The 72,089-nt window shown below is 35.5% G+C and overlaps 4 protein-coding genes and 1 long non-coding RNA gene across 5 annotated transcripts; 1 reads left to right on the top strand and 4 right to left on the bottom strand.

Moving 5' to 3' along the window:
• Positions 1-1,727: 1,727 nt before the first annotated feature.
• Positions 1,728-3,460, bottom strand: LOC133033098 (heavy metal-associated isoprenylated plant protein 26-like). Its single transcript, XM_061107697.1, has 2 exons — positions 3,161-3,460; positions 1,728-2,350 (listed from the first exon to the last, which is right to left on the bottom strand). The coding sequence occupies exons 1-2, from the start codon at positions 3,239-3,241 to the stop codon at positions 1,967-1,969; spliced, it is 465 nt and encodes a 154-aa protein (XP_060963680.1). The 5' UTR covers positions 3,242-3,460; the 3' UTR covers positions 1,728-1,966.
• A 24,382-nt stretch (positions 3,461-27,842) lies between these two features.
• On the bottom strand, positions 27,843-28,562 carry LOC133033249 (uncharacterized). The gene is made up of 2 exons (XR_009685555.1): positions 28,367-28,562; positions 27,843-28,105 (listed from the first exon to the last, which is right to left on the bottom strand). It is a non-coding gene; the product is annotated as an uncharacterized LOC133033249 (long non-coding RNA).
• A 1,742-nt stretch (positions 28,563-30,304) lies between these two features.
• On the top strand, positions 30,305-31,871 carry LOC133033177 (probable BOI-related E3 ubiquitin-protein ligase 2). Its single transcript, XM_061107805.1, has 2 exons — positions 30,305-30,890; positions 31,012-31,871. Exons 1-2 carry the CDS (start codon positions 30,522-30,524, stop codon positions 31,576-31,578), a joined length of 936 nt encoding a protein of 311 aa, XP_060963788.1. The 5' UTR covers positions 30,305-30,521; the 3' UTR covers positions 31,579-31,871.
• A 14,980-nt stretch (positions 31,872-46,851) lies between these two features.
• Positions 46,852-49,484, bottom strand: LOC133033298 (chloroplast protein FOR GROWTH AND FERTILITY 2-like). The gene is made up of 2 exons (XM_061108013.1): positions 48,905-49,484; positions 46,852-47,988 (listed from the first exon to the last, which is right to left on the bottom strand). Exons 1-2 carry the CDS (start codon positions 49,235-49,237, stop codon positions 47,146-47,148), a joined length of 1,176 nt encoding a protein of 391 aa, XP_060963996.1. The 5' UTR covers positions 49,238-49,484; the 3' UTR covers positions 46,852-47,145.
• Positions 49,485-51,631: 2,147 nt separating this feature from the next.
• LOC133033136 (uncharacterized) lies at positions 51,632-52,434 on the bottom strand. Its single transcript, XM_061107747.1, has 2 exons — positions 52,326-52,434; positions 51,632-52,083 (listed from the first exon to the last, which is right to left on the bottom strand). The coding sequence occupies exons 1-2, from the start codon at positions 52,432-52,434 to the stop codon at positions 51,632-51,634; spliced, it is 561 nt and encodes a 186-aa protein (XP_060963730.1).
• Positions 52,435-72,089: the final 19,655 nt, after the last annotated feature.

Raw genomic sequence — 72,089 nt, 5'->3', positions numbered from 1 at the left:
TTGGCTAACAACTTTCTGTTATTATTGTGTACTGAGTATATTCCCCTTTACACGTGTAATGTTTGTATAGGTACTCTGTACCTCTCCCTGTAATCCCTAATTCTCTATTTAATGAAATCGACTCCCACTCAGACCTTTGAGCTGAGTTTTTCCCTTCAATATTAGTTTTATTAAATCTTCACTATGGTTTAAAACCGTCACCTATACTATAGGCGACGAATTTAAACCGTCGCCTATAAGGGTCCATTAAAAAATCACATTTTATTAAAAAAAAACATAGCCTATTTTGTTTACTACGATTTTAAACTGTCGGGAATACTAAATTTTTCCTGACGATTTTAAATTGTTACTTAATTTTTTTAGCGACGGTCCCCAAAAAAAATTATTTTTAGGACCGTCGCGAATTCTGATATTTGTAGTAGTAAATGCTAGCGTTGGAGGAAATATAATATGTTGGGTGCAAATAGTCTTTGAGTAGAATTTATGGATGCATTGTTTGGTCTCCATTTTTTTTTTTTTGTGGTCTTTATTTGTTTAACATTGAACGTGTTTTCTCCAAAAATTATACTATTTTATGTATACCATTATTTTGATATTTAAGTTTGCTATCGAGCTTTTATGAAGTATTTCTATCCCATATCATCTCATGGATAAGTTGTACTTAATTCAGGGTAGATTAAAAATTTATTATTTGGATAGTTTGGTCTATCTTTTTTGTACACTCTATTTATTTATTTTAATGGTATGTTCATTATTAAAAAAATAATAAAAATAAGTAAATGTGTTGAATAAAATAACGAGAAGGATTAACGGTATATTTAGATGGTGTTACGCCACTAAAGATAGCTTAGAAGAATGGAAAAAAGAAAAAGGACATAGGTTTGAACTCAAGAATCAAGAATCCTATTAGTTGATTGTAATACCATCATGCTTACACTAAAAAAAGATGGTGTCAATTTAGTAATTGGTGGGGGTAGTTTAATTGGATGGAAAGAGAAATGGACAGCAAAGTTAGGCATTTATCAAAATAAAAAATAGCAACGAGAACATGCAATTGAATCTTTTCATCATGTTAGGTAGAAAATGATTTTTTTTTTTCTAAGTAACTCTAGACTTCTTCTATCTCCCCAATATTCCAACAAGCTAAAAATAAAATAATTACAAACTATATTATTAACATATTATATGCTCCCATTAAATTAATTTGAAATTACAATAATTAAAAACAGAATTATAATATATTCTAATTAATAAAAAAATTGGTGAAAAGAAACTCCTAGATCCACATCTATTCCCCAAAGCAAGTCCCTTTATGATATACATATCTGTGGAGAATGGTCCAAGTATGAGACATTTCTCCATTACTTAACATTTTTCAAAGGCATATATAAAGTAAAGCAAACCGGTAGGGTTACCCATTCAATAAGCAAAAAAGCATATGTATAAAAAGAACCAAAGATCATTTTGCTTATCTCCTTAGACCATTTGAATAGTTGTTCGATCGATAGATTTCATTGTCACTCAAAAAGAAAATGGTTACGAATACGAAACTACATCAGAATATCCATTTATGATATGCTCTTACAAAATAAGTGGCTCTACGTACTTTTATTTCTATCTTTTTGGGAGTAAAGTGGCTGTGACACTTCATTGAATAAAGTTGGAAATTTAAGAAATAAAAAACAATTGGTTCAAAAGTCACACAAATGACATTATTTTAATAGAAATGGAGTAGAAAAGATTCAAAATATATTATTATGTCCATAACATTCAACCGTAACAATAATAATAATATACAATACAACAACAATACTTTAATTCTTACAGGTCTAATCACAAAACTTTTTCAAAAATAAATTAAAAAAAATGAAACCAACAAAAACACCAAAAAAATTCTTTGTAAGGGAAGCTATCTATAATTTTTTTTTTCTTCTCCGCGGGTACATAGGAGGTAATATGAGCCGTTTCACATGATAGCACAAGCGGCTGGGTTTTCATCACTGAAAGCAGTGGTGTATCGCACCTCAGTGGAGCTCGCACGTGCCAGCTGTGCCACCTGTGGGTCATAAGTATTTCGCACGTACCCGGAGGGGGCTTTCTTGTCATAAACCCCAGGCGCGTAGGGGTGCTCAACGACGTCGTATGGTACGTAAGGCCAGATCTCAGCCTTCTTACCCGTCCGATGAGCCACGCGGGCCACAACCTTGGAGGGCTCCACATATCCAACGACTGTGAGCTTGTTAGCCTTGCGCTCTACGTCCACAGATTTCACACCCTTCATTCCCTCCACTGCTCGTTTCACTTTTCTCTCGCATCCTTCGCAGTCGATTCTTACTTTCACCTCCACCGTCTGACCACAATAAAAAAGGCAGATTTATTACACGTGGCAGTGCAAACAAGACAATGTGAACGTGATTAGGTCCCTCCTTATATTTCATTGGCCAATAGGAGTCCGACAAATAATCATGTGAAAACATAGCACGAAATTTTGCTGTGTTCCACCCAACCCGGGTTTATGATTGTTTGTATTTTTTTTTAAATGACCTAATAATAAATTACAATAAAAAAACAAAAAAAAAATGGTTTCCTTCGTAGATTTTAATACTAATTTACATTTGAATATAGCTGTTTTTGGAGGTACACTACGAATTTTTTTCTTTTTAATCATTAGTTAAATGATCTGGAAAAACAACCTGGGTTTTTGTTTGAGTACTAGAAGAACTAAGGGCTCTAAATTCAGAAACCTCTGGCATGAACAGACAGAACCAAGTACTACGGACACAGATGGGATGTATATCCCATATAAGAAACACTTTGTTTTGCTCATAAAAAATTTGCGAAAGAAATATACTAATCATAACTATTAAGTACATAGTTATACAGAGACAAATTTTTTACTATTTTGCAGATCACTTAAATCCAGTTCATAATAATCAATTTCAGCAATATTTAATTAGGTCAGCATATATATTGAGACGTAACCCAAAAACCCTAGCTAGCTTATAACACAATTAGCTGATCTGAAACAATTCAGAAGTGTAGATATTATAAAATAGAAAACATCATATATAAATTCTCAAAGAAATATATGATGAAACTAATGATGCATAAACGCGCACACACATATATATATATGTGTGTGTTGAGCTGTATAAAATACCTGTAACTGCTTCCGTTTCTTGTACTTGGAACTTCCATGAGAACAATCAAAGACATGAGAGATATGATCTAAAACCCCCATTATCACTAGATTAATTGAGCTAATAAAATATACACCAACAAAAAAAGAAGGAATATGTCAAGAGCTTTGTAATTTAGAGAGAGATATATAATATGATTGAATGGTTGAACTTAACTCATTATGAGAGGGTCCAACACTCCTTTATATATAAATAAAAACAAAAAACAATCTACATTAATAAACAACGGGTGAGTAAACTCCTTTATAAATCTGGGTCGTCCGTTTCATTTTAGTCAATTAAAAAATGATTATAAGGTCGTCAACTGAACAGTCTTTTCAGCTAGAATTCAGCCACGTGTCCTCGTTACGTAAGCGCGGTTACAAGACCAATACTCTCTCAATCCTCATTCCACGATGTTATTATCCATGAAAGACTCTGCACCGACCGGTGTGGTGGTCCCCACCAAGACCCTACACCGTTTGGGCGGGTGAGGATGGGTTTTTGTGGTAAGTTGTGGAGTGATTGTCGTTTTAATAATGAGAAATGGGATAAGTAATGGTGTGGGACCCATTCAAATGTAAGGGCCCACTGCTCGGTGTTGGGCTTTCATTCTTTGGATAAGGGGGAGCGTGACTGCCACGGCCTTTTTTCTTTTCTTAAACGTTTCTAAAATGCCTAATAAGGGAAATTTTCATGTATACCCGAATAGTCCAATAAATTTACAAAAATATATTGGGCTGGCCTATTAAAATTTTATACAGCCCAAATAAAACTTATTATGGAAAGGAATACGATACAAAATGACCATAATTTTAAAAATTGAGTTAGTAAATATTTTTTTAATAAAATTAAGAAAATAGCTAAATATAATAAATTAGTAAATAAAAATTATAAAAATATATTTATTATATATTATTTTTTTAAAAAAATATAATAATTAAAAAAAGTTATTTAATTTTTTTTAGTATTGCATATTATTATATTGTAACAAAAACAAATAAATATATTAGATCATTAAATATATACAACAATATTTGATATATCGTAATACTGAAAATTAATATACCTGTTATACTCGAAATTCGGTAATCACATCAGAGGAGGACACGTGTCGAGCTGGGAAGAACTCAAACACACAAACGACAAGTACGCTTAGCATGGAACAACTCGTTGGAAATATAATTCGCAGGATAGGTTTATAACTCGGCTGGCTGAATAGCCTTCTGCGAGACAGAAACATACGAATTGCTAATTTATGTATTGACGAGAAACCATGTGAGTGCATACGCTCATAACGAGGTCTCAACCTCGCTGCGTGAAAGAGAAAGCGACAACACTAAAAATACTAAGCGTATATTATGCGATATACAAACTAAGTACAGATAGTATGGCGAGTCAAGATAACAGACAGGGAGCTGTTTATCTTGCTAAAAGATGTTTTGCATGCGAGGAACAAACAACAAGTACGCTTAGCATGGAACAACTCGTTGGAATATAATTCCCAGGGTAGGTTTATAACTCGGCTAGCTGAATAGCCTTCTGCAAGACAGAAACATACGAACTGCTAATTTATGTATTGACGAGAAACTACGTGAGTGTATACGCTCATAACGAGGCCTCAACCTCGTTGCGTGAAAGAGAAAGCGACAACACTAAAATTACTTAGCGTATATTATGCGATATACGAACTAAGTATAGATAGTATGGCGAGTCAAGATAACAGACAGCGAGGTGTTTATCTCGCTAAAAGATGTTTTGCATGCGAGGAAGATCTTCTCAACCTTAAAAAGTATAACCATCAAGGTTAAGACAATATTAGTCTCGAGAAGCTAAAATGACAAGCAGCTGCTCGCTATCAAAGTGATCTTGGCTCCCTCCTCGGGGAGGCATCCCTATGAGATACGGCTTACCGTATATCTTTAATTATGCGCTCATCTCGGCCCAATAAAGGCGGGATATTCATAGCTGTGTAAAAACCTCATTATTTGGCTCGATTTGTAATCAAATCCCATAATTTTGGGGATAATACCCGTAAATATATTTTGGTCAGCTTTGTAATTAACTACCACTATGCAATTATAAATAGTGGCAGATAAGATCAAAGAGGGAAAAAAAACAAAACATACTCAAAAATCTGAGTAAGATTGACTCGTGGACTATGCAGAATTTTAACTGCAAAACCACGTAAAAATTCAGTGTTCATATTTTTATAGTTTTTATGCGTTGAATCATATTCGTGAGGCTCAAATTTGGTTAACGAAAATTTGCATTAACAGTTTGGTGCTTTCATTGAGAGCCTCTGTGAAAAAGCTCAGAAAAAAGCCTCCTGACACAAAAGTGATGGATGACACCACCGGTAATAGTCCTTCAGAAGGAATCAATCATCGTCCTGGAAAAGAACCATTAAGTCCTCAGGGATCTGCTAAATCATCGTATGAACAGAATGCAAGCCTCAAAAAGACCCAGTATTGGGGCCCTTTGCTCGACGGACCTTGGAAGAGCAACAAACGGTCACTCCCTAATCAGGTTGATGAGGATGGCGCTTACGATCCAACCAGATACATACTAATCGTGGAATTAGAAAATCGCCATCTTAGGCGTCGATTGGAGGAAGAAAACTGACGTAATGCCGAGTTGGAGCGTGAAATAGCTGCTGTAAAGGCAACGCTGGCAGATTGTTCCCAAAAACAACCTGACCTTGAGAAAAGAGATTTACGAGGCAAACCTCGTGGCTCACAAGTCAAGAGGTAGGAGATGACCCAGGGATATGCTCAGAGCTCTCAGGAGATGCAACCTGAGGAAACTGAGGAAAGAATAGGAGTACAACCTGGGATACGTGGAACATCGGACGAAAATCGCCAACCCACTATTCAGTCTCATAAGAATGAAACTCGTGCAAACCCTTGTAGGAAGAAAAAAGTGAGTAACCTTGAGAGGAAGGGTAGGGTCCGGCCACAATCATGACGAGAGTGATCTACGAGAGCATTTGAACTTGAAAAAGCCTGACCTCCGTCAACGACTCGATTCAAGACAAAAGGATTCATTCCATTTACAAATGAACGGGTTGGAGAATAAGTCCAGAGCACATCGAATCACGAAACCCAGGAGACAACTGGGGCACGATACTGTTGGAGAACTTAATTCGGAAGCCTCGGGATCAATGAAAAAAGATGATTCCAAAAGGCTGTCTAATGACAGGAAACCCAACAAGTTTATCCCTCTTTATACCGAATACACCGAGCTCAATGAAACTCGGAAGAAGATCTACCTTGCATACGTACAAGAAGCTATTTTTGGCGAGCCAATACCTATGAAACATGTGAGGCACAAGAGGGATCCAAGTAAGCGGTGTGAATACCATGGTGATATTGGGCATACCACAAAAGAGTGTCGTCGGTTGAAAGATGAGATAGAAAGTCTCATATCGCAAGGACACCTTCATCGATATATAAAGGGGCAAGAAGATGCCTATGATCAGTTCAATCTTCCCAATAACTCGAGCGACTGAAGGTTATAACCCTCTTCCACGAGAAGAAGGGACAGTTTGGTTATCACGAGAGGGAGAGGGTCGCAAGAGTACAAAAGGCAGTTACTCCGATAAAAGCAAACTTGTAAAAGAATTGCGACCTGAGTATATACTGGCTCGTTATGGTTGCCATAACTAGACTGTAACGCCCTAATCCGTGATAATATTAAAAACTTGACTAAAATAAAACACTAAAAATGGACATTATAACGGCATAAAAAGTATGTTACGGGAATCCCTGTTGTAAAAAGTTTTGCTAAAGAAATATATACGACAACCATTTAAACATAAAATCAAAATACACAGCAGATACAGCTAGTCTAAAACAACTCCTGCCAACTCGGCACGCAGGCCGGCGAGGTCAATATGTACATTGCTGGAGAAGACTGCCACCTCATGGTTGATCTAGCTTTTCTTTGCCTTTACCTGCACCACATAGCACCCGTGAGTCACAAGGACTCAGCAAGAAAAGTAATAATAACAATCATATAGCTTATTATTCGAATATTGTCATTTATACACAATAAGAATCAAACCATCATACTTTGTTCATAAGATGAAATCTAAATCACTACTGGCATCTGCCACGAATAAACATTAGTATACAGATATTTGGTAATACAAAACCATTATACCAATAATGGAATTCATATTCATTTAATCATATAAATAATATATATGTTACCTCATAAAGCAACCATCTTCATGACATCATGTTGCCTAATTAGGCAAGTCGATGCTTTAATCTGATGATCTTGTATTGTATCGCCTAATCAGGCAAGCCCATGCCATAGCCTGGCACCCATATGTCGCATAACTGCATCACCTAATCAGGTGAGCCTATGCCCAAAAACCTGCACCCATATATCATATAATTGCATCACCTAATCAGGTGAGCCCGTGCCACAATCTGGCACCAATATATCGCATCGTCTAATTAGACGAGCTCGTACCTACGCCCGGTACTTATCATGTCACTGACGCCCGTACTTACGCCCAGTACGTCGCCAGGAAAATCGCATCACCTAATCAGGTGAGCCCGTACCTACACTCGGTACTCATCATATATCACTAACGCCCGTACTTACGCCCAGTACGTTACCAGGAAAATTGCATCACCTAATCAGGTGAGCCAACATATCACATGCATAATATTATCACATTATCAATACTCAACCAATCAATCTTTTCAATATATAACAATATTAACTATATCTCAATATTAATCAATTCATAACAATACTAATTGTATTACATACAACGTACTATGCAGTACAATATACTTTTCAATATATAACAATATTAACTATATCTCAATATTGATCAATTCATAACAATACTAACTGTATTACATACAACGTACTATGCAGTACAATATACTTTTCTATATATAATAATATTAACTATATCTCAATATTGATCAATTCAAAACAATACTAACGGTATTACATACAAAGTACTATGCAGTACAATATACTTTTCTTACCTTTAATCCAGATTCATATATTTCAGCCAACCCAAGTGGAGAAATATCCCCGATGATCTCAGCCCTATGTCACAACAACGATAAACTAATAAGTGTTTATCCCAAAACACTGCTTATATTCACATAAGACAATCGAGGGTTTTCTACCAAACCCCGCAGTATAAATACACTAAAATAAAACTTATATTTTGGCTCTTAAACATACACCATGTTGTAGAGCTCGTCGCAATCTTCGAAACGGTATATAGAATGTCCAAAACGGACACCTGAGTCAAAAGTTATGACAAAAATACGATTTCTGATCTCTTAGGAATTTCTATAAACTGTGAAATACGAAAAATTTCAATTTTCGCACTCACCGAAACACTACCAAAATTTATCCAAATCACTCCAAACTTCACAGGGTGCATGTATGCCATAAATACTACCATCCTTACGTAACAGAAATAAAAATCGACCCCTTAAATGAAAAACGCCATTAACATTCGGACTAAGCTTTAAAAAGTTCCAAACTCGATTTCTAACTCAAAAATCACTTCTAATTCAACAAGAAAATATCGAAACTAGTCCCATGACTACCCGAGAACAATTCTATAAGGTCAGAACCTTCATAACTATTCTAATTCACAAAACCCCTATACGAAACCAATTGTTTTTAAACTTAAAACGAAATTAAACCATACCTTAAGCTTTCTCTCTTCAAGGATTTGCTATCCTGCTACTACCAGAGCTTAGATCGCTAAGTTTTAGACTGAAAATTGAAGAAAATAGATATAAAGAGAGAAGGTTTTATCGAAGGAGGGAGAACGAGAGTTTCGTTCGTCGTTCGTTCTGTTCTGTTTCACTGATAACTTAATATATATATATAAAAATTAACTTACGTTAACTTATATATATAAATAATATTATAATAATATATTAATAATAATAATAATAATAATAATATAATAATATATTAATAATAATATTAATAAAATTTTTATTATTAATAGTTATCTTATCATTTCTTAGCCATTAAGAAATTTCTATTTCTAAGGTATTTAGCCAACTTCGAGTACTCTAAAATACTCCGATATTTCTAAAATCAACTTATCCCAATAATCTCATCAATATTTCTAACTAAAACTGTTGTGACATTTTTGGCCTCCAATCGGGTCTCCAGGGTCGTCAAATTTGAAAATATTTTTATTTCACAAATAACTCATATTATATCCACGTATTTCAAATAAATCCCCGTAATTAACAAATTACGCTTATGTATCCACTTATTAAGTCTCCAGGGTCGCCCAACCTGAAAATATTTTTATTCCACATATAGCTCATATTACATTCACACATGTTATATAAATCTCCGTAATTAACAAATTACGATTATTTACTTACTTATAGCAAAATTTAAATTTTATACTGAAATAGATTAGTAAGATCATAATCCCACTAATTACCTGATTAACTCATAGTACAATATAAACTCTAATTATTTACCATTAGGCTTATCGGGATATTACATAGACGTTAACAAGTGGCAGTCAAAGACAGACCTAAAACCAGGATTACTCTACCTCGAACCCCGGTATATGTCAGGGATCGACCCTGAATATTGAAACGATTGTGGGAGAATGTTGGGGATTAACCCTGGACATTAAAACCCATTTTATCAAAACCAGATGTTCTTGGAAGATTGATAAAATAAATAATTGAACTGGGGAAGTTCTTTTGAGATTAATGATTGTAAATCACATTACTGATGGAATATTTTAAATTCCAGCTGTGAATAAAATAATCATTTCTTTCAAACAAGTAATTACAAAGCGTAAAATCTTTAAAATTACTTGAGGGTCATATATGTATGAATATTAACCGAAATTGATTTGAAAATGCATAGTACAATGCAAACCCATAGTTTCAAATTTTGAAAACTTTATAAAAGGGCCTCGACCAAACCTTTTTGACGGAAGAGGGGTCGAACTGTTATAACTCCCTGACCAAACCTTTTCGATAGAAGAGGGGTCGAATCGTTATAACACTTTGATCAAACCTTTATGACGAGAAAGGGATCAAACCATTGTAATTTTTGATTTATAACCTATTGACGAGAAAGGGAAATCAAAAGTTACGACTAGCGCATAAAACTGAATACTAACGGTTTGCGCTAGGGGGAAGTATTAAACGAGACATCCAAATGTCTTGAAAAAAATACCTAAACCCAACACGTGGGTAGAAATATTAACTACTCATGTAAGCAATAAAAATATATATATAATGACAAGTTCATTAAAAATATATTTGAATGTGCTTAAAATTGGATCATTTCTGATGATCGCGAGATGGAATTGATGACGGTTCGCAGATTGAGGAATGAGCAGATAAGATGCTCGCACGTAAAGTAGGAAATTAACTACTTAACGTCGAAAGAAAGGACAATCAATGGAAACCCCTAATAAAATTTATGTTTGTGATAGTTTATATTGTGAATAAAATGCAAGTAAACATCTACATATTAAAGTTCATACTTAAAAGTGTGAGGCATTAAAAAAGCAAAGTTGGACGTCCAACCTTGCAAATATGTCTTTACAAAAAAGTGCCACTAGGGGCAAAACCATTGTCTCGGCCAAAGGGCCATTTCCTAAAAGAAAAAAAAAAGAGATAAATAAACAAAGTCTACATGCTGGGAGACTTGGACAGGGTTTCTTCTTCTTCCTCAACCTTATCATCGTCTTCTTCCATCTTGGTCTTCTCGCAGAGAGCTAAAGTCTCTTCTTCCTTCTCCTCCCAGAAGCTGGTATCCATGTTAGGGTTCCAAAGCCAGGCCCGGTATACAACACGAAAACCAACTTTACCGCACCATTCTACGGTCTCAATTTCTTTCTCGGCAAGCTTCTCAGCAAGCTTCTCCTTAAACTCATCATCTTGGACTTTGAGGGCCTTCTCGGCCTCCTCTTTTGCCTTCTCGACTTCCTTCTTTGCTGTCTCTGCTTCCTCCTTCGCTTTCTCGGCCTCCTGCTTGAGGCGGGTAATGTGATATCACGATAAGCCTAATGGTAAATAATTAGGGTTTATATTTATATTTTGGGATAATTAGGTAATAACACTACTACAAATATGGGCTTTAGAGGCGGTTTATAAGGCCTTTCAGCGTCGGTTTTGGCGAAATTCGCTACCGATGCTGATCCGGGTGACGCAAATCGTCGCTATAGGGACCCTATGGAGTCAGTTTTTGTAAAATAACCCTCCATAGGGGTTTAATTTTTTTTCAGCTTTAATTAATATAATTTTTTTTAACTTTTATTAAAAATCTAAATTTATATTTTTATAATTAATTAAATTAAATTAAAGCATAAATAAAATTAAATTAAAAAGTTAAATAAATACAAATTTACATTGCTCTAAGTGTTTGTATATTAGGTATTTTTTTATTAATATTTATATTTTATAATATGTGTTTGTATTTATCTAGTATTTTAGTATCATTTTTATAATTTTTAAGTTATGTTTTATATAATAATTAGTATATTGAATAATAAATAATGTGTAATATTTTAATTTTTATGTAATTTAATATTTTTATACATTTAAATTTTATAATATGAGTTTGTATTTTTTTTAGTATATTAGTATTATTTTTATAATTTTTTAAGTTATGTTTTGTATAATAATTAGTTTATTGAATAATAAATAATGTGTAATATTTTAATTTTTATGTAATTCAATATTTTTATACATTTAAATTTTATAATATGGGTTTGTATTTCTAGTATATTATTATTATTTTTATAATTTTTTAAGTTATTTTTTGTATAATAATTAGTATATTGAATAAAAATAATGTGTAATATTTTAATTTTGATGTAATTTAATATCTTTATACATTTACTTCTTTTAAAAAAAAAACCTTTACTCTAAGCAAATGTATTACACTAATATTATCCCAATAGACCATTTTTGTATTTTTTTTAGCTTACTATATCTATCCTTAACACTCAACAATATCTATCCTATGTATTAATATTAGTCTAAAATTACTCTAAGTATTTAAGGATTATCTAAATATATATGAAAAAATATTCTTATAAAAGTAAGTTAAAGAAAACATACCTTATACCAAAAATTATGTACTTGACTTCCGATAAAGTCACTTCCGATAAAATCCTAACAACCAAGTTTAAGAGAAATTCTACCGAAATTTCGGCAGCATAACGTCTATAATTGAACATTTCTAAAAAATTCAAACCTATTAATAACAACAAAACACAATTCAAAACAATATTAAATAATCATAACAACATTTATCAATATAAAAGTTTACCACCTATCCGACTACAGTACATGTATTCACAGAACCTACTTCACTACGGATGAAGATTTAAGATATTCAAACTCATCTAACATGCATATTATTCCACCCATCGATTAATATATTGCAGAACCTACTTCACTTCAAATGAATATTTAAAATATTCAAACTCTACTAAGCATTCATAATTAATTTATAATAAAAGTTAGTAAATGTATACCTCGAGCTACCTAGAAACCGATCAACACCAAATAAGTCAGATCCTTGCAAATTGACCTCACAACCTACAACATAAAGAAATACTACAAAATTACTAATTTTTTTATTTAGCTACTTACTAGTTATATAATTTATGAGTAACTAGTTACTAACTAGTTAATTTATTACTAACTAGTTTCTAATGAGTAACTAGTTAGTAATAAAAGTACATGAATGTGAATGAAAATTAGTAACTTGTTAAGTAGTTGTAATTAACTATTTACTAGCTACTAAAAAAATAAAAACACATGAATAAAATTAAAAATAAAAAAATTGATACAAAATAGAGTTAATTTCTAAACTTTTGTTTCTAAACTCATTTTTTAGAAATTAATTTCTAAACTTTTATTTTAATACTTTCCTATCTCATTCTCATTCACAATATTTAACAAAACTATTAGTTTAAAATACTCAATATATACATATACAATATATAAAATACTCTCCTATATTACATTTCTCATTCACAATGTATACACACACAATACATATTTAATACAACACAAAATACATGTATATATACTCTTCTATATCATATTTCTCATTCACAATATATATACACACAATACATATTCAATACAACATCATACATATTTAATAATATAGAAAAACCCTAAAAATATTTATAAAATAAAAATAAAGCAATGTACATTACTAAAATTAGTAGAAATTAGATTTATACCTTAATAGGCGTTGAGATACAATATTTTCTCCACTAAAAACGGTGGTCGGAGGTATAACCACCACAACCACTACCTTTACTTTTGGTTTACCCTAAAAAATGAGGAAAAATATAATCTTTTCAGGTATATAGTTTTAGGTATGAAAAATAGAAGATTTAGAAACAAAAATGAGCTAAAATGGTGAAAAAATGGTAAAATGGGGGTGATTTTCCGTGGTGGTTGGCGGAGAGGGTTTGTGGTTTCTCTGGTTTGGGGGTTTCTGGGTTGGCTGGTCGAATGAGGAAGATGAAGGGCTGGGCTAGGGTTATAAACCCTTTTGGCGTCGGTTATTTGGAAATAACCGACGCCATAGGGGGTGTAAAATTTCCTTCCAAAAATTTCCAACCCTATGGCGTCGGTTATTTATTATTATGCTGAAAAAAGTGCCTCTAAAGGCTTATTTTGTAGTAGTGTAAGTGAGATTATGATCTTACTAATCTAGTTCAATATAAATTTTAAATTTGCTATAAGTGAGTAAATAAGTGTAATTTATAAATTTCGGAGATTTATATAGCATGTGTGAATGCAATATGAGTTATATGTGGAAAAAAAAAAGTATTTTCATGTTCGGCGACCTTGGAGACTCGATCGGGGGCTAGATTGTCACAACAGATTTAATTGATAGAATTAATGGGAATATTGTGATAAGTTGATAATGTAGATATTGTAACAATTAAGAGTGTGCAGAATTTGGTTTAATGCCTTAGAAGTGGAAATTCTTAGTGGCTCAGAAACGATAGGATAACCATTAATAAAAATTATTATTAATATATATTATAATAATAATATTATTATACTGTTATTATTATTATTATTATTATTAATATATTATATTATTATTAACGTTTATATATATATATATGTTATATATAAAAACTTACAGAAAGAAAAGAAAGCGAACAAACCTTCGAATGCATTGCAGCCAACAGCATGTGGTTCTTCAGTTTGGCTGACTTGGTAGACATCCTCTCTAAGTCTAGCCAACTCGAGATCTTCTCCCAAGTTACATGAGGCTCGCCAAGGGCTAGTTCTGTCTCTCTAGCATAATATTGGGGACCAAATCCAATTGTTGTGCCCGGGGGCTGCTTCATGTTGGCCATACCTTTAGTACAAGGCGCCAGTGGAGGGTCCTTCCTGGGCAGCAAAGGTTGGTCTTTGAGACCAACCGGATTGGTAGTGTCAACCTAACAAGTTGTGGTGGTCAAGTTTGTTGTACCTGCCTAGTTGGCAGTGTTGGCTACATCTGTTGGATTTGTTGATATTCCAGTTGTGGCTAGAACATGAACATCATGATCAGTAGTCATAGGGTCATGAGGAAGACCCATTGAAACAGAAGTTGTAGCCAGAGTTCTCCTTGTGTTAACCATGGTGTTTGATCAAATAAATTGACAAGACTCTCAATGAAAGCACCAAACTGTTGACCTCAAATTTGGCCAACCGATAGCGAAGTCGTATTACGGATGTTTACCACGTGTAAATAATAAGAATAAGAAATAAAAATAGATTTTTTTTTATAGAGGTTTGGCCCCCTTAGTGGGTAATAACCTACTCCTCTTTTAGTTGTATTAATACTAGAGATAATACCACTCAGATCACAAGGGTTGTGGAATCTAAAGTTGCTCTCTTAAGATTACAATATATGAATCAAGTAGCCAAATCTCAAGTGAGAGAGAGAGAGAGAGAGAGAGAGAGAGAGAGAGAGAGCCTTGGGCGTGTAAGAGAGAAGGGAAGAGAGAGTTAGGGTTTCAGACTTAGAACTTGAGAGCTTAAAGCTTGAGACTTAAAGATATTAGGGTTAGACTAGTGCTCTTTATATAGGAGAGCTTACATGAAGATCATAACCTAATATCCCTAAAAAAATAGGAACTATAAAGTATTATTTGTATAATTAAATAATACATAATACATAATAAATGTGTTAATTATCCCCCAAGAATAGGGGAATAGCTAATATTTCTCCCCTATTTTTGTGGGTTGTTGAAGTCCAAATTGCAGCTTCGATTGTTGTCCCGAATAAAAGTTGCACACCAAGTGTCTGCCAGGTGCAGGCTACATGTCAAGTGCCTGTAGGCTGCACACCAAGTTCTTGCCAGCCTGCAGGCTGCACACCAAGCTCCTGCCAGCCTGCACGCTGCACACCAAGTGCCTGCCAGCCTGCACGCTGCACATTAGTGTCTGTCAGGGTCTAGCTGGCCAAGTGCCTGCTAGGGTCTGGCAGGCCAAGTGCCTACCAGCTTTGGCAAGTGTTGGCCAGCCTTTGTACAACTTTCCCCGCAAAGGTCAGGTTTCCTTGGTCGAACAAGCCTTTTTTGGTCTGACAATCATCCTTTGGCTGACCAACTTGTGCTCAAACCCTGGTCATCCATACAAGCTTCTTTTGGTCTGCCTACGTACTCCCTTTGGTCGGTAAAACATGGTTGTGTAGCTTCTTGATGGCTTGCTTAACTCCTTTTACTTGTTGCTTAACGACTTTTCCATGCCTTGTAAGGACATTTTGTCCGACTATTGACAAGGTTGTATTAACGCGTTCTCAGTTTTGGCTTACGTGGACATGCCACGTCATGTGGACAAAATTTAGGATAATAATTGTGTTGGAAATTATTTTACCAGGATCTTAGATCTACTCACAAGTATGTTGATTAACACCCTAAATATGAACTTTCTAAAACGATGAAATAAACACATATAAAGTTTAGGAAACCTTACATTGGGTGCAGCGGAATTAAATGACTCCTTCCGTTCAGATCTCTAACCCTTGTATCCTTTCTGTCGCAGAGTATTATCAAGATCTGAACCTGGATCTCTTTCTCTGAATCTTTGATGCTGAAACTCCTTTTGCTGATGATCTTTTTTCACGATCTTCCTCACTATGATTGAGGTATTGCTTGCTGTGTGTGGGCACTACTCTAATCACTAAGGGGTTTCGAAATTATCAAGGAAGAAGAGAGAGAGAGGGTGGCGGCCAAGGTAGAGACAGAGGCTCAGGTTTTCTGAATCAGAATTGTAATTTTCCTGAAGCATTCACTACCTATTTATAGCATTCCACTAGGGTTAGGTTTGAATTATTTGGCATTAAAATAATGAAAATATCAATTTAAATTACCTACAAAAGTGGTCGGCCATGGCTTATTGGGTTTGGGCCTTGCTTTTTGCAATTTTGCAGTTTTAACACTTTTGTATCTGATTTTCTCTAAAATGCCAATTTTCTAATTCAACCATTTAAATGTCAATTCTAATTATTTAATAACTATAAATAATTATTAAATAATATTTTCATTTATCATATTTATTAATTGAACCATACAAAGTATCATAATTAACAAATATGCCCCTAACAACTCTTTCTTTACAATTTTGCCCTTACTTAGTGAAAATTTCACAAATAGACATAGTCTAATTTGAGAATTATAATTGATTAATCAAAACCAATTACATGAGTCTTACAAACAATATTATCTCAACTAGTGTGGGGACCATGGGTCTATATAACCGAGCTTCCAATAATTAGAATAAGAATTTAGCACTAAAATTCACTAACTTATTAATTCTTCGTTGAATCCACGCATAGAACTTAGAATTGCACTCTCAGTATATAGAATGCTCTATATGTTCCACCATATAGACGCATCATTAGTTATCCATTGTTATAATCCTAATGTGATCAATGATCCTCTATATGAATGATCTACACTGTAAAGGGATTAGATTACCGTAACACCCTACTATGTATTTTATCCTTAAAACACTTGACCCCGTATAAATGATATTTCAGCTTATGTGAAATGAGTACTCCACCATTTATGTTCGTTTGGTCAAGCTCGAAGGAGATCATCCTTTGCTTACTATTCGCCAGATAGAAGCTATAGATTCCATGTTTATGTTAGCGCTCCCACTCAATTGCACTACCGTGTTCTCAAAATGTACGTATCACCCTGACCTAAAAGTAGGCTTAACTAACAAATCAAAGAACACGAATAGCCTTTCAAGATTGAGCATAAACATAACAGGATTAAGAACATTTGATCTAGGATCAACTTGGCGATATTGACTTGAATAGATTTTACGGTAAGTTTAATTAAATCTAAGTCAAAGTTCAATATCGGTCCCTTCCGATGCATACTCCATGCATCCAACCTGAGCTTTACTTTAACCAATGTTCTGGAAAGAACATAGCATTTCTCCAAATGCAAGTAAACTCTTGTTGTAGATTATCATATCAGTAAAACCCTGTGTCTGATAAATCTAGGAAACTTTATTCACATAGTCATGTTTACTTTCCAATGTGATGACAACATAATAAACAGGATCAAGTATGTGAAAAGGATTTAAGATGAATTTATAAATCAAATAGACAAGCAATTGATAAAGTGAACCAAAACATACACAAATGAATGAAAAATACTTCTGTTTCTTTATTGATGTTGAATAAAATAGATTACATTGAAATGGAGTTTTATTTAGGGCATAAAACCCAACAAATTGCATAATTAGCTTGGTAAGATTGTAAGCTTACTCATTATGCTCTAAACACACATATGATTCCATATTTAATAAAATATGCCTTATTAAACATAATTAGATTTTTGAGATATTATACTTCGATTAAAAAAAAAACTCAGAACAAAAGACTATTAAGGCGAAGACGTAGGTCTCGAAATCACTTAAGACACATGGAAGACCTATATGTCTTCGTTTATTTCAAATAACCGAAGACATGGGTATTTGTTTACAAAAAAATTGATATGTTTACCCAAAACCAAAGAAAATGTTTAACATCGTTGCCCCGAGCCCTAAGACCCACAAAACCCTAAATCTAATGGTTACTTTTCTAATTTTAAACTCACATAATCCTACACTTATAAACAAAATTAATAGATTGTCAACAGTAAAATCCTTAAACAATGTTATTTTTATATTAAAATTAAAAGTTAGAAATGTTTACTTGATTTTTCAATCACCACTACCAAATTTTTTAGCACTTCCATTGATTTTTCAGCCACCACCGTACATTTTGTGATAACCACCACGAGTATCCAAATCCTATATCACACACACTATAAAAGATCAAAGAATAAATGCAATGCAACCTTAAAAACATATATTAAAGTGATCTATACCACAATGAGAGCTCAAAGACCCAAGAAATATCTCCATAAGCTATTGTTTAACACTGCCACCGTCGAGCCCCAAAACTCACGAAATTCCAAAGTAGAACTAATTTATTTACCGTTAAATCTTAAAATAAATTAATTTCTAGTAGATCTGTGTTTTTTGGTAAGAAATATAAAATATTTCACAAAAAAACGAAGAAAGCGGTAATTTATGGAGAAAATAATTGTTTGAGTTTGGTGGTTTATTAAGGTTTTAGATGACAAAGGTGATGAGAGAAGAGAGAAAATAAAATATGTCAACTTTTCCAATGATATATAGAAATAATAGAAGATATAGGTCTTCAATTTATTTTTAATTTGGTAATACTTGCAACGAAAAGGAATGATGGTTAAAAATGTATGAGACTTAATTTCATTACATATACAGTAGAACCTCTATTCAAGAATACATTTGAGACTAAGCAAATTATATTCTAATTGAGAGGTTATAACTAAATAGAGTTACACCAGAAAAAAAAAATTAAAATACCAAAAGATATCAATGTAACAATAATAACAATAAATAATTATTAATACTATATTATAATAGAATTGTTTTAAAGTAAATATAATATTAATACATATATTACAATTTGGAATAAAATTATTAATTTTATGTAAATAGATTTACAAAATATATGTATATATTTTATAAAGATGTAATTATTCTTATAGAGGTATACTTTGTTTATACGAGACTTAGAAAATGTATAACTAATTACAATTTAGAGATTATTCTTATTTATAACTGGTTCAAATTTAAAGTTCCCTTAAAACCATATTTAGGTTAAATATTAGAAAACATGAAAATAAAAAGATTATGATAAATGTACAACTAAGTATTTTAGTTATGGATGTTTAAGTAATTGTGAAGTTAAAAGATAGACATGGTAATAGAATAAACAATTTAGTTTAATAACACCAGCACTAATACACTAATATTTTAAATTCTATATATAACTATGCATTGCGTCATACATGAGATTTGATAGCTAACATAATTATTAACAAAGTATTTCGAAATTACAATTTACAACAACGTACGTAATTAACCTTGCTAGCTAGCACAATCATATCATCATATATATGGTTGTTTTTTTCCACCAATATATTTCTTAATGCCATACCCAATATAATAAAGTCGTACATATAAAACAACATGAATCGAAACAAGGTATTATTACTTCCGGAGGCTACTTGCGTTAATATTGTATATAAATAAATGGCTTGAAATCTACGTGATGACATGATAATTAGTAGCACGGTCAAAGTTCCAAAATTTATATATCATTATTGTCTATTCAGTTACGTTGTTGGAAGGAATCGAGCCTTCCTCGAAGCAAGATCGAGCAAAGTCAAATTTTGAAAAAAAAAAAAAAAAAAGGAAGAAACGTTTAATAAATGGTTTTGATCACAAATTTGCTTTAGAGAAAAGGTAGCTAAAACTGTTTTAATTGGGAATAAGTCCATAAACTATAAACTATAGTAATAATAATAATAATAACATATATATTTGATTCAATGTTCCATACAATATACAAAGCCCCACAAACCCTATCTAGAGAGTCATACTACTGAGTTATCAGATATACCTAAAAATCAAAAGAATAATCAATCACATTGTAGCTTAGTCAAAGATGCACGAAGAACCACCCAAAAGCTATTATTATTCACTCTTTTCTTTCATACCCTTTTCCTTTTGTTTTCCTTCTTTCAAAAAAAAAAAAGGAAAAGAAAAATACTTGCTTTTCTTGAACTCTTCTTCTCTAATAAAGAAAAGTGTCACAATAGATGGGTGTGTCTCGATATCATGTATGAGTTTAAAAATCAAAACTGACATTTTGTCACCTTAACCAACTCTTCATTATTAGAGCAATATATGGGGTACTCGTAAGACTTTTTTTTGGGGAGAGAGAAAAGTTTTTCAATTTACTAATAAAATGTGGAGAAGACTCATTATTGCAATCTATATTTTTTGCTGGAAGTCAATAAATTATTGCAACCTATATATTGCTTATTAAATTATGATTATAATAGTACATATGGTGCAAAACTAACCAGCCCAAATAAGATAGTTTTAGTACGTTTAAAATCTTATCTCTTCTTTTTGTCAAACGTCACATAACACATTCACTAATAGTTTTCCACATATGAGTTACTTTTCTTATTAGCCCCCTTGAAGTTGGTGGATCATTTTGAATGTGCATAACATTACATTAACACAACATATAATCTTTATTATTCACCTCCATACAGTGTCAGTTATTCTTTATTTAATCATGGATTCCACTTCATACACATACACACTATAAATATATATTCATAATACACATTATAAATATTAATATTATAGTCTATAGATAGTCTATAGATATAATATTATTTAAATCTCTCTCGGATCACCCAACCTCTCCATTATAATTTTTTGTCTACATGGTATAATGATCAAAGCTCCAAATGTCTTGATATGGGCCAATATCATGGTACACATTGCTTGAAAATTGAGTTAGAAATTATTAAACTCGGCCACATAAGGCTGCTACTAAAAGTCTCAAACCCAGACAAAGAAAGCAACAAACAAAGCTAGTTGTTTGTTGTGAACATTAATTAAGAACCCCTTTTTATTTATTTATTCAATAATTTTACTTTTTTTTTTAGGGAGAGTGACCCGCTAAGTTATAGCGAGCAGGAAAAGGGATCACTTCCATTCCAAAGTCAAGTGTTATCTAACCCAATAGACAATTACACTAAGTTGTGTGTTGTTGTATTTCTTAGCCTGTTAATGTGAGATAAGAAAACAATTGGGAAGGAGAACACTTCTTTAAGAGATTCTGTTATGGTGCGAATTTTTTGCCTAGAAACTCAAGACCAGGCTCCTATAAGAATGACACATGGATTCACATCCCTTGAGGATCGCTGAGCTTTCAAGAAGGGACTCCTCGAGAAGTTAGCCTCGCGAGATGATGTGACTCTGACAGGGTCTAATCACATTATTACGTCTCGCCTAATAAAAAATAAGCAGGACCAAGAAGGGACTATACAAGTCGCGCATATACCGAGATATATGCGATGAATAAGTAGTCTTCTCCTGCGACTTAGTAAAGATCATTTCTTTACATTACGAATTGGTTCCAATGTCCCAGCGTACTCGATGACTCGATAAGGACTCGCATGTCCTATGTTATCAATGCTGATAATGTGTCCACATACGTTACTCGACCAGGATGCAGATACCTTAGTACAAGGTCCATTAGCCTCCTTTAGAATGATAAAACACACCCTAAGCCTGCGAGCTTGTGTGAGAAGATGAACAGGCAACTCGCACTGTAACACCCTAACTAGCATAAGCGTGTTAACATGATTTTAAACATACTGTGTAGCTCGTGCTAATCAACGAGGTTATTGAAAATCGTGATTAATTAAAATTTGCTTATTTAATTAAAAACTTAAAGTATTACATATATAATATTTCGAGATCCCGTCTACAAAATACTTTACAAAAAGTTTGCTATTCATTTACAAAATATTTATCGTCCAGCGACTAAACAACAAAAGCCATGATGTCCCGAGGATCGTACGCTCCAGGCCTAACCGCCCTGACATGTACAATCTTCATCTGCTCGTCCTCACGATTCCTCAGCTTTAGCCTTGCCCTTACCTACACATAGAAATAGCACTGTGAGTCGACAGACTCAGTAAGAAAAGCATAACATAAACATACAACTATCCCGGGTTATAACCTGGCGCCATACACCTGATCATAACCTTAATCCCCGTGTCCCACACGATACTGAGTCTAGAACGTTCATAAGACAATATTATCGACCATAATGTTAGCCTATACTCAATATGCTAGTCATACTCTAGCCATATTGATGTGACAGCATCGATCAGTATTTTAGCCAACATGCATCTATCAATAATCAGTACAACTCTATGTATACTATTACTCCTATCAATGTAATCAAACAGGCAATAACAACATGTACGCTAACCATGTAATAACATATGCATGATATTATACTAATCTTACCTCAATTCTGAATTCAGGTGTGCCAGTCAACCTAAGTGGAACAACAGCTCGGCGAATTATAGGCTCCTAAATCACATCGATATCAACACACATAAGTGACTTACTAAATCACAACCGAGACTAAGGTTTAAAACTAAAACCCTATCTACTGCAACTTAATATACTAATATCCCAATCTAGCAGGAAATCAACTAACTAGAAACCTGAAACTGACACGAAATGACAAGTTGAAAAACCGGTTTTCCCCTGCTGCAAAATCCGGGTAACCGGTTTTACAAGCAGTGTAAAACCGGTTAGCCGGTTTTACCCAGAAAACCTACAAAAATCAAACCCCTAACCAAAACGTTCCCAAACTCAATCAAACTTTCCAGACCTGCATATTATACCCCAATAAATATATTCCAAGCAACAAAACAATAATCAAAGCTCAGAATCAAATTTCACCATTAAAGCTTCAAGCTTGAGTTCTAAAACTCAAAGCTTGTCTAAAACTTCAAACAACCACTAATTCAAGCCTAAAACAACATATTCTAACATATTTTAACTGCAGAAACTTAAATCAAACACCAACAACAAGTATAGAACTCAATCCTTCAAAACATGCATAATTTCATAACTTGAATTTCAAGAAAACTAAAGGAAAGTTGTCTAGAAGCTTACCTTAGCTTGAAATCACTAAGAGCTGCTATAAAATGGCAAGATTTGAAGAAAAAACTCCAGAACCCTAGCTGGTTAGGGATTGAGAGAGAGAGAGAGAGAGAGAGAGAGAGAGAGAGAGAGAGAGAGAGAGAGAGAGAGAGAGAGAGAAATGGCTTTCTCTTGTTTTTTTTTATTTTGAAAAATAATGAGTAAATAAACCTTTGATTTATTAAACTAAATCAGCCAACATTCCAATAAAAAATTTGATTTAATTACTTAATCAAACACACAAAAAGACAAAAGACTATTGGGGCAAAATGACTATTTTGCCCCTCCCACACTAAAAGTCATAAAATAGCACTAAGGGGTAATTTGGGAAATTCTAAAATCCCGACTATTTCTGACATTCTCAATGTCTAAACTATTGTCCTGATATTTTGAAAATACTAAGATGTGATTCTAATAGTCATACACCGCGTTCTAATGTTGCGGGGCACAAAACATGCATAAATTATGAAAATTCTATATATGACATAAAAATGCATTCTAAATTCAAATAAATCATCATAAATAATTAATTCAATATTCATAATTAATTTCCATAATAAAGCCCTAATTATCTGCTAATTTCCAAATTAAAACTAAGCGGTCTTTACACGCACTATGGAAGTTGCATACGTTGTTGTATTTAGTGAAATAGATTTAAACTGTTCTTCATTTATTCCTTTAGGTTTATTTTAATTTAATGTTAATATGTAATGTAAAATGGTTCTATAACCGATTAAGTTTTGTGTAACTAAAAGGACACTTGCTTTGTATATAAAGGGGTGATCCGACATAAATAAGACAAGACAGAGATCCCTTGCAATAGTGAACTAAGCAGACCTTGATTTGACTGAACCACTATACTTCCTGGTGTTCATTATTTTTCTTGCTTTTAAATTGTCTAGGCAGTCTTGTTCGAATACTCGTTGTTTTAAGTTGAGTACTTGCTGCTTTTTTGTTAAGTGTCAATTATTTATTTTCTATGTTGTCTAAATTCCTCCGACAACATTTGGCGTCGTCTGTGGGAACTTCTTTGATTTTGGAGGAAAATCAACATGGCTACAAACCAGACAAACAAAAACACTGGATCTTTCAACTTTGGAACAATGAATGTCCCACTCCTAGGTGATGGAACTAATCTGACTAACACAATCAATGGAGGTGTGGGACGAACCAACGTCACTCCTCTCAATTTGTTCCCAGAAACTACTGGTCATGTAGGAGAGACGTCGACACCGGCAGCCACTGTAGGCCACTTCTCGCCTATCACGTTGGTCGTAGCCTTTAAAGGAATTTTCCAACTGACAACAGCACAGTATGCAACCATGCAGAAACAGATGCAGGCATTGCAGGCTAAAGTCGATGGGAGAGTCAGGACCCGACGTCCACCCTGAGTCTCGAACACGCGCTCAGGCAACCCTCAAGTAACTACAAGAAATAGACAATGAAATGAACGTCTTAACAATAATTGTATTCCCAGGGAACGTGTGAATGTGCAAGAGGGTCTCAATCTGAATCAACCCACACATAACTCCATGCGTAGTAGGGAGCCGGTTGCACCTGATTCCGGTCGTGACAGAGAAGAGAGACCGCAAGAGGAAGACCCTGAACGGTGAAACCTGAGATTGTTAGGCTCGGCCACAAGTATAGGTAAATGAAGTCAAATCTCATTCTTCTTCTACTAACAGTCGCTCCCCTAGTATTTATACTAGGCCAGGTTCTGTTGAGACACGACGAGGAGGGAGATACCATGTTCATAGAGCTGATCTTCGTGATCAACTCAACGAGAATTTTAGGGTGTGATCCCGGACACCAAGAAATTGCAATGATGACGAGCATCGTGATCCCCAAATGGGGGATCAAGGCACGTAGAATGTGAACAACCTGACTAATCCAGTCAACCCGCTGATCGCACCAGCTACGACCACAGAGGTAATAATCCTAGCTAACATAGCCGCGGTTGCTGCTATACTAATAGTAACAGACCAATTATGCCTTACCAGGAGGTATTGACCAAGAAAGCCTCTTGCGAGCATTAAGAATGATCGAGTAGCAAAGAAAGCCTATTTACAAACTCCATGGGACATTGCCTTTTATAGAAGAAGTGTAACAAGCTAGACTCTCGAAGGGTTTCAGGCTATCTAAGTCGCTCAAATACAAAGGTACTACTAACTCGATCGATTATTTAGATAAGTTTAATACAATTATAGAAAGACCAGGTACCACAACTAGCAAAATATTAGATACTTCCTGCGACCTTAGAAGTTAATGCTCACGATTAGTTTAGCAAATTACCCGAGGCCTCCATATCAACCTAGGAGACCTTCGTAGACTTATTCTTAACCACTTCCAAGCCACGATGACATCCAAAATGATAGCAGTGGTTAGGGAGATCCTCATATTTCAGTTTAAGCTAGGTGGCGGAAGACATCCCAGGGAAGAGAATAGGAAACCTCTTGCTAGAGGCTTGGTGACATCCAACATAATACGAAACTTTAAAAGATCCCCGTGTTTTGAGGAGGGAGGGTTAATGGATTTCTAGAAGAACCCCTACAATTTGACCAACAAGTTTGGCCATCGATATGGATCTTCATGTGAAGGGGATGTTGTGGATTTGGACCCATAGTGGAATTTTCCTAATAGCCACAGGGACAGGGGAAGAGTCAAGGTCAGGGATTTCAAGGAGGATAGGATTTTAGTCAAAAATTCAAGGTTGATTGACAATGGCTCGACACCTATCTCCTTCACAGTGGAAAGATACCAGATACAGGTTTGAATTAGAGGATCTTTCCTTAATGCTAACAGGAAACTCTCTTTTCCAGTATTTTTTAAGGAAACTTTTCAAGACATTGTGGTTAAAGCTTTTTGTGCTATACAAGGTGGCCATGAGGTAGAATAGGGTAAAGCTAGTGAAAGTCCTTCTTGAATGTCAGTATTATTAACGAGAGAGTGTACAATGTTCTTTATTTCAATAAGATTCAAGGTTGCAGAAAAAAAAAGGGGCGGGGGGGGGGGGGGGGGGGGGGGACTAAGTCTTCCATTTTAGGTAAAGTAAGAATTGAAAGGTAAGATAGGCAAGTCTAAACAAATAACGTAAAGGGATTAACCTGGGTCTTATCAAATAGATAAAAACTAAGAAGATTGTTCTACGGGGAATACAGGGGGTTGTGACTAACCTAGGTACACTCGAATGCCAGAGACAGTAGGATCTATACCATTAATAGCCATTTCAAGTGAAAGATTATCTAAATCTATCCACAGACCAAGTTAGTAGACACAACAATTAAAAGTAAAATCTAATATTTTAAGAGCTGAAAAGACTCTCAAAATTAAATATTAAAAGAAATCATGATTAGATTTACTTAGAAGCAAGATCAAACATGTAAATTGCTCACAAATGCCACTCCATACTTCCCCCAATTAATGTCCTCGTGAACTAGGTAAATCTAACATCAGTGCCTTGAGGATAGGTTGTCGAGCATCAATCACTTTAAATGTGGCGCCACCGCAATATTGCAAAGGGTGGAAGAAGTGTTTGAGCCAAGAATCAAAAAGATTGAATGTGGTCATAATGATCGCTGCTATTTGAAGAGAAGGATGAAGATACCTGTAGAGAAGCTATGCTTTCTGGAGAAAACGAAAGGTGTCTCAAAGAGGTGTTCAGGTGGTCCAAAGACCAGTTGAAATAAGGTGGTCTTAGGTACCCTATTCAACAATTACTCATATAGTCATGACACTATAATTTTATTTTAGTGTGTGCATATAATAAAGTCTCTCACAATTCATAAAGCTTGCCAATTAATTTTTAATTAAATTAAGATAAATGCTAGACATTTTTTTGTGTGTTAATATCACTAGATTTAATTAAATATCAAATTTCATATAGTTTAATATAATAACTTTAGAAGAATATTACAAGTTAATTACAAGATAACATATTTAAATGTCTGTACACTACTAATATTCCATAACAATATTCTTAAATTAAACGAGTTTTGGTGAGTAATTGTGTGTGGATATTGAATAGACGACCACATATGTAAATAATAGGGATCACTAAAAAGCTCGTTGGATTTTCCTTGAATTTGGCCCATAGACTAGAAGCGTGTGATGAGTTTAATTTTATCCGGCTCAGACGGCAGGTTATATACTGATTTTATTTCAATTAAAAAGATATATATATATATATATAAATATATTACAAGGTGTTTGCGCAGAAGCTTCAGAGAAATTATTTATAATTACTGTTCAAACTAATAATAATAATAAGAATAATTAATAGAGATGTTCATTCATGTCCATCATATGTGCAATTCAACATCATGGAAGTGGAAGTGCTTTGTCATTCATAGGAGATTACACTACTTAATATGTTAATTGAATGGACTTTGAAAATTGGGGGATATTCTAGCTTTTTTGTTTTTTAAAAGTAACATGCTTGCTTTGCTTTATTTTTTATATCACAATTCTCCGTAACTTTAATAATAACAATAAATAGACACACTACTACACAAACAAGACACTGCCATCTTAATCACTCTTTTTTATAATTTTGTGTCTAGGGTAGATATTATCCAATCTTTCAAATCAAATCAACAAACATACGTACGTATCCAATTCAAATTACATCACCTACTTACTACTTAATAATACCAAACACTGTAACGCTATAATAATTTTTTTCATTATTTTTATCGTTATGTGAATAAAGTACCATACTAAAGAGTCTCAGCTCTCAAATGCGTCCATCCATGTCCACTTTGCCGAAAGCTACAAAACAAAGCGAAGCAGTTGAGAAGTTGCAGAAGGAAAGACTTAGCATCAAATACGAGAAAATGAAGTGCTTTTGGATTTATGTGCACCTCCACACATTAATTAACCATTAAGAAATGGAGAAACAACACAACACAGCCAAGGAAAATACAATAATTATATGTAAAATTAAAAAATTAAGGTTATTTTTATAAAAAAAAATTATATAATATTTATAGTCAAATGAAAAATGAGCAATGGTTTTCACATGGTTTGCACCATTAGTTGCAGAAGGAGCCGCCCCAAGGAGAGAAATGGCTCGTGGGTTGTGGTGGGTGAGCAGCACGTGGGTCCACCACCATCACCATAGGCCCTCTCCCACATTGCTTGCCTCTCTGTTCTTCTAAGCACTAACTCTCCTATTATTAACTATGTTTTCATAACCATAATAAAACCAAATGTAATATATATACATGCATACATATGTCCTTTGAAATGGCATAGGGAAATGAAATTTCAATCAATAAATATTTTAATTTTGTATAAATTTTGTTGTTATATGTATGTTGATAGTATTGGAAAAAAGAGTTTTTTTTTTATTTCTCTATTTTTTTTTTCGTAATTTGAATACCCGTCAATATTGCTGTGGAAATGAATTAGTAGTGTCGGTTTAGCATATAATGGCCCTCGTATCTATATATTGCATGTGCAAAGTTCAGAGATTTATATTTATATGGAAAACTTTTTCCTAGGAATTTAAAGTTTTCAGGCAAAAAGATGAGATAAGGATAAAAGAAGAGAAAAAATTAGCTACAAAACAAAGAAAATGACCTGCCCTACAGTTACGAGTTACAACTACGTTGCACAAACATTACAATCGTTAAGAGGACGAATCAATGTTTTTCATAGAAGTTTCTCATATTTGGGAGAAACCCACCGGAGGCTTCTCAAAAAAAACCAATTTTGCTTTACAATTTAGAGGTTTCGTGAAAACGTGTAAACTGTAATTGTGGGAAAGTGATTACTAAAGTCATGATACAGTGCTATTTAACCACTACATTCTTCCTATACAGTGAATCAATAATTTGTTCATTGTGGAATATCTACAAACCTATATAAGTCTATATTCATATTCATATCCTACAGTTGTGACCATTTTGGCCAATATTAAATGCATAGTATTCTTTTATTATTTATTTATAAAGATAGTACTATACTTATAGGTCTAAATCACACAAGGTGCATGATATATTGCTTTCTTCACAAGGACAAAGTGCCACCAATAATGGAAAAGTTTTATTTCATTATCTTATTTATTATCAATACTATTTATAATAATAATAATTATACACATATATAATTGCAAGAAAAATGGTATTTGCTTGAAACACGGTAATTAATTACTACTCATTTTTAATTTGAAAATATTATATTAGAATTTTTATAATTTAAAACTTTACTATTTAATTGTTTTTGTTTTCAAATAGAGGAATATTAAGAGTTAAACATGTGATTTTTACTTAATATTTTGAAATCAGTAACTAAATACATATATTTTAGTGGATCTCATCCGTTGAATATTTTAGAATTTATAAAATGTGATATCCAAATTTAAAAACTAATTAAATTTGTTATAATACACACACAGTTGTAACTAAAGTATTTTAATTCAATAATAAGAAAGCCTAACAAATAAACCATAATTCTTGAAAAAGAAAACAAAAAAAAAACCATAAAGGCACAAAGGAAAAGAGATGAAGAGGATCCTATTCTTCAGCCTTTACAGATGACTAAACTGACAAAATCTGTGATTCTCTCTAAAAATATATAAATACGGAAACTGACTCATTCACAGGGCTGGTTCTCTTCTCCTCCTCACCCACTTTGAATTCAATTTTTTCTTTAATTCAATTCAATTCAAAACAAACGTCTTCTGATATCTGACCCGATAGTTTAGTCACAAAATCTGCATGTGTACGTCGTTGCTTACCGCTTCCCATACATCTTTCTTTAATACACATTATTTTCTTCATTACATTTAAAACAAACCCATAAAAGACAGGGAAAGTAGTTCCCTATCCCTATTATTTTTCTTACTTTTTCCAAATTCTTTTTTTTTTTTTTTTTTTTGAATGTGGGGTCTACATACTTTAATTAGTCTCAACTCTTTGATCGTTGTTATTACTAAAAACTCCAGCCCACACATTATATATACCCCCATTTATACTCAATCACCTTTGTTTTCTATATGTTACGTCTACGAGAGAGAAGTAGAAGGGTCAGAGAAAGCTTGGATTACTTTTTTTGATCTGCAAAGTAGTTTAGTTCTTGGTTTCGAAGAGAACCCATAGGAGTATATGAACCATTGAGAAAAAGGGGTCGAGTTCGTTTTAAAAGAAGGATTTGGATTTGTGGCTTTTATTATCGTTTAAAAATGGCTATTCAAGCGCATTTGTATCAGGAGAATCTTGGGTTTCCTCTGTTTGGTTCACAGGATTTGATGATGATGCCGGTTGCGGATGTTGTTCATAATGGCTGTGGTGTTAATAGTAACTTTGGTTTTAATCAGTTTTGTTTCGATATTCCTCAAAAAAATCATCAACAACAAATTATGATGCCTGAGTTGCAGAATCTTCAACCGAGAAACGACACCGTTTGGTTCGATCATAACACTAAAAACAACACTAGTAATATGGCTACTGCCACTCCCACTCCCACCCCTTCAACAATGGCTTTCTCCCATAGTGTAATGGATCAAGTTGAGAAGCAAAGACAAGAAATCGATCATTATATGAAATTTCAGGTACTAAAACTCTTTCAATTTTTTTTTTCTGGTGACATAATCGGTTTGTGACAGTTTTCAGGATTGTTCTCTTCATAATAAGATTGTAATGTGTTGTTGTTTATGAATTGTTTGGTTACAGAATGAGAAACTGAGATTATTGCTTGAAGAGCAAAGAAAACAACAATTTTTAACGTTAATAAAGAAAGTTGAGCCTAAACTATTGGGACTACTGAGATATAAGGACGAAGAACTACTTCAAGCAACGAAGAGATCAATGGAGCTTGAAGATTTACTGAGAAAATTAGAAGCTGAAAATCAAATATGGCAGAGACTGGCTCAAGAGAACGAAGCCATGGTTCTATCATTGAACAACTCACTAGAGGAAGCGAGAGAAAGAGCTATGTGTTGTTTCAACAATGGCGCCGAGGACGCCGAGTCTTGTTGTGACGTGGGCATGGATGAGGAAGAAGAAGAAAACAGACAAGTAGCAGAACGGGAGCAAAACGACGACGTAATAGTAGTAACAGAGGAGAACAGAGAACACAAAACGACAATGGTTTGCAAAGCCTGTAATTCTCGAAGCTCGAGCGTTCTTTTCCTTCCTTGCAGGCACCTTTGTTCATGTAAAATTTGTGAACCCTTTCTCGATTCTTGCCCAGTGTGTAGGACAACCAAGAAGGCTAGCATAGAGGCTTTAATTTTCTAGGCTACTTTCCCGGGAAAACAAGAAAGAAAAATGTTTAAAAAAAAAGCATAGTTGATGACCATTAAGGATATGGATTGCACATAATCTGATAGCACTCTCTTTTCGATGCAAGGATTGGTCTTTTTATGTTTAAATTAAAATATTTTATTTATTTATTTTGCTGTTTCTTTTTAGGGACTCTGAACATGGATTTGTTTTGTACCTTAAACAACCAAAATTAATAGCCAGAGTTAAATAGTACATAAAAACAGCATCTTTACCTTTCATAGAGCGCTGTTTACAGTTTCCCATTACTCTATTTCTTTTCAACCTTTTAATTTATTGGCATTAATATCATTTATCAAATTCTATCAACTATTGTTATATTTTTGGCGGTATTAATTATTTGATTGACAGAGCGAGGCATTGAAAGCAATGTCAGATGAATTTTGCCTAGCTGTGACAACCCTATAGCTAAGAAAAAGCCATCAAACTTTCCTATATTCAAAATTAAAATATTTAGTGGTACTTATGTTTGAACGTTTCTATTTATTTTGGTATAAAACTACAAAATTGACTGGAAAATGACACCCCATATTTCAGATAGGATATGACAAAAGAGACTAACGTTACGTTTACATGTGTTTGCAATTCTACTATATTTTTATTTTTAAATAAAAAGTGATGTTTTTATAAAGTTTCAGAATGAATAAGTATAATTTGTCATGATTTTTTTTTTTTTTTTGAACAAGTAATTTGTCAAGAATAGAGGCAAAATCGCAAAATGAACTAGTTGGGGGATGTACCAAAAAGGAGGTGGGTGGCGTTGACAGGAGATTCTGCTCCCTGGGGTCCTCCTATTAATCCGCTGCTTTTCTGAGTAATTTCTTTCTTTAATTAATTATAAAAGAAATTACAGTGGAGAATGGCGTGGTTGAGGCGATGGGTCATTTTTTTTCTTTTTTGGTTTTTTTTCTTTTGAGACATTTTGTTTTATTTGTTTATGAATAATGATTAATATAATTTATAGTAAAGTATTGTTTACGATCCAACGTGTTTGTCTGTGATGATACTTCACTGTGGGTTACTCTGACAAGTCTATGTGGAGTGGGACCCACTTAAGATTTAGTTCTTGGGGACCAATTTGATACAATCTTAAATTTGGTTTGGTTTATTACTCATTTTAGATTAATATTAACCATTAATGAAAGTGTGAACACGTGAATATGGTCATTACAGGAAAAAAAAAAAAAAGGTAAGCAGACAATGGTTAATCACATGGACTTTGACCGATAATTGGGCCGGGTTATGGCGTGTGAGATTCCCGATATGGCGAAATTGTATTATTATTTTTCTGGCAGAGAAGAAAGAAAGTATAGCTTTGGAAAATCCAAAAATTTCAGTATAAGTCTTTTGTTTTAACCACTCGAGCAAGTATTTGTTGATAAGGATTAGCATTTTTTCTTTCTTTTCTTTTTTAATTAGCTATTTTACTTCTATTTGTTAACTTTTAAAATATAATCAATATATCTATATATATATGGAACACTTATTAATAGGTAATACCTATTGATGGGAACTAAAAAAAATTAATAAGGTAATAATTCAATAACTGGAAAGTTTCTCAAAATTATTTTTTTTAAAAAAAAAAAAAATTATATTTATTTTTTATAAAATTGGAAATAATAATTACAACTAATAATTTGAAAAAAAAAAATTATAAATTATTTATAAAAATTAATTAAAATTACTACTTTATTATTTTATGAAATTATGAGTTTATTAATAATTTATTATTGTAAAACTAAAAATCATTTACATGTATATTAATGTGTTTTTTTTATTAGAAGAATAGGAGCTTGATTGTGGAATCCAATTGTCTTAATATTATTTATATTCTTAAAAATAAAATGCTACAATACTTCTTAGTTCTTACTTAGGCTAAAATATTATTACCATCCAATGATTTTTTTGATATTACCATGAATCATTCTCCTAGAATAACTAATGAGGTGTTGTTCATTATTTATATTTTTAGGATTGGAAGATGATAATCTTGTCTAGGGGTCAAAATAATTTTTTGTGCTGAAATTCTTGTGTTGGCAATTGCTATTATTCAATAATGTTTATGATACTTTTTTCTTCCTTCATTTTTTTTTTTTTGTTAAAATTTTCTTCATTGGTTTTGTTCTTATAGATTTGGTAAGCTCAAGTATTTTAAAAAAAAATAAAAACATATAAATAATTGTTAATTATTATAAAATTAAAGATTTTAAGTTTAAAAAAAAATCTTATACATTTTATGTGCATTACAGTTTAAATCTTAAAATTATTATTTTTTTATTTTCAGTAATACAATTTAGAATTCTAGTATGAATAAATTTTTTAAAAAGATAAATATACACTTTTTTTCTTTTTAATCTTTAAAATGATTTTTATTAAAAAAAATAGTTTGTTAATTTTTTAGTTGTGTTTTATTTTTTAAATAACAATTCTATTTATAAATTTTTTATTTCTATTAATAGTTTTATCTATTTTAGGAATATAGAGAATAACAAAATAGGAAATATTAATTTTTTAATATTTAATTAATGATTATAAATATCAACCATTAGATATTTGATCCAATGGTCAAGAATAAAATACCCATACATGGGTAATACCCATTAAGAGCATACCCATATTATATATATATCTATAGAAGAGGTATGAGGCAGTAATATGTTATTCTAAAATCACTCAAAATAATTTGTTGTGATTGAACAACACAAACTCAAACAATATCAAAACTCAAATAATCAACAAACAAATACACGTACAAACCAAAAAATTAAACATGAAAACAGAGAGAAAACACAAGAATTATCCTGGTTCGGATCTCAAATTTTAAGTCTTACTCCAGCTCTCCCCCAAGAAGTTTCTATACTATGATTCAACAAGTTACAAACTTTAATTACAATGTAGAACCATCAAGAACAATTACAGACATAATTGGTTCTCCAATGCTTAAACCTAGAGCTCTTCAATCTGTCATGACAACATGAACTCTAACCAATTTGATCTTGACCTTCTCTCTCTCTCTCTCTCTCTCTCTCTCTCTCTCTCTCTCTCTCTCTCTCTCTCTCTCTCTCTCTCTCTCTCTCTCTCTCTCTCTCTCTCTCTCTCTCTCTCTCTCTCTCTCTCTCTCTCTCTCCTAAATGAGTTGAGTTTTAACAAACTTAACCGATTTGCCAAATAGGGAATGAATGTAACTAAAATGACAGTTAGACAAAACTGCTTGGAGAAAAAACAGGTTCAATTTAAATGGATTATCTTCCACAAATTCCACATTAATCCATATAAACTGAACCTTAAAAAAACTAGATTACACTTGGGGGAGTGATCCTGTTGCAATAGACAGGACCAATGTTGAGCAAATTCAAACAATGTTAGAATTTGCTCATTGGCAACACCTTGGTTCCTGCATCAGCAGGGTTCTCATCACTTGGGCTTATGGTTCATATTGAATGAAAACTATTTTTATCAACTCTGATATTGACCATAAAAATCAACATAGACGACTCGTTCACGCGAGACAAACATTTAGCACAATGTGTCCTCTAGATAAACGTCAAGCGGAACTTCCAGATGAGTAGTTAATGAGCATCCAGATATCCAACTCTGCATCATAGTAATTTATTATTATATCCCACAATATAAGGATTTTATTCCTAGAATCATGTATAAGAATCATATATTCCGAATATGGAAATAAAGTAATTGTCAATCAAGCATCTATGTGTTTTTATTATCCACAAAGGTATGACACATTTTTAAAATTATCAACATGACGTGACATCCGCGTCAGCAGAATACTAATGCCTCATGGGTTAGGCTTCACTAAATGAGCCCGAAGTCAATGTATTATCTTTATTCACCCTATACATGGGCAAGGTTTACAAACTAGAACCCTAACTTTATAAATATAAGAAAATCCATTCATGCAAAGGGAGAGAATCTCATTCCTTGAGCGTTCAGTCAAATTCTAGGATTTATATACTTGACAAAATACTTGTGTAAATCATATAGGTTTTGTTGGGTATGATGCCCTAAATAAAACTCATTTCAATATAATCAGATTTACTTATTAATATAGATCAGAAATAACATTTAATGTTGCATGGTTCACATGATTTATTTCATGATTATATGTACATAATGTATAAATTCATCTGAAACCCTTTTCACATACTTGATCCTGTTTATTGTGTCGTCAACACATTGGAAAGTAAACATGACTATGTGAATAAAGTTTCCTAGATTTATCAGACATAGGGTTTTACTGATATGATAATCTACAACAGAGTTTACTTGCATGTGGAGAAGTGCTATGTTCTTTCCAGAGCATTGGTTAAAGTAAAGCTCAGGTTGGATGCATGGAGTATGCATCGGAAGGGACCGATATTGAACTTTGACTTAGATTTATTAAACTTACCGTAATATCTATTCAAGTCAATATCGCCTAGTTGATCCTAGATCAAATGTTCTTAATCCTGTTATGATTAGGCTCAATCTTGAAAGGCTATTCGTGTTCTTTGATTTGTTAGTTAAGCCTACTTTTAGGTCAGGGTGATACGTACATTTTGGGAACACGGTAGTGCAATTGAGTGGGAGCGCTAACATAAACATGGAATCTATAGCTTCTATCTGGCGAATAGTAAGCAAAGGATGATCTCCTTCGAGCTTGACCAAACGAACATAAATGGTGGAGTACTTATTTCACATAAGCTGAAATATCATTTATACGGGGTCAAGTGTTTTAAGGATAAAATACATAGTAGGGTGTTACGGTAATCTAATCCCTTTACAGTGTAGATCATTCATATAGAGGATCATTGATCACATTAGGATTATAACAATGGATAACTAATGATGCGTCTATATGGTGGAACATATAGAGCATTCTATATAACTGAGAGTGCAATTCTAAGTTCTATGCGTGGATTCAACGAAGAATTAATAAGTTAGTGAATTTTAGTGCTAAATTCTTGATCTACTTATTGGAAGCTCGGTTATATAGACCCATGGTCTTGGCACTAGTTGAGATAATATTGCTTGTAAGACTCATATAATTTGTTTTGATTAATCAATTATAATTCTCAAATTAGACTATGTCTATTTGTGAATTTTTCACTAAGTAAGGGCAAAATTGTAAAGAAAGAGTTTTAGGGGCATATTTGTTAAGTATGATACTTTGTATGGTTCAATTAATAAATATGATAAATGACAATATTATTTAATAATTATTTGTAGTTATTAAATAGTTAGAATTGGCATTTTAAATGGTTGAATTTGAAAATTGGCGTTTTTGAGAAAATCAGATGCAGAAAAGATAAAACTGCAAAATTACAAAAAGTGAGGCCCAAATCCACTAAGCATGGCCGGCCACTTTTGTAGGGAATTTAAACTGATATTTTCATTATTTTAATGCCAAATAATTCAAACCTAACCCTAGTGGAATGCTATAAATAGATAGTGAAGGCTTCAGGAAAATTACACTTTTCTTCTGACACTTCTGATTCAGAAAAAACTGAGCCTCTCTCTCTCCCTATCTTTTACCGAACCCACTTTCTCTCTCTTCTTCCTTCAATTTCAAAATCCTTAGTGTTAAGAGTAGTGCCCACACACAGCAAGTGATACCTCAATCATAGTGAGGAAGATCGTGCAGAAAGACTTTCAGCAAGAAGGAGTTTCAGCATCAAAGATTCAGAGAAAGAGATCCAGGTTCAGATATTGATAATGCTCTGCTACAGAAAGGAATCAAGGGCTAGATATCTCAACGGAAGGAGTCATATTATTCCGCTGCACCCAATGTAAGGTTTCCTAAACTTTATATGTGTTTATTTCATCGTTTTAGAAAGTTCATATTTAGGGTGTTAATAAACATACTTGTGAGTAGATCTAAGATCCTAGTAAATAATTTCCAACAACTGGCCTCAGAGCCATGGTAATTGATTTACTCGCAAGAAATTTGGACTTTAAAACGATTGTTTTGTTTGTTTTTGGATGGTATCATGTTGTATTGAGTGTTATTTGATGATTGATTGGTGTTTGTGAATTTTCGTGAAAAATAATTGAATATCTGTTTCTGGAATTATTTTTATTGAATAGTATGGAAAAAATTAAGCAAGTTACTTTTTTACAGAACTCAATTTCGATTTAATTTGAATTAGTTATGATTTTTTGAAGTTTCGAAAAAATCGGGGTTGAGCAACACCCTCGTGCGCGCGCGGATTTCATGCAAATCCTGCATTCTGCCGAGGTTGCACGCCCAAGCACCCACCAGCACGCCCATGGACAGTATGCTTGGCATACTGTCCGTACAGCTTGCAATTTTTTCGTTTTTCTTCGTCTTTTCATGCTTTTTCATGGAATTAACTTCCGATTTTTTGTGTAGTTCTGTATTTATACTATTACTATTCCTAATTCAATTCTAATTATCATATTGAATTAATTTAATATTTTTTAAATTTAATTCAAGATATTAGTATAATTTGAATTTAAAAATAGTTAGTATCTATCTTTTTTGCTTAATAATCTATCTTATTTTTAAATTTGATTATATTTTATCTTATTTTTAAATTTAAGGTCAGATTTTAAATTTTTAAATTAAATTTTTTTTTTTAAATAATTTGACCTTATTTAAATTTAAAATAAGATAACTATAATCATGTAATTTTAAATAGATGTAAGATATTTTGCTAACTTTTAAATTTTGTTATTTTATTTATTTAAATTACATTTAAAATCTGAAAAAGATATTCATTTATCTTTTTTAATTTTTTATTTAATTTTTATTTATAAAATAACATTTAAATTTTAAAAGTAGTTAGCAAATTTTGAAATGATATTTAGGTTGGTTGAAACCTAATTTTTCAAAATTGTAGGTTTAATTTTAAATTTAATTTTTTTTAAAAAAATTTTCGAAATTTTTTTTAAATTTTCGAAAAATAAATATTTTATTTATTTAATTAATTATTTCGAAATTAATTATTTAATTTAAAATTAAATAAATCCTACATCCAACTATCCAGCTAACCTTGTTGCAGGAGTATGTGTTTTAGCTTGTGTGTAAGTTTTCAAAACCTATTATTGCTTGATTGCAAATAGCCATGGTTAACTTGTTGACAGATCTAATGATCTGATTTTAACTCATGGCTCCTTTGGTCAAGTTAATAATTTGTAACAGGTATATTTACAATCTTCTTTCATCTGTGTATGACCTAGCAACATGATAGGATCCATCCAAAGTGTGCCTGTGTGAGCCTATGTGTTTAATTTCATTATAGATGCATATAGGTTGTTGTTGCTAAATAAATTATCATAGTTCTTGATAGATTTTATTTAGGCCCGTTTAGTTTTTGGGCCTATTCAATTAATAACACTTGTTCATTTTAAGGTTAAATTCCTCTCTTTTGGGTCTTGTGTGAGATTTGTGAGCCATAGTAGTGGGTACGACATACTGAACCCAGCACCTCCTCACATGAACCACCCCAATTGTGAAGGCCCATTTGCCTGATTTGAATAACTGTACTAGGTTAATTAAACTAGTTTAACCTAATAAAATTGATTAGCAACATAATTAATTTCATTTATTTTGAAATTAATTTAAGAAAATTATAGTTTAAAGAATTTTTTATTCTAAGCTAAACTATATGTATTTTCTTGTATTTAATTAAATATCGAATTATAACCATCTAGATTCTTTCTGAAGCTTAATTTAAATTTTTCATTAAATATTCCTATTTAAGTTGATATTTAGTTATCTACCACTAGCCAACTTAAATCTGAATATCTTTTGGATTTAAAATTTCAAAATTAAGTTGAGGAATTTTAGGCATTGGTTATTAAGATTCTTTAGATATTTTTAAGTTATTATCTTTTCGAATATGAACTTAAAATGGAATATTTTAGATATTTTTTTTTTAAGTTAATATCTTTTCGAATATTAACTTAAAATGAAATATTTTTAAATTAAGTGGTTACAACTTAATTTTTGATATTTAATTAAATTTAAATTTGAAAATATTTAAGTTCTAGATTTTTTCTAATACAACTTAAATTAGACATTTTTTCAAATTTTGTGGAAAAGATACTTAGTCAAATAAGATATTTTCTAGATAGTTATTTTAGACTACTTATTATTTCTAATATTAAATAGGAAAATATTATACATTGTAAAATTAATTATTTAAATAATTAATTTTGGTACAATTTATTTTAAGTATATTTTTTCCTAGTATTAAACTAGAGATTAATAATTAAGCCTTCTTTACACTTAATTATTTATTTCTTGAATTTAATACATTTAATTAATTTGAAAATTAAATATCTAAGTTGATTTTCATCATGATACTTAAATATTTCTTTTTCATGACACTTAATTAAATAGATAGAAAATTATTTTTAGTTGAAATTTATTTTTTCAACTAAATTTAAATAATTTTCAAAATATATTTTTTCTTTATTTTATTAAACAAATTTCGAAATTGCATTTCTTAAATGCTGGAATTTCGAAATTTATTTGAAAAATAGATTAAAGTTGTAAATTATTTATTTTAATTTTGGACCAACTTAAATCAATGATTTTTTCATTTAATGATTAATTAAAATAAATGAAGTAAAATATATTTTTCTTTATTTTATTAATCAATTTTCGAAATTGCATTTCATAATGCAAGATGATTTTGAATTTATCTTGAAAAATAGATTAAGTTGTAAATTAATTATTTATTTTAATTAATTCTTGGATCAACTTAAATCAATGATTTTTTTTCATTTATTGATTAATTTAAAATAAATTGAATTAAAGTATATTATTAGAAATTGAATTAATTAGTCAAAGGAAAATCTAGATAGATGATATTTTTGCTTGAAGTATTTTTTCTAGTGTATTTAATTAAATAGAAAATTAATATTTAAGTTGATTTTCATCATCATACTTAAATATTTGAAATTTTTCTTATATATTTAATTAAATAGGAAAATTATATTTTTTGTTGTAAATTAATTTTATTAATTAATTTTGGGCCAACATTAAATTAGAATAATTTTTCCAGGATTAATTTTTTTATTTTAACATGCATTTTCGAAAATTGTATCCTTGAATACTTTAATTTTTCGAAATGCAATATATATTTATAGAAAATTAAATTTGAGTTGTAAATTAATTTTGTAACAACTTAAATTGAATATTTTTCTAAATATTTATTGGAAATTATTACTAAGATGGAAATAATTCATGTTATTTTCATATCCATCTAAGTAAAATTTATAAATATTAAATTAAAATTTATATTTAGAATTTTTCATTCTAAATCGGAAATTTTAATAAATATATATTTAAAATAAATAGATTAAATAAAGAGAATCAAAGAAAATACAACTCTCTTTAAATAATGAGCTTTATTATTAAGATATTCGATCTCCATTGTTGGTTTTACATCGCGTTTGTTTTAGTGAGTAATCCTCCCTAATGGAGGAACGTTCATTAGCAATTTCGCACCGTTTAATCTCGAAAGATAAGTAGTTTGTAAGTGTTTTATATGGTATAGATCACCCTAATGGTGGCGACCATATTTGACTTGCAAATTGCGAAACAATAGTGGAAGCTCATAAGATAGAATTGCCTTGACTCTCGCCTAAACGTGACAACGCTGAATTCCAATCTTGATCGAATAAAAGGTTGCTAGAATGTTTAACATTTTAGATGAGCTGACAACTCTATTCAATGGATGGAAGCTTTGACTCTCGCCTAAACGGGACACTGATATCAGTTTGTTGAAAACCTTGGAAATTATTTAGGATTGTATGTTTTAGTATTTTCACTTGTCATTCCTACTTGCTATATGTTTAATAATTTCTGAATTGTGTATGAATTTATATTGAACCATATTATTTTCTGTTATTAAGTTGTAGTTTAATTTCGAATCTTCATTGTTGGTCTAACTTGGTTTGTTTATCTAATGAGATAAATCCTTAGTGGATTTTCACCATTAGACATTCATAATAGTGTTAGATCTCGAAAGATAAATAGTGTATATGCGACATCTAGCTGTTCATTGATGACACCTTAGACTAGTATTTTTACGATATGAATCAAAAAAATTATATAAATAAGATTACTTTGACTTTTGCTAATCGAAGCATCGTTGGATTCTTATTTAAACAACGAAATTATCCTAATTCCTCTTAGCTTATTCATTACGAATTAGCTCAATAACATATCATTGGATGAATGGTCTATAAATCATTTCATGTCATTCTATATTTTCTCTTAAGAAAGTAAATGACGCATAAGATTATAATCCCGAAATTCTATTCCCAATTGATATAAATCCTCAATCTTAGAAATCTCCTACTTGTATGGGCAAATCTGACTTACAGTTTAAATTAGTAGTGGTGGTCCAAGAAAGAATTACTCATTATATTTGGTTGAATTTAAGTCTTTGACTTTAATTTTAGAATCCGAACAGAAATTTTCTTATATTTCTATTTCCAGGAAGCAATATAGTTACACTTTCCAAGTGTTCAATATCCATCTTCTATTAATGGATTCAAACTGTATGGAATATGAGTTTGGTATTCTGTGACCAGGATCCACTTGCACTATTCTAAGAACTCTTTGATGTAACTATACCTAAATCATCAAAAGACTCAACCACATTTTTCATTAATCTATGGCATTTGTATCTTGTTCATAGTGGATTTGACAAGATCAATCTCTGCAAAGAGTTAATATGCCTATATCCACTGAAAGTAGTTCATCTCATTCGCAGATGGATGTACATTCAGGGGTGGATATGAGTTTTTCGTTGTATTCTTAAAACGATAACTCTAGATTATACCTTTTAGCAAGAAATTTGAAATGTTTGAAAAATTTCATTAATTTCTAGCAATGGTTAAAACCATTAAGGTAAGTGGTTAAAGATCTTGCGAACTGATAGGGGTGGAGAAATAGTTAGTAGATATGCAGTTCAAAGATCATTAATTTGATTTTTGAATTATATTCAAACTTACCTCCCCAAAAATTTCGAGTTGCATGTTGATGATTAGTTACTAGTCGTTGCCTAATTCCTTCTATGGTAATACAATTTCAGAATGATGTAATGGTTGTATACTTAATGTAAATCATTACTAGATTCATGGATGACCTAATCAAAATCTTAAGAAAAGCTAGAACTGTTAACCATGGTTTGTTAGCTATTCTAAGTGATTAGGGGTGGACCATCCCATTGTCAATAGATAAGAAAGTGTTTGTTCAAACAAATACTACTTTTCTAAGATAATGACTAAGTCTGAAAACAAGTAGCAAATAAAGGAGATATTTTTCTTGATTCCAAAAGTGTTTAATCATCTTATATAACATATGATGATCCCACTGCCTCTGTTGTCTTGTCACAACCGAAGAGATCAATACCATTTAGTTTTCTTCGACATAATTCACGGTACCTTGTCGTAGTGGGAGAGTTTCTAGGAACTCACCTTCTTATGACTTGGAAGACACTAGTGATTAAAATCCATTGTGAGTTTAAACAAGTAATGGATTGTCAAGATAAGAAACCAAGAAGAAAGAACTATGGTTTAATCCATTCACATGGAGTAACCTAAAGTTTTCTATTACAAGGACATAAAAGGAAATTTTTGTTTATAAGTCTATTCAATGGACTTAACAAACTTCCTGTTCCTAGTATTATAGGTTTGAGTTTATCTAAATCTATGGCTTGTGGTATACCTAGTAATTACTTACTCTAATGCAAGCAACTTACTTTAGTAAGATGCTGAAGCATTTTCTTTCTAATGGCAATCTATAGAAGCTTCACAACTTCTTAGACATAGATTTTATTTATCTAAGGAAAAGTCTCAACTATTCCAGAAAAGATAAAGCCATGAAAGAATTTCTTAAATCAACAGTGAGAGGTCTTAGATATGCTTTTGTATGCCTTAGACCAGACACCTGCTGTTGAGTGGGAGTAATGAGTACGAATCAGATTAATCCAGGAGAAGAACATTGGAAGACAATCAAGTAAATCCTAAGATTAAGAAGAGGAACTATATGTTAGTCTATAAGGGTGTGTTTAAAACTCTTAGACTACACCATATCAGATTTCGAAATTTGCCTTTGTGCTAGTAAATCTTTCTGATAAGATGGTGGTTACTCTGGGGGTGGAATAGTGATTTTGGAGAAGTGTAAAAACCTATCTGAAGTCTCTAGGTCTACCAGGAATGGACTAAATGTTAAAGTTGCAGGAAAGGTACTTATTCAGTCGAAGGAAAGTTCTACACATTTTTGGCACCATTCCAAATTGCCTAAACTACTAGTGTTATTTCCTGATTAACCAAAAGTAGTTGCCAAAGATATAGAATCCAGTGTCCCAAGAGAGTAGACATATAGAGAGGAATTTCACATTATCAATGATTTTGTGATTAAAGGAAGAGTAATGGTGGAGAAAAGGTTGTGTTTAATTCAACCTTTCAGATCCTATTACGAGGAGTTTACTACTACTACACTTGATTTGTATATCAAGGTGTTGAGATTATTTGAAACGCACTTTTTGTTTTATGTTAGTGCAAGTGGTAGTTTGTTGGGTTTTATGCCCTAAATAAAACTCATTTCAATATAATCAGATTTACTTATTAATATAGATCAGAAATAACATTTAATGTTGCATGGTTAACATGATTTATTTCATGATTATATGTACATAATGTATAAATTCATCTGAAACCCTTTTCACATACTTGATCCTGTTTATTGTGCCGTCAACACATTGGAAAGTAAACATGACTATGTGAATAAAGTTTCCTAGATTTATCAGACATATGGTTTTACTGATATGATAATCTACAACAGAGTTTACTTGCGTTTGGAGAAGTGCTATGATCTTTTCAGAGCATTGGTTAAAGTAAAGCTCAGGTTGGACGCATGGAGTATGCATCGGAAGGGACCGATATTGAACTTTGACTTAGATTTATTAAACTTACCGTAATATCTATTCAAGTCAATATCGCCTAGTTGATCCTAGATCAAATGTTCTTAATCTTGTTATGATTAGGCTCAATCTTGAAAGGCTATTCGTGTTCTTTGATTTTTTAGTTAAGCCTACTTTTAGGTCAGGGTGATACGTACATTTTGGGAACACGGTAGTGCAATTGAGTGGGAGCGCTAACATAAACATGGAATCTATAGCTTCTATCTGGCGAATAGTAAGCAAAGGATGATCTCCTTCGAGCTTGACCAAACGAACATAAATGGTGGAGTACTCATTTCACATAAGCTGAAATATCATTTATACGGGGTCAAGTGTTTTAAGGATAAAATACATAGTAGGTTGTTACGGTAATCTAATCCCTTTACAGTGTAGATCATTCATATAGAGGATCATTGATCACATTAGGATTATAACAATGGATAACTAATGATGCGTCTATATGGTGGAACATATAGAGCATTCTATATAACTGAGAGTGCAATTCTAAGTTCTATGCGTGGATTCAACGAAGAATTAATAAGTTAGTGAATTTTAGTGCTAAATTCTTGATCTACTTATTGGAAGCTCGGTTATATAGACCCATGGTCTTGGCACTAGTTGAGATAATATTTCTTGTAAGACTCATATAATTGGTTTTGATTAATCAATTATAATTCTCAAATTAGATTATGTCTATTTGTGAATTTTTCACTAAGTAAGGGCGAAATTGTAAAGAAAGAGTTTTAGGGGCATATTTGTTAATTATGATACTTTGTATGGTTCAATTAATAAATATGATAAATGACAATATTATTTAATAATTATTTATAGTTATTAAATAGTTAGAATTGGCATTTTAAATGGTTGAATTTGAAAATTGGCGTTTTTGAGAAAATCAGATGCAGAAAAGATAAAACTGCAAAATTGCAAAAAGTGAGGCCCAAATCCACTGAGCATGGCCGGCCACTTTTGTAGGGAATTTAAACTGATATTTTCATTATTTTAATGCCAAATATTTCAAACCTAACCTTAGTGGAATGCTACAAATAGATAGTGAAGGCTTCAGGAAAATTACACTTTTCTTCTGACACTTCTGATTCAGAAAAAATTGAGCCTCTCTCTCTCCCTATCTTTGGCCGAACCCACTTTCTCTCTCTTCTTCCTTCATTTTCGAAATCCTTAGTATTAAGAGTAGTGCCCACACACAGCAAGTGATACATCAATCATAGTGAGGAAGATCGTGAAGAAAGACTTTCAGCAAGAAGGAGTTTCAGCATCAAAGATTCAGAGAAAGAGATCCAGGTTCAGATATTGATAATGCTCTGCTACAGAAAAGAATCAAGGGCTAGATATCTGAACGGAAGGAGTCATATTATTTAGCTGTACCCAATGTAAGGTTTCCTAAACTTTATATGTGTTTATTTTATCGTTTTAGAAAGTTCATATTTAGGGTGTTAATAAACATACTTGTGAGTAGATCTAAGATCCTGGTAAAATAATTTCCAACAGGTTTTTCTAGCCTTATCATAATAATATTGACTCATGGATTAGAGGTCGTTAATCCTTTAAAACCACGTAAAAATTCATATATCATTCTTTGTTTATGATCTATTTCTTTAGTTTTATTATATATTATTATAATTATTAAGTGACTCCATATAGATTGTGTAATGTCATTGTGTGAGTATAACTTACATCACTTTAGTTTTAATAATTAATTTTATAAGAGTACACCTTTTTTTATTATTAATGATAGAAATATCATAAATATTTTCTCTATTTTATTGTTTAAAAAAATAAAAAATATATATATTTTTTTTAGATATGTGTAAGTTTAAATTTGAATCACAATATTTTTTTTTCTTAAAAAAAACAACATTTTTTTGTTATAGTACATTTAATAAGGGAAAGATATATATTTATTTATTGACTTTTAATATATACTATGTGTAATCAAATTGAATCAATTTTTAATTAAATTTTAACTGATTTCATTATTTGCCATCTAATTCAATACAATTAAAATTCAGTGATTCAAATTTAATCTAATCATAATTAGATATTCAATTTATTATAATTAGATTAGTTTGGTGTAATCAGACTCTAATCGTAATTGGATATTCAATTTATTATAATTAGATTAGTTTGGTGTAATTGGACTGGTAGGGATGTTACTCCATCAGTTCCTGCACATGGTTCTACAAAGTTCAGTTCATCACAGCCTATTCAAGTTCACTTGATTATATGTAATGATTGATACTGTTATCACATATATACTAGGAAATTGTTGGGGGTAAAAAGTTAAATTGCATCATTCTTAGTATCTTACATTATAAAAGTGAAGTAAAGGCTATTAAGAAATCCGATCTCTACCATAAAAGAATTGTAAATAAACAAGGCTTTCCTCTGTATACTAAAACTTGTAAGCTTTTATAAGGTAAAGCAAGATAGCAAACTCGATTACTCTCAACGGCACAAGCTGATGCCCCTGATAAAGTTGGTCCCTCTTAAAGATCTCCTTTCCAACACTCCAGGAGAAGCTCGCAAAATATGAATATTGAAACAAAAGTCAGAAAATTCAATAAAGGCTGTACCCAAAGAACTGGCTGATAATGATGGCGAATCCAAGAGCAATGGCTACAATGGAAGACGCCCACGTCAGCTTCTCAGTAATTCTGGGAATCCTATCCTTTAATGCCTGACTACATGATCCTATGAATACTGTGTAACTTCCCATTGCCACAACAGTCCCAACTAAAAACATTATCAGAAAGGCAGCACCTGCCAAGCGAGAAGGTAAAGCAAGAGCAGGTAAGACCATCATCAGCGCATCTGGCTGCAACCCGTGGACAATTCCAGTGGCAAAAGTAGCAAAACCAATCCTCTTCTTACCAAGTGAAGGATTTTGAATTGCTTCATAAACCCCGACATCACACTCACCATTTTCTAATGCAACACATGGAGCAGCAATTTCTGAAGCTTCCCTGATGCCCATAGCACCAATGACAAGAAGTGTAAGGCCTACTACTCTTGTTCCCCAAGTTCGGATAATTTCAATATGAAGCTTATCCTTGAGCAACAGAAATATTAATCCAAAAATAACCTGACCAGCATCATGCCCACAGCCCCATAGGGCTCCAACCGCTGCACTTTCAATCCAGGAACACCCAATTGAAAGAGGAGCCAAAGCAGCAAGATGGTCCGGCCCTGATAAAGTGTGTAAGCAACCAGCAAAGAAACCGGTCCATGCACTACTTAGTAGTTCAGTCTGGATCAGTGCTCCCCCAACTGCAGCAGCAGCCGCAGGGCCACCTGTCCTAGCTGCAGTTTGAAAAGTTGCAAGAGCTGCAGGTGCGAAAATTGGTTGAATTAAGATCATAGCAAGCGCAGAAAGCATAATGTATACCCCTGCACTAGTGGCCTGAAACACATTTGCAATAAGGAAATTGTTTAGCATCTTCACATTTTTTGGTCAATGATGAGATGGAAAGTCGATCATAGAACAAAGAATCCAAAATCACATAAATTTTCTCACCCCATAAGATGAGACCACATTAAAAATTGTCCCATTAACAGGAACTCTTGCACCGTAAAATCAGAAGTTCATACTCAAGCAACAATGTGTCTCACACTCAACTGTCAATGTATCCTAGATGCTCATAGAAGATAAAGAAAATACTAAGTCGAAAGCATTTGTTAGGTACATGGGTTTAAAATCTATAATTATCACTAGCCCATTGCTGTCTTGTTAAGCTAAAGTAGAATTTATCCCTAATTTTCACAAACATTTTGACCAACAAAAAATTACAGCGGAAAGAAAACAACATAATCTGTAATTGAAGAAAGCTTCTTAACCATTAGTATAGATTCTTATTTATAACTTATATACTAATTAGTTAGGACAAAGAGAAGATGAATCAAAGGTCAAGTTGCTAAACAAGTGTCCACACGCAGCATGACCACCCAATTGCCAATTCTGAATTTCCAATTTGTAAATTAAATAGTTCTTTAAAATTATTAGTCAACATTTACAAACTCAAACGAGAGAACCAACAAAAGTCAGAATTATTGGTTCTTTCTAGTACAATTTCTCAGCAAACATAGACATACACAAAACCCTCGAACTAAATTAGCCCAAATTCTCATTCGCCATTGCAGTTGCATCAAAACAATGATAAAAACCACAAAAGGCTAATCCCAAAAGATCGACATAAAATGCATTAGCAAATTTATTCAAAAATTAAGAAACTAATCCACAATTACGACTAAGTTCATCACCGTTTTGTGTGGCTAAAGCAAAATCATTAAAAATTAAATAATTGAGGAAAATACTTTACCTTGCTTCTTTCAAAAGCCCCATTTGAGATCTGTTTGAGATTCTGAGATTCGGGCACCGACTCATTTGATGAGCCATGAGGGGAAGAAGAAGGAGAAGTAGACGACGAAAAACAGAAAGCCTGTAAACTGTTTGACGGCGTAGAGAATGACGAGGAGGAAGGAGAAGAAGCTTGAGATTTGCAGAACAACGAGGTGAGGCGCCTTAACTGGGGAGGTGAAGACGGGAGAAGGGTGAGTTTTGTAGAGTCAAAACGAGGGAGGGAAGGAGAGGGTTTGAAATAGAATTTAAAAGGAGAGGTTGCAGACGAAGAGGAGGAGAGGAGCCTGTCCATGGCTTCCTTCTGTGTAAGAAACTCTCCTCCGTTCCGTCTCTGCAAATAATAATTTACATATAATTTTCTTTGTGATTATTAATAGAAGAAGCCATTAGATTAGAGTAGAGCGAGTCAAAGAAGGTTGGTGAGAAATGAGATGAAGTAATTAAAAGCAATTAGAATTTAGAAGATAGATAAGCCGTGGTATGATGAGTTCTCAACTATTGGACGAAGACGCCCACCACTTGAGCAGCTCCTCATCAATGTGGTTAAGCCCCACGTTGTTCCCTCAAGCCCACACGTACACTCATCGCGCCACCACACGCGCGCCACACGCATTTTCAAATCCATCATCACATAATCGCTCCCTCACGTACGGCCATTTTTCTCCAAACCACGTATTCATTCTTTAAAGTTTAAACCCTATATAATTCTTATTTTTTTTTTAACCAAATTCATTATCATTATTATTTTTTGTAATGACCAATTTATTGATAATAATCAAAATTGAGTACATAAAGGAAAGTAGGACTGTACAAAAAAATTTGTAAACCGCTCAAACCGAATAGCCTGCCTAAATCGAACTGAAAAAACCGATAGAAATTACAAACCGAAATAACCCGAAAAAATTACAAACCGCCCAATTTGTTAATTAGGCGGGTTGAAAATAAGTCTAACCCGCCCAATTAAACCGACCAACCTGATTTTGCACCTTTAAACTTTTTTTAAACTTTTTAGTTTTTATTATGTATAACATAAATGATTAAATATATAATAATATAAAGTTATATACTTAATTACTAGTTTTAACGCCATATATATGGTGTTGTACTTTGGTGGAATGTGATATTTTTAATTTATCTTTTTCATTTTTATTGATTTTGACTTTAAAACTAAAAAAAAAAAAAATTGGCCAGTTTAGGTGAGTTAACCCGACCAAACCGCCCAAACCGTTAGTCGGTTTATAGATTTTTTTTTTTTACATTGGGCTGGTTGCACTTAAATTTTAGCAACCCGAACTTTAGATTGGGTTAGAAAATATATAGGATAAACCGTCCAAACCGACCGATGTACAGCCCTAAAAGGAAGAAATAATCGAGAAACATCCATCGTTCATCAACGTCATCGAGCTTGAGAACCGTAAGAGCACTAAATGAGTAAAATTTGAGCTACTATAACTAATTTTCTAAAATATAAAGAAAAATATTTAAAAGAAACCTTCCATCAAATGAGTTAAAATTGCCTGAAAAAAAAAAAGTGAAAATTGAGTTATAATACATTTTTTTTTTTAACTTAATGAGTAATACTTTTCTATAATAATATAAATATTATATTAATTTTATTAATTTTTTTAATATATGAGTGTGTCATAATATTATATTAATGTATTAGATTTCTATTATAAACACATTTTTTTAAAAAAAAAAATGTATTAGATTTCTAAAAAAATAATACAATATTTAAATGATATAGATAAAAAATAGATGGTGTAATGTAAAAGTGTGAGGTAAAAAAAATTAATGAAGTATTTTAAAGAATAAAGTAGAGAAGAGTGCTCTAAACCTCCTATAATATAAATAAAAAATAAGCATATTAAATCTTTCGGGCACGCCTTATTTAGATAAAAAAAATCAATACAAGCTCTCCAAGTCCTGTTAGGCTTTGGGACGAGAATAGGATTGGCTATTCACGAGGGATAAAACACCTCGCGTATAAAGTCATTGACTAACAACTTGTTCACTTCCTGTTTTAGTGCCCCTTGTCTCTCGGAATCTAAGGGTCTCCTTTTCTGTCTCTTCGCTGGGTAGTTTGGATCAACATTTAAATGATGGTAGATGATGTTAGGGTCGATCCCTATCATATCTCCATGGCTCCAGGCGAATTGATCCTGATTTGCCCTTAAGAAACTTATTAGCTGCTATTTGAGTTGCTTGTCCAGGTTCTTCCCAATGTTTACACACTTTGTGGGATTTCCTGGGTCGAGAATAACCTCTTCCAATTCTTCTATTGGTTTTAATAGGTTTCTTTCATCTTGAACTCAGGGGTCAAGATCTTCGTCCTTGCTTTCACTTTCTTCTGCCAAGATCGCCATTAATTGGTGACCGACTTTCCTATGCTGCAACTCAATGCGATAGCAATCGCAAGCCAGCATCTGGTTGCCTCGCACCACTCCTACACCTTCTGGTGTTTGGAACTTCAAGGATAGGTGTTTGATCGAACTAATTGCCCCTAGTCTGATCAATGCTGGACGACCCAACAATATGTTGTAAGCCGATGGCAGGTCGACAACTAGGAAGTCTTGCATAATAGTGGCAGACAAGGGTGCCTTGCCCAAGGTTAATGCGAGCTTGATTGTGCCCAGACTGGCAATGCTGTCTCCAGTGAAACCGCAAAGATTTACCATACAAGGCCTCAATTTGATTTTTCGAGCCCCATATTCCTCAGTGTTTCCTTATAAAGGATATTTACTGAGCTTCCGGTATCTATTAACACCCTCTTTATTTTCTTATTAGCGGGTTGAATGGTAATCACTAATGGATCGACGTGAGGATATCTCAAGTTCTTCTCATCTTCCTCCGTGAATATGATTAGAGGTTCCTCAGTTTTCACCTTCTTAGAAGGTTCTTGGGCGAATTCCGACTCCTCATTCTTTATCTCTTTCACATATCTCTTTTGGGAGTTACTGCTCTCCCCTGTGATATTTGGCCCTCCCGAAATAACCAAGATGTTCTCTCCTTCAATAGGAAGAGGTTGTAACCCTTGGTTATTTGGGTTATTGGGCAGACTGGGCTGGTTGTATCCATAGCCCTGTCTCTTCACGTACTGTTTGAAATGACCTCGAGCGATGAGACTTTCTATCTCATCTTTCAATTGATGACATTCGTCGTCGTGTGCCCAATATCGTTATGGAATTTACAATACTTGTTAGGATCTCTTTTGCTCCTCGCATTCCTCATGGGCTCGGGCTTGCTGAAGGCGACCTTTTGCTCATGTGCGAGGTAAATATTCTCTCGAGTTTCATTAAGCTCGGTATAAGTAGTATACACTGGGATGTACTTATCGTGCTTCTTCTATTTCTTTTTATCCTCTGACGGTTCCTTAAAACTGTCTTTTCTCTTCGAGCCAGAAGCCCCCGAGTTATTGATTCCCGTTGAAACAGTACTTGTCGAAATGTTGCTGGGTTTGCCTCTCGAGCCTGTTTTCAACAAATTCATTTCTTTTCGAGCTTCCTCTTTTCGAACGAACACCTGAGCCCTTTCGTTGAACTCAGTGATGTTTCTTACTGGACGACCTTATAGATCGTCCCACAGCTCGCCCCCAGCGGTTGATGGATTAGTAAAGATTCCTGCCTGAAGGGCTGTAAGTTGTGTACTATCATCCAAATTTCTAACCCTAACCGCAGTCGTGCTAAAATGACTTAAGTATGCCTTAAGTGTCTCGCCGGGCTGTTGCTTTATATTGGTTAGCGAGGCCGCTTCGGGTCGTCTATCCCTAGCAACCTGGAACTGTTTCTTGAAATCCCTGGACAACTGTTCTCAGGTTGTTATTGAATGGTGAGTAAACTTGTTAAACCAGCTGCTTGCTGCTCCAACAAGCAAGGTGGGGAATAAGATACAGCGTAAATTGTTTGTCACATTACTTGCTCGCATTATTGTATTAAAGTTGTTCAAATGCGAGACCGAATCAGTGGTTCTGTCATACGACGAGACATGCGGGTTTTTAAATCTCAAAGGAAAAGGGGTATTCATGATATTTGGGTGATACAGATCAAGCTCCTCGTCTAAGTCATATCTAGATTGTCTCCCTAGTTCCCCTACTTGATATCTCCTGAACTTGTCCTCCAACTCATTTATTTGCAATTGGATGGGATCCTCTTGCTTTGGACCGAGTTGTTGGTGAAGGTCAAGTTTCTTTTGATTCAAGTGCTCTCGTAGACCCGGTTGGGAGTAATTGCTAACAGACATCGTCTTACTCACAGATTGCGCCCTACTCACAGACCTCGTCCTACTCATGGACTTCGTCTTTGAGTGACTCGTGGATTTACTGGTTCCCATGCTTTCTCGATCATTAGCTCGTTGAGTACATTCTCCTCTTCGAGTTGATCGACTGTGGGTCCTTGACTGCCTTGAGGTCACACTTGCTTCTTCACGCTTTGTTCTTTCCCCCTGAGTGTGATTTGTCGTATTTCCCCCATTAGAGTCTGTACGAGCCCTTGCTCTATGGGTTCGGGAAGAACGCTGTTGATTTCTCGCAGGTGACCTACGTTCTCTAGGTTGAGTCCCAAGATCCTCCTTATTTTCATGAGGAATTTCTCGTTCATCAGTTTCTGATTGCCTCCCATTCTCAATTCTGTGAGAGGGTTCTGGCTGATCATTCTGATTTTCATGGGGTATCATTTTCCCTGGGTTGTTCTTCCCGGGCATTTTCCTGTCTCCTAGTTCGTGAGCCACGAGACTTTCCTTGTGGTCTTCTCACTACAGGTTCAGGTTGATTTTGAGCGTTAGTCCCATGTGCCGCCGTAGCTACGGCTGCATCACGCTCTAAATCAGCGTTCCGCTGCTGTGCCTCTTCCAGACGGCGCCTAAGGCGGCGGTTTTCTGTTTCATAAGTATCGTCTCCCATAGGCTGGGTACCTCCACGAGTGGGCTCTTCATCCCTCATTGCAGGGTTCTGGCCATTCCCACGCTGAGTTCTCCTCGAGCGCATCGTTCGTGTACTAGGACCAACGTCAGGTTGGGTCCTCTGGGAACATGTGGTCCGAGTGATAGGGCCACCCTCAAGTTGAGTCCTCCTAGAACGAGTGGTCCGTCTGGACTGTGGGTTGGTAGACCTTCTAGAGCCCATGGGCTCTTTCCCAGGACGATGATAAGTTTCCTCATGTGGGGTATTAATATTTTCTTGGTTTTCAGCTATGAAGGAGGTGGTTTTTCTTCAAAAGAAAAGAGAGTTTTTCTGAGCTTTTTCACAAAGGCTCTCAATGAAAGCACCAAACTGTTAACGCAGATTTTTCGTTAACCAAATTTGAGCCTAATAGTGACAATCTCACATAGAAAAAATAAAATCTGTAAATTAAAAAGTATGAACATACAGGATTTTTTACGTGGTTTTGCAGTTAAAATTCTGCATAGTCCGCGAGTCAATCTTATTAGATTTCTGATAGTTTTTCAGGGCCTCTTTTGTATGATTTTTTTCGTCCCTTTTTTGATCTAACTTGCCACTATTTATAATTACATAGTCGTGATTAATTACAAAGTTGACTGTAATCTTTTTACAACGATTATCCCCTGAAATCATGGGGTTTGATTACATATCACGTAGTGTAAATGCTGTTTTTATTTGAAAATCATATAGCTGTGATTTTTCCGCTTTTACTGGGTCAAAATGATCGTGTATTTAAAACACGTCTTTAATTGTATCGTTCAGGGATGTCTCGACAGGAGCTTGGTTCCAGTGACTATGATAGCGAGCTGGAGCCTTTTTTCTTATCCTTCCGAGGTCGACAATGTACGCCTTGTTGCTTCTTTATTTGAAAGCTTAACGCTTAATTTGTGACAATCGCATTTTTTAATAACAGAGAGTTTCTCGAGGCTCACTTGAATGTTAGCTTCTGACTCGTCGAGATTTAAATCTCGCTGAGAAGATGTCTGAAGTTAATTGGGGAAAGTTATAGGAATGAGCTTTCCTATAGCGAGATAAGCACCTCGCCTATTAGGTTTCGAGCCGACCCGACTGTTATACTTAGTTTGTACATTATTTGCTAAGTGTTTTCACAGTCGATATGTGTCGCTTTCGTCTTCCCAGATATAACAGAGTTGATGCCTCGCTTTATGCATTCAATGACATATGGCTTCTTGTTAATATACCAAACAATAGTTTGCATATCTTTTTCTTGCATAAGACCTTATACTCAGCGAGTTGCCAGTATGCTCTGTTATACTTATGCAATTAATGATTTATTACATTAAAAGTGATCACATCGATCCATATTCTCTTTATCTTAACACGTGTCTTCCACTGAGATGGTAGCCGAATTTCGGGTATAACACTTGTGATTAATGAAGTTGTTCCTTCTTGATAAAAAAAATAAAAATAGTTGGACATTTTATTATAATATAAAATTTCATGATATTTGATTATTTTGGGGTGTCAATCACTGTTTTACATTCGGTTTGCTTGCTTGAGTGGCCTCAATTGTTTTGTCTGAATTCTCGGGGTTATTTGGTCTTATATAAGTTGTTTTGTTTAAAACGATCCATATTTTGACCTTGTATATCTTTTGGTTAGACAATTAACTTGTTTGGTTGTATATCCATTCGACGTTTATTCATATTGTGATTCAGATTACTTTATTATAAAAAATTCTGACAAAGTAGAAAGGATAGAAAACTTTGTTAGAGAGTCACATATTGCTAAATTGTAGAAAAATAATAGAATATATAAGATGAATGAGCTACTCCTCCCATTGTCAATTGATTTTGTGATAGAATCTCATTCATCTTATCGCAAATTCTAACATAGTATCAGAGCAATCAAACAAAAATAAAATCTCTGACGAGTATTCGACCTAAAAATAGATAAATAAATAAGTAAACTAAAAAAGTTGATCTAAATAGAACCACAAAAAGAGCCACCAAAAAAAAAAAAAATTAATGCAAGAGCTAAAGTAAATAAAAAATAACCACATGTTATTCCAAAATAGTGAGTTAAGAATAAAAAGAGCCACCTAAAATACTAATCCAAAAAGTAGAGTAAAAAGAACGGCTTATAATGGAGTTATCCAAGATGATGACTAAATAAAATAACTACCATCTAATTTTGAAGAGGATGTTAGAAAATAAAAATAAATAATAATAAAGCTTGTTTTTTTTTTTGAAATAAATAAAGCTTGTTTAATGTTTACAGTGGAAATAAATTAGGCGAGATTCCGGTAGAGAAATAAATGAGTAGTCTGATATTGACAAACTCTTACAAAATTGAAAGCGATATTATCCTTGTTTTTAAAAGTGTCAATAATGAAATAATATGATTTTTTTTTCAGAATAAAAAAAAAAACAAACAAATTTATGGTCTTTTATATGGACACAACACCTACTTTAAACAACAACTAACTAGTTATTTCGATTCATAATAAAATTCTCAATTTGGTAATTTTATACTCTGGTTGTTGCATAGTCTAATGGTGTTCTAATGATCAACTAGAAACAAAAAAGACAAAACAAATATTATAAGTATTTGATTGTGTTTATTCTATGAATGGGATTATGGGAGTCTTTACAATGTTGAGCGATGTATAAATTGACATATTGGTTGGAATATAATTAAAGAAGGTAGTTGAGCTAATTAAATTAAGAGGGTAGAGAGAGATTTAAAGATAGATAAGAAAGGGAATATTATGATGAGTGATTGATAATTGATATCATATCTAAGAGAAAAAAAATCAATTTGAAGATTTAGGTCTTTATTTTCTAATTGAATATTGACACTTTAACATAAAAAAAAATTGAAAAAAAAAAAACCTAATTATAGAAAAGGGTTTTCTCATTTGTACTTTCCAAATAAAACAAATATCGTAAGACTAGAAAAAAAAAAATTAAAAAGAGGGTATATGGGTGATTCCCCTTATAAAAATCATTCAAATTAATAAATATATAAAAAAAAATACAAATAATTGCAAGATTATTATATATAAGAAAATTATTTGATAGTAACTACTTTTAATCACTATATAATTATTTTTAATTTTTCACCATGTGAATTTGTAATTTTTGCATATGGTTGTGTATAATACATATGGTTGTGTATAATATACACTCTTCCACGTGTAACCTCTTAATCTCTAACCATCCTCTCTATATTTAATTAAATTTTAGTTAAAATAGTTAAAATGTTAAAATAAAGAACCATTGCTACAATCTGTTGCCCCTGATTTTGCCCAATATACGTGGACCAACTAGACAGGGACACGTGGATCAGAGCGTCTTAATGCTATAATTATTTGCTAAGTCTTTGTGATATAAGGCAGCATCCGGAACGTGCCTCCCGGAGAAGGCAAGCTGAGCCCCATACGCTCCCGGATGCCCAGCTAATATTAAGGCATCTCCGCGAGGTGTCAGGCTTCCCCTGAGTAGTCAATTCGCATTTAATGCTGCATGGGAGGAAGCGTGTTGGGACTGCTACACGCAATAAAGTCTGACGGCACAACCCCCAATCTGCAGCTACGAAGTAATGATCATTTAAGTCTATTGACGGCTACACTGTGAAGAGTCATGTCAGTCAAAAGACAATAAGGACATTCCACATAAAAGCCCTATATCACCTAGGGATTTGACCATGCATTACTCATGGTATATTCATTGGGAATGCTCAACTTTATGGATACTTACAGATACACATGTACAATAATTCTGGGGATCACCCCACCAAAAACACGATAAATACCCCCTCAAAGCTCATTAAATGGGGTCGAGAATCTTGGGTTGCATAAGAGCAAGAAGAGTAAATACTCACCAAGAACATTCTCTATATTTATAAGAGTGAAACACTCACCAAAGACATTCTCTGTATTAAATACATCCATAAATAATACAGACTCGTGGACTAAGGCTCATTAATGCCCCAACCACGTAAAAATCCTTCTCTAATTTTATTACAGTTCTCAAATCTTATAATATTTTATTGGTTGCCGAAAACTTTGGTCAACATTTTGGTGCTTTCATTGAGAGCTGAAGAAAGCTTCTACAAAAATACACTTCACGTTACAAAAATGGTGGAGACTAGAAGTACTCGTCAACCTCGCCCTCTAGAGGATGCTCAAGATCCAAATGAGGAAGACGTAGCCTCAAGAGCAGCTGAGGGTTCTGAGGAAGAAGAAGGAATTCCTGACGATGACTACGAGGGAAACCTCGACGAGTATGCCTACGATGAAGGTAGCTACTCAGAGTTGGTGATCCTAAGGCAAAAAGCTATCGATCACGAAGCTGAGATCGAAGCCCTAAAAACACAAAACCAAAAAATGCAAGAAGTGATGCTGGCCATGCAAAAAGCCATGGAGGCGGCTGGTATCCACGTGCATCCCAAGGCAATGGTTGCTGGACTCGACAAGGAGCCAGAGGAATCCTCGCCTAGCACCGAACAGCCAAAGTCTAGGGAGCCTAGTCCCATAAGATATCCCGCTGACGGGAACCAAAAGAAAAACCCTACCTCTACCCCTGGGCGAAAGAAAAAGGCGCAGGATCCGCGAAAGGTCCGCTTAGATTTCCCAAAAGGGAAAGGTGCGCAGAGGGGCAAGCTCCGAAAAGGGAGTCTTGGCCCTCAGGATCGAGAGGACCGAAAAAGCGTTTTCGTGCACCAAGAGCCCGGAGGTAGAGGAGGAAGAGGACAGAGATGTCCTCCCGTCGATTTGAGAAATCAAATCAATGGGAATCAAGGTGACCTCCGGGATCACCTTGACCAAAAGAGATACGGGCCCGTGGCCTCCACGGGAACGTTAAATGAAGGAATCATGGCGGAGCTCGCCATACTTCGAAAAGATATCGCCCGAGTCTCCCGGAGACAAAAAGGGGACGACTCTGACTCAGACTGTGAGGACCGGGAGCCATGTGCTAAGCACATCCTGGAAGCAGAGCTCCCTAAGAATTTTAAGATGCCCGAAATGGCAGCTTATACTGGGAACTCCGATCCGAGCGACCACTTGTCACGGTTTAACCGTGTCATGACGGTCATGAGAGTCAGCAGTGACGCGAAATGTCTGTGCTTCCCGCTTACTCTAAGCGGGTCTGCGGAGGAATGGTTCAAGAAGCTAGAGCCAGGATCCCTGGGCTGTTGGAACAAGTTACAGACCAACTTCCGGAGACAATTTGTTGCCGCACGAAAGGTCAACCTGGAGGTCAGTGCCTTGACAAACATCAAGCAACTGCCCACCAAGACCTTGAAAAACTACATAAAGAGGTTCCGAGAGGAAGCCTCGAAGACCAAGAAGGTTGATGACGGACAACAACTTGCCCTTCTCCAGGAAGGCATCCGTACAGGGGCTCCCTTCTGGAACGAACTGCAAGAAGAGGGGACTGCTAGCCTTCAGGACTTCCAGAAGAGAGTCCAAAAATATATCAACCTCGAAGAGGCCCAAATAGTGGCCTATGGAGGATCCTATCCCACCGGGATAGTAGGGTACATGCCCGGAGCGCCGCCCTCGGGTACTGTCCCGACCGCGGCTCCACCAATGAGCGACATACAGTTCTCTGCTACTCCCGAATATAGTCAGGGCCAGGCCTTGACACCCGCATCATCCCATTTTGGAAATCCCTCAGGGATAAATGGGCAAGCTCCCTCGCACTCCGCTCTAACCGATAGCCTGGCGGGCCCCTCCCAGGGCTCGAGGAGTAAACAATCCTCTAAAGGCAGCACCCGGACGGAGGAGAAACGCCAAAAAAGGGGGTACACTCCCCAGCACACCCAGTACACGGAGCTAACGGACTCCCAAGAGCGTGTGTACTTTGCTACTAGGCAAAATACGCACTGCCGGAGACCACCTCCCTTGTACAAGGATAGCTGCCGGAGAGATCCAAACAAAAGGTGCGAGTACCACAACGACATTGGGCATAGTACCAACGAATGCAAGAATCTCAAAGACGAGATTGAAAACCTGATCCGATTCGACCACCTCTATGAGTGGATCAAGAATCGGCTGCCTCACCTCAATCCAGGCCAGGCGAAAGGGGTTGTGCCACAGGGAACACCGGGGGTGCAGCAGGAGTATTGGCTCCAGTTGCTCTCGCGGGCGATGCCCAACACATCCCCGGTCTGCCGTCCAGACCCAACGGGAGGGTAGCCATGATCTTTGGAGGACCCCATATTGGAGGAACCACCCGCAAAGAACTAAAGCGGTATGCGGGGGCCGTAAAGCATAATGAGGTTTGGGAGGTTACTCAACTCCCAGCTCAAAGGCTCCGGCTAATGGAACAGCCCATCACGTTCACGGAAGAGGACGCCAAGGCGGTGCGCTTCCCTCATCATGATCTGTTAGTCATCGAGACCCCCATTGCCAATAAAGTGGTGGCCAGAGTCTTGATTGACAATGAAAGTTCCGTGAACTTACTTTTCAAGGAGGCCTTCACTGCAATAGGCCTGACGGACCGAGACCTCTCACCCAGCGATTCCCAACTCACAAGGTTTAACGGAACAACGCTTATCCCGATGGGAAAAGTGAGGCTTCTAGTAACTTTGTGCCCGGACACCCCCCAAAGCACGTTCAAATACTGCACTTTTGTGGTGGTGGACTGCCCGACAGCTTATAACGCGATCCTCGGCCGACCGGCCTTGGTAGATTTTGGCGCAGTCACGTCCATTCGGCACCTGTGCTTAAAGTTCCCTACCCAGGAAGCTGGAATAGGGACGGTGAGAGGAAATCAGGGGGAAGCAAGGCAATGTTACAATGTTGTAACCAGCCTGCCCGTACTGATGGTCCGGGAAAACATTGAGCCAGAAATGGCTGAAGAAGATGAGTTGGATCCCCGAGTGGGGTCCATAAAAATTGTGGAACCAATGGAGGATGTCGAGGAAATATCAGTGTGCGACCTCGACTCCACCAAGGTACTCCGGCTAGGAAAAAGCCTAGATCCGGAGGAAAAAGAAAATAATAATAAAAACACTGAAGGGTGCCATCGACATTTTTGCATGGCGCCAAGACGACATGACTGGCATAAGTCCCCATGTCATCGCCCACGTCCTCAATGTCAACCCGGACATGCCACCAGTCCAACAAAAATGACGCCCTCTCGACTCGGTAAAAGCCGAGGCCCTAGAGAAAGAGGTGGATAAGCTTCTGACGAATAGCATGATCCGCGACGTATACTATCTGGAATGGCTAGCCAATCCAGTCCTGGTGCCCAAGCCGAACGGAACTTGGCGAGTTTGTATAGATTTCACTGATCTAAATAAAGCTTGTCCGAAGGACTGCTTCCCGCTACCCAGGATCGACCAGATGGTAGACGCCACTTCCGGATTCAAATTACTATCCTTCATGGACGCCTACGCCGGGTATAACCAAATAAAGATGCATACGGCGGACCAAGAGTGCACTAGCTTCAGGACCGATAAAGGGGTATACTGCTACCTGGTCATGCCTTTCGGACTGAAGAACGCTTGAGCAACCTACCAAAGAATGGTCAACCGGATATTCAAAGGCCTCTTGGGGCGAAACATGGAGGTATACGTGGACGACATGCTCGTCAAGTCTAAAGCATGCAATAACCATGCGGATGACTTAGAGGAGTGTTTTGAGGTAGTCCGGAGATATGGCATGAAGCTCAATCCAAAGAAATGCACCTTTGGGGTCAAATCGGGGAAGTTCCTAGGCTTTATTGTTAGCCAGAGGGGGATTGAGGCAAACCCGGAGAAAATCCAAGCTCTACTGAGCATGCCATCCGCCAAGAAGCATAAAGACGTACAGAGCCTAACTAGAAAGGTTGCTACCCTGAGCCGTTTCATCTCCCGGTCTACAGACAAGTGCATCCCCTTCTTCAACATACTGAAGAAGTGTCAAAAGTTTGAGTGGTCGGACGAGTGCGAGGAGGCATTCAAAAAGTTGAAAGAACATATGGCCAAGCCTCCTATCCTATCAAAACCCGTCCTCGGAGAGGACCTATTCCTATATTTGGCCGTCTCCGAGCACGCGGTCAGCGCTTCTTTAGTCCGGGAAGAAGAGAAAACTCAACATCCCGTGTACTATGTTAGCAAGCGCATGATAGGAGCGGAGACGAGGTACCCCATCATTGAGAAACTGGTTTTGTGCCTCCTGATGGCCTCAAGAAAATTAAGGCCATATTTCCAAGCACATCCGATCAAGGTACTGACCAACCACCCACTCCGGCAAGTCCTCCAAAAACCAGAAGCATCCGGAAGGCTCCTCAAGTGGGCAATGGAGTTAAGTCAGTTCGACTTACACTACATTCCCCGAATCTCCATAAAAGGCCAAGCCTTGGCAGACTTCATTACCGAATGTAATGAAGCCGAGGCGACCGCGAATTCACCAATACATTCGGTCCCCACATGGAGAGTATTCGTGGACGGAGCCTCCAATGAAAATGGATCTGGAGCGGGGGTGGCGATGATATCCCCGACTGGACTGCGACTCCAGGTAGCCCTACAGTTCGACTTTTCAGCTTCAAACAACGAGGCCGAATACGAGGCCTTGATAGCAGGGCTGAGGCTAGCGAAAGCCGTTGGGACCAAAAGAGTGGAAGTCTATAGTGACTCCCAGCTGGTCGTAAATCAGATATCGGGAGAGTACCAAACACGCGGCGAGCGAATGGCCGCGTATGTAACAATAGTCCGGGAACTGCTCCACGAGTTCACGGACTATAAAGTAGAAAGAATCCCCCGGGAAAAGAACGCCCACTGGGACTGTCTGGCTAAGTTAGCTTCAGATAGTGAAATCGAAGGGCTGGGGGTAGTACCAGTGGAACGCTTGGCAGAGCCAAGCATCAAAGTAAAAGAGGCCATAACAACAGTTGGGCAAGAACCCAGCTGGATGGTCCTCATCATAGAATACATTACAAAAGGTGAGTTGCCCCAAGATAGGGCACTGTCTCGAAAGATTCAGTATCAGGCTCATCGTTATGTAATGATGGATCAAATTCTCTACCGAAGAGGACTCAGCATGCCTTTATTTAAGGTGTGTATCGGACCCTGAAGCTAGACAAATCATGCTAGAGGTCCACGAAGGGTTCTGTGGAGATCATACAGGAGGACCCAGTCTCTCAAAGAAAATATTGAGACAGGGATACTTCTGGCCAACAATGAAAAAAAATTGTATAGACTACGTCCAAAAGTGTGATTCGTGCCAAAGGTTCGCGAACATACCGAGAGCTCCTCCCAATGAAATTACCCTGATGACTAGTCCCTAGCCCTTCGCGGTTTGGGGAATAGATCTTATTGGGTCCCTGCCAATAGGAAAGGGAGGAGTAAAGTATGCAATAGTAGCAGTAGACTACTTCACCAAATGGACAGAGGCTGAGCCCATGAAGACTATAACTTCTAAAAAAGCACTAGACTTTGTTATCAAAAACATAGTGTGTCGATATGGCCTACCTCACAAAATAGTCTCTGACAATGGAAAGCAATTTGATTGCAAAGAGTTTACTTACTTCTACAACCAGCACAGAGTAGTAAAAAGCTTCTCCGCGGTGGCAAGGCCGCAAACAAACGGACAAGCAGAAGCAGTCAATAAAATCCTAAAGGTTACCCTAAAGAAAAAGCTGCTGGCCTGCAAAAACAACTGGCCCGAAGAGTTGCCAAGAGTGTTATGGGCCTACCGGACGATCCCCAAAACCACGACCAGCCACTCACTTTTTCCAATGGCGTACGGTTGCGAAGCGATGGTCCCGGTAGAAACGTTATTCCCATCCCACAGGAGAACGACTTACGATCCAGCCACGAATCAAGCTTTACTTCAAGAAGCCCTAGATCAAGTTGAAGAACTCCGGGACGAGTCTCAAATACGGATGGCAGCTTATCAAAAGAAGGTGACCAAATATTTTAGCTCCAAAGTTAAAAATAGAAAATTTGCTATTGGGGATATGGTCTTAAGAAGAGTCTTCCCAGCCACCCAGGAGCCCGGAGTGGGGGTACTTGTGCTAAATTGGGAAGGACCATATGAAATCGAGGACAAAATCGGTTCAGGCACTTATAAGACGGAACCATTGTACCAAGGGCCTAGAACGCCGATCACCTTAGAAAATATTACCAATAGTCCAAAAATGTAACTTAGGCTTTGTTTAAAGAGTTTGTACCGTCTAAGTGTATATAGCTGCCACATGATAAATAAAACTGAGTGCCTCAAAAACAAAGTTTCTATGCCACTCAGGGGGTTACTAAGGTATACCACACGGACAGACAAAAAACAGGCTAAGTAAAATATCCCGACCCAAAGGGCTGGTCAAAAAAAATCCTGACCCAAAGGGCAGGTCAAAAAAAACAGTATGCACAAAAAAGAAAAAAGAGCATATATATAAACATCCTGACCTAAAAGGCAGGTCCAAAAGAAAGGTATATGCGTCAAATAAGATCATATATATATATAAAAAAAAAAAATTCTGGCCCTAAGGGCAGGTCCAAAATAATTACAAATATGTACAAAGGGCCCGAGGACAGGCCTTATCCAATGTTTCCCCTTAAATAAAAACAGCTATGTAAATAAAAATTGTCTTAATTATAAGATAATTGGCTGTAAATAAAAAAAAAAGTGAGAAAAATCTTGGTTGTAATGGGTTGAACTCAGAGCGGCCTAGTCAATGCGAGGAGGAAGGCGAGGGCCAATGCGCGCCTCCAGCATGGCATCAAGTTTCTTCTTCTTCTCCCTGAATTTGGCAATCATCTCCGCGGGTTTGGGGTAGAAGTCGAGCTTGATGCTCTGGCCATTTGTAGACCAGGCCATATAGACGCCATCGTCGAAACGCTTGACGCATCGACTGCAGGAGACGGGAGAAAGGAGCTCATCTTTCTTAGCCTTCTTCAAGGCTTGGTCTCTGAAGTCCTTGAGCTCCTTCAGCTCCACGGCCAAGTTGGCCCTAGACTCCAAGTCTACCTGGTGAACTTCCTCTAGGGACTTCACCTTGGCAGTCATTTCATCCAAGGCTTCCCTAGCCTCCCGAAGCTCACGCTTGGCCTTGGAAGTAGCCTTGCCCTCTGCCCTCAGCTCCTCCTGGTGCTTGGCCTCCAGCCTATCCCTCCGAAGGGCCTCCTCACGGATCATCGCCTCCGCTTGTTGCTCCCTCCACCTGGCCTCTTCCTCACTGGCCTTGGCAAGGGCCTCTCGGCGCTCAGCATCCTCCTGGTATATCCGCCTTTCAGCAGTCAAATCTTGAAGGATCTTCATAACTTCGTCCATGCCCCCAAAGTCGGACAGGACGAAGCCATGGTTAATAAGGTTCTTGGAAAGGCGGCCGGCCTCGGAACCGAGCTGGAAAAGGATACAAGTATGAGTAAAAGTCCTTAAGAGAAAACGATGAGGAAAAAAGTAAACTACGAAATACTTACCACAGTGAGGGAATGACTGAGATCCTGGACTTGAAAGATGGAGTTCAAGGATGCACAAGCAGCGAACCGCTTGGGTGCACACCGGGTAAGTTGAGACGCAAACTCGCCAGTCATCTCCGCGGCAAAGGGAGCCAGGGTGGGCCCGAGAAAACGATTGAACTAATCTGCCATGGGGTCCAAGTTTAGATCCCACGGATTCTGGTAGTTCGAATCGTTGAGGGTATTTTGCATTTCAACTCGCAAAACCCTCCTCAAAGCCTCCACGTCAGCATGCCCCCGGGAGTACTCGTCCATGGCGTAGTTGTGTTTAGCTATCCGGAGTTCCTGTCTCGCCTCATCTCCAGGAACCGGAGTCAGCACTATGTTGGGAGGCGCTGTGTGTTCCTCCACCTCGGGAGAGATCCCAGAATCAGGGCCAGGGGCCGGAGTATCAGCTCTCCGCCGCCGTTTGGGTACTTCCTCGGCAACCATCTTGCCCTTGCGCTTGCGAATCAGAGCAACTTCTTGCTCTTCTTCACTTTCTTCAACTTCCTCAAGAAGAGCCCATTGCTCTTCTTTACCTTCTTCAACTTCCTCAGAAAGGCCTAGTGCTTTTCTTGACCTTCTATAGCTTCTTCAGGAAGCGCCTCCTCCTCATCCACTAAGTCAATAGTGTCTGGAGGGGCACTGGAAGAAGCTTTCAAAGAAGTGGCCACCTGGGAGGAAGTTAAAGGAAGGGGAGCGTCAGGAGTGTGAGCTCCGGCAAGTTCGGCCAAAATGGCATCCATGGAAGTACCTGCTACAATAAAAGAAAAAAGGCAAGTGTTAGAATATCCATGGAAACAGTAAACACTCGAATAAAGCAATCAAGCTAGTCCTACCCTGACTCTCTAATTTGGCCCTAGCAAAGTTTCGAATCTTAACGCTGGCAGCATCGTCTCCGAGATAGCTGTCCGAAGGCCGGAACCAGCTGGAAGAAATGTAAGCTGAAGGGTCTAAGGGAACGGGCTCCGGAGGACCAGAACCCATCCGGGACCGACCTAGGAAATCTCTTAAGTTGGAAAAATAATAATCCTTCATATGGTCTCCCCACCGGGTCGAGGGCATCCTAAACCTATGGAGACGCTCATCGAACCCTACAGGCCTAAGACAGGCATATTCGCCAACGGAAGGAACGTAATGTACTGCTAAAGGAGACTTACCAGAGCCGGAAGTACTGGCGTCAGGAGCCCCGGTGTTCGGCACCTGAGCCGAAGGCTTTGGCCTAGGAGCCCTCCTCTCAGCCGGGCTCCCAATGCGAAGGGGCTACCCGGCGATCGCCTGGCTTCTCCTCTCAACCGGGCTCCCCACGCGAAGGGGCCTCTCGGATGCTGCCTGGACCTAGGAATAAGCCTTCTCCTGGGCCTTCCGGTAGAGGTATTCCTGGTACTTCTTCTTTGCGGTGGCGATGAGTTCGTCCCGGAAGGTCTTCTCCGCGGCAGGCACCCTCACATTTGGACAGATAACCTTAGAAAGGTTAGAGTCCTCCACTGATTGGTGCGACATGATAAGCTTGGCCTTCCGGCAATTCTCTGTCGTGACTAGGCCCCCAACGTCAAGTTCTGCCCGATCGTAAGTCGCAAAGACCTGGGCCCTCCGGAGAAAGACCTGAGTAGGCGCGGTCCGCTCATAGGGGGAATCCTGACCCACTCTGTGAGAAGCTCCGGGTGCTCCACTGCTCGGAACCCGGAGGAGAAGAAGAAGCGGTGGCGATACTCCTTAACATGAGTTTGCCGATTATAAGGGACCACCCCATCATTGGAAGGGTGGCCCCAGCCATCAGGTGCGTCTGGCTCCAAGCCCCGAAGCCGCCATAGTTATGGTTGGGCGTCTCCGAATCTCGGGGCGGCCGGTGGTACGTCCCGGACGTTGAAGGTTTGATTCCAGCCACCTCCACGATGTTCTCCAGCTGGTGGGGGCACGTTAGGGTAGAATGAAGCTCAATTTATACCCCTCCTGGGCAACGGGACCCAGCGAGACGTCTTCGAGGGTAGCAAGATGCTTACCGCTCTTCTTGGACGACTTTGAACGGGACGCAGACATGTTTTGATTCTGAAAAAAGAGTTAAGATTCCAGCAGTTAAGCCCCATACCCAACCCTAAATCAAAAAAAAAGGGAATGGGGGTCCCCTAACCGCTGGAAAGAGGCCCCCTCCGGACATCTGTCAACCAAAAAACCCTAGAAGGATTTCTTGGACAAAAGTCGGGTGCAAAGAACTCACAGAAGGCGACATTGCGCATAAAAGAAAAAGAAAAGGCAGCAAATCGAGAAAAACAAATTCTTCTCTATGCCCTAGAAGACCAGTACACGAAGAGCGTATGGTCCTTTGCAAAAAATAACAACAAGTACGTGACAAGAGTAACCCTAACACCAGAGATGGTGAATCTAGACCTGTTATGTGAAAAAACGCAAAAGAATACATTCCCAGAAACTTCAAATACCAAACCCAAAAAAAGCAAACAGATAAGTAAAGCATGCCATGAACACAAACAGTTAAGCAAGGGATGCGAGAAACTTACAGTGAAGTGTTGAAACTGGGGGTTCTGTTGTCGATTAAACAAAGGAAAGGTAGATTGACAGTGGTGAATGAAGGTTAACAGGGAAATTTGTAAAGTATTCGAAGGTTTTCTCTTAGTCTGAGGATTTTTTCTCTCTGGGAAACTCGAGCAAAGTTGGCAAGAAACGGGAAGTAACCGAAATGAAGGAAAGGTGGTGGCTTTTATAGGCAAGAATGCATAAGGAACAGGCACTATCACCTACCAATCGAACGGCTGGGGAGGCGCACGATTCGAATTCCCAAAAATCAACGGTTGGATTGATTCGTAATTAAGGCGGTGGAAACGTTTGAGTATCCGTCTGACACCATTAATGCGCCGTATCAATCAATGGGCATGAAACGAATCGACCTCTGCAAAAAGTGAATCGCTGCATTAATGGCGATCATAAAATGCACCCTCACGCGCTCAAAGCTCGTGCCAGGAAATCGAGGAGTCGACCGGAGGCACTTAAGCAAGCCTTGTTTTATTTTTTTAAATAAACAAGGCTTGGGGGTAAATGTTGCCCCTGATTTTGCCCAATATACGTGGACCAACTAGACAGGGACACGTGGATCAGAGCGTCTTAATGCTATAATTATTTGCTAAGTCTTTGTGATATAAGGCAGCATCCGGGACGTGCCTCCCGGAGAAGGCAAGCTGAGCCCCATACGCTCCCGGATGCCCAACTAATATTAAGGCATCTCCGGGAGGTGTCAGGCTTCCCCTGAGCAGTCAATTCGCATTTGATGCCGCATGGGAGGAAGCGTGTTGGGACTGCTACACGCAATAAAGTCTGACGGCACAACCCCCAATCTGTAGCTACGAAGTAATGATCATTTAAGTCTATTGACGACTACATTGTGAAGAATCACGTCAGTCAAAAGACAATAAGGACATTCCACATAAAAGCCCTACATCACCTAGGGATTTGACCATGCATTACTCATGGTATATTCATTGGGAATGCTCAACTTTATGGATACTTACAGATACACATGTACAATGATTCTGGGGATCACCCCACCAAAAACACTATAAATACCCCTTCAAAGCTCATTAAATGGGGTCGAGAATCTTGGGTTGCATAAGAGCAAGAAGAGTAAATACTCACCAAGAATATTCTCTGTATTTATAAGAGTGAAACACTCACCAAAGACATTCTCTGTATTAAATACATCCATAAATAATACAGACTCGTGGACTAAGGCTCATTAACGCCCCAACCACGTAAAAATCCTTCTCTAATTTTCTTACAGTTCTCAAATCTTATAATATTTTATTGGTTGCCGAAAACCTCGGTCAACACAATCATATTCTCTATTTTAGTTAATGTTTAATTATTTTAATAGTATTTTATATTTTAAATTTGTTAAATTTAAATTAATTTAATAAAATAATAAAAAAATAATAATACTTTTGATTTAAATACTACTAAAAAAATTTAGCAAAAAAGTAGAGAGCTATGCATCCATTCTAGGGATCGACTTTTTGTATGGTTGGAGCTCATTTTTTTAAAACTCGCTCCCTATTTTAACTAAAGATTGTGTTTAGAGAGCATAATTGAAGATGCTACAAACTTAAAAAAAAAAATCAAATAATTTAGAATGCAAAATTTATAATTTAAATACCTCAATTGTTGTACTCATATTTATTTCAATATTTATAGTCATGTAAAACATAGAGGTTGTGTTTGCTAATACTTTTTTAATTAATTTTTCATTTTTTCAATTGGAAAAGTGAAAATATTTTCTAAAATCATGTTCTATAAAACTATTTTTACTTTTCAATTTTTTAATCGTGAATCAAAATTTTAAAATTAAAAAAAAAGTCACTTTCAATTTTTTTTTAAAAAAAAAGTTTTTTTTTTCTTATTCAACATTTTTGGACATTAACCCCAACTTGGACCTTGATATATACCGAGGCTCAAACACCAAACCGGAACCCCCACCTCGTGTTGGGTTTTATGCCCTAAATAAAACTCATTTCAATATAATCAGATTTACTTATTAATATAGATCAGAAATAACATTTAATGTTGCATGGTTCACATGATTTATTTCATGATTATATGTACATAATGATTGAATTCTATTTAAGTCCAGAACATATCAATTTATTAATGATTATAGTGTTGTCAACACAGTGGAATATAATCTTAATTATATGTTTGAAAGTTTATTCCCTGATTTGTCAGAACACTGGATTTAGACTGACATGGTATAATCAGCGATAGGTATTCTTACACCTTGGATAAGTGTTATGTCCTTTCCAGGACATTGGCAAAGTTTACCAACATCGGATGTATGGAGTATACATCGGAAGGGACTGATATTGAACTTTGATTAGGTTTGTTAAAATTTACCGTAATATCTTTTCAATTCAATATCACCTGTTGATCCTAGATCAAATGATCTTAATCTTGATATGTTTAGGTTCGATCTCAAGAGTATTATACATGTTCTTTGATTTGTTAGTTAAGCCTACTTTTGGATCAGGGTGATACGTACATTTTGGGAACATGATAGTATAATTGAGTGGGAGCGCTAACATAAATATGGAATCTATAACTTCTATATGAATTTAGAAGTGAAACGATGATATCCTTAGAGCTTGGCTAAACAGAGATAAATGGTGGAGATCTCATTTCACTTCGCTGAAATATCATCTATACGGAGCTAAGTGTTTTAAGGATAAAATACATTGAAGGTGTAACGGTAACTTAGTGCCTATTCAATGTAGATCATCTATTAGAGGGTCATTGATCAAATTAGGATTATAACAATGGATAACTAATGACGTATCTATATCGTGGAATATATAGAGCGTTCTATATACTGAGAGTGCAATTCTAAGTTCTATGCGTGGATTCAACGAAAAATTAATAAGTCAGTGAATTTAAGATATAAATTCTTGATCTGCTTATTGGAAGCTCGGTTATATAGACTCATGGTCCCCATACTAGTTGAGACCATATTACTTGTAAGACTCAGTTAATTGATTTTGATTAATCAATTATAATTATAAAGTTAGACTATGTCTACTTTATGAATTTTCACTAAGCAAGGGCGAAATTGTAAAGAAAAGAGATTCTAGGTTTATTTATTAATTAAGAGACTTTATATGTCTAATTAATAAATATATTAAATGACAATATTATTTAATAATTAATTTTAGTTGTTAAATAATTAGAATTGGCATTTAAATGGTTGAATTGGAAAATTGGCGTTTTTGAGAAAATGAGATGCAGAAATGATAAAATAGCAAAATTGCATAAGTGAGGCCCATTATCCAAGGCCCATGGCCGACCACACTTATAGGGTTTTATCATTTATTTTTTCATTATTTTAATGCCAAATAATTCTAACTTAAACCTTGGTGGTTACCTATAAATAGATAGTGATGGCTCTCATTCACACTTAACTTTGTCAGATGAAAAACTGAGCCTCTATCTATTCTCTATGGCCGAAACACCTTCTCTCTTCTTTTCTTCTCTAAATTTCGAAATCCTTGAGTGAATGAGTGAGTGCCCACACACATCAAGTGGTATCTCAATCATAGTGTGTAAGACTGTGGAAAATCAACCAACAAGAAGGAGATTCAGCATCAAAGGAAGGAGAGAAAGAGATCCAGGTTCAGATATTGATAATGCTTTGCTACAGAAAGGAATCAAGGGCTAAATATCTGAACGGAAGGAGTCATTATATTCCGCTGCACCCAATGTAAGGTTTCCTAAACTTTATATGTGTTTATTTCATTGTTTTAGAATTCATATTAGGATGTTAATGAAACATACTTGTTAGTAAATCTAGATCCTGGTAAAATATATCCAACACCTCGGCAATGGCTTGGACCCAGACCCTGAAACCTGGACCTGGACCCTGACCTCGACCCCAAACCTGGCCCTAGACCCGACTCGAAACCTGGATCCCAAACCTGAACCCCGACCCCAGCCTAAACTTGGACCCAGACCCCAAACTTAAACCCCGGCCCCAACGTGGACCCCAGACCTGAACCCTAAACTCGAACCTTCACCCGAACTCGAAGGCTAACCCTGGCCTGGACCCTGGACCTGAACATCGACCCCAGACCCAGACCCGAAATCGAACTTTAATCAGAACTGAACCATGACCTTAGACCCAAACCCTGACCCAGACCTCATACCTGAACACCGACCCTAGCCTGAACCTAGACCCTGTCCCGACTTAAATAAAATCAAAAAATGAAAATAAAATTTATAGAACACACTTTTATTTCTTTTTTTTAAAAAAAAAAATTAAAAA

Source organism: Cannabis sativa, unplaced genomic scaffold, assembly GCF_029168945.1.
Source record: "Cannabis sativa cultivar Pink pepper isolate KNU-18-1 unplaced genomic scaffold, ASM2916894v1 Contig3, whole genome shotgun sequence".
Classification (NCBI taxonomy): domain Eukaryota; kingdom Viridiplantae; phylum Streptophyta; class Magnoliopsida; order Rosales; family Cannabaceae; genus Cannabis; species Cannabis sativa.
This window is presented reverse-complemented; position numbering and strand designations above follow the sequence as displayed.

Bases quoted from the DNA above. Each gene is read 5' to 3' on its own strand.
- LOC133033177 (XM_061107805.1), top strand. From the start codon at position 30,522: ATGGCTATTCAAGCGCATTTGTATCAGGAGAATCTTGGGTTTCCTCTG. The intron at 30,891-31,011 runs GTACTAAAACTC...GTTTGGTTACAG, and splicing joins ATCATTATATGAAATTTCAG to AATGAGAAACTGAGATTATT.
- LOC133033298 (XM_061108013.1), bottom strand. From the start codon at position 49,237: ATGGACAGGCTCCTCTCCTCCTCTTCGTCTGCAACCTCTCCTTTTAAA. The intron at 47,989-48,904 runs GTAAAGTATTTT...AATGTGTTTCAG, and splicing joins GGGCTTTTGAAAGAAGCAAG to GCCACTAGTGCAGGGGTATA.
- LOC133033098 (XM_061107697.1), bottom strand. From the start codon at position 3,241: ATGGGGGTTTTAGATCATATCTCTCATGTCTTTGATTGTTCTCATGGA. The intron at 2,351-3,160 runs GTATTTTATACA...TATTGTGGTCAG, and splicing joins AGAAACGGAAGCAGTTACAG to ACGGTGGAGGTGAAAGTAAG.
- LOC133033136 (XM_061107747.1), bottom strand. From the start codon at position 52,434: ATGAATTTGTTGAAAACAGGCTCGAGAGGCAAACCCAGCAACATTTCG. The intron at 52,084-52,325 runs GTTTTAAGGAAC...ATCAATTGAAAG, and splicing joins TGGCTCGAAGAGAAAAGACA to ATGAGATAGAAAGTCTCATC.